The sequence below is a fragment of the Dreissena polymorpha genome, chromosome 1 (assembly GCF_020536995.1).
Source record: "Dreissena polymorpha isolate Duluth1 chromosome 1, UMN_Dpol_1.0, whole genome shotgun sequence".
NCBI classification, from domain to species: Eukaryota; Metazoa; Mollusca; class Bivalvia; order Myida; family Dreissenidae; genus Dreissena; species Dreissena polymorpha.
The window spans coordinates 105,165,818-105,237,906 of record NC_068355.1 but is presented as its reverse complement, the minus strand read 5'-3'; the positions used below and the strand labels follow the sequence as shown (position 1 = coordinate 105,237,906).

Genomic DNA, 72,089 nt, shown 5'->3' with positions numbered 1-72,089 from the left:
AAACAACATATACACATATTACGAAGCTGCAAAATAAATATCAACCAAAGTCGAAACCAATTTTATAATAACGGAAATGAAACATGTCGAGATGTATTTGGATAAGGAATAATATGAAATCTTTATTAATAAAATTGTATACACGCAGAGCAACGTCAACGTTAACACTTCAAACGTATTCAAAACTAAATTGAGACTCGGTATTATGGCGCAGCTTTAACAGCCGTGATCAAATTCTGAGAAATTTCACAAAGAAAGTCGAACTTGTGTCACTTAAATAAAGACATGTTTATTTCAGCGTTTACGATTGCTTTACAACCCATTGGCGTTCGGAAGAATGTCATCTTAGAATTATATCTTCTTGTTAAATTTTAAATATAACAGTATCACGCCTTGTTGCGGGCTTATAACCTAGATATGATGTTCATATATCAACTGATATTTTTTCACTCTTTATATATATTTTTTCACTGTTTGATAAAATTTAAACAAGTAATGGAAAATGAACTTACGCATGTTGCCATGACTCAACCGAGGATGTTCCGCCAAACGGACGCCGATGGTCCTCGTAAGCGCCTGATCAATTTTTGCCAACACTTTAGGCGACGGGAATCGATCACGAGTATGAACAGATACACATGGGTCCTCACATCTCTGACCGATGGAGGACGCTTTTGTGCAGCCCTATTCGACGACAAATTTATTCGGGTCGATGGCCCAAATGGCATTCATCAGACTGTACGTCACCTACAAAATCAAAAGCCAAATGACGTATTCACCAGACTGTATGTCACCTACAAAATCAAGAACCAAATGACGTATTCACCAGACTGTATGTCACCTACAAAATCAAGAGCCAAATCACGTATTCATCAGACTGTATGTCACCTACAAAATCAAGAGCCTAATCACGTATTCACCAGACTGTATGTCGCCTCCAAAATCAAGAGCCAAATTACATATTCACCAGATGGTATGTCACCTACAAAATCAAGAGCCTAATCACGTATTCACCAGACTGTATGTCGCCTCCAAAATCAAGAGCCAAATTACATATTCACCAGACTGTATGTCGCCTACAAAATCAAGAGCAAAATGACGTATTCAACAGACTGTATGTCACCTACAGAATCAAGAGCCAAATGACGTATTCACCAGACTGTATGTCGCCTACAAAATCAAGAGCCTAATCACGTATTCACCAAACTGTATTTCACCTACAAAATCAAGAGCCTAATCACGTATTCACCAGACTGTATGTCGCCTCCAAAATCAAGAGCCAAATTCCATATTCACCAGACTGTATGTCGCCTACAAAATCAAGAGCAAAATGACGTATTGAACAGACTGTATGTCACCTACAGAATCAAGAGCCAAATGACGTATTCACCAGACTGTATGTCGCCTCCAAAATCAAGAGCAAAATGACATTCACCAGACTGTATGTCACCTACGAAATCAAGAGCCAAATGACGTATTCGCCAGACTGAACGTCACCTACAAAATCAAGAGCCTAATGACGTATTCACCAGACTGTATGTCACCTACGAAATCAAGAGCCAAATGACGTATTCACCAGACTGAACGTCACCTACAAAATCAAGATGGTTAGATGTTTCCTGCTTTAAGGTGATACTCAATTATACTGTGCTAGTACATGTCTGCAAAGCTTCATTGTGGTATTAATGTTGTGTTCATTGATCTGCATCTCAGTATTATATATCATGTATTTATTATCATTAATATAGTATTTAGTATTTATTAATTACTAGTTCCTCTCTATGTCATGTCACAAACAACAATGACCATGATGGAAAAAAGGGATATTGCTCTTTTTTGTGTAATCATTGGCGTTGGTGTGCATACCATAGTGCGACACCTCCAAAAGCATGAGAAAAATGACGTATTCACCAGAATGTACGTCATATACAAAATCAAGAGCCAAATGACGTATCCACTAGACTGTTAGGTCATCTAAAAAATCAAGAGCCAAGTGACGTATTCACCAGATTATATGTCGCATCCAAAATCAAGAGCAAAATGACGTATTCACCAGACTGAATGCCGCCTAAAAATCAAGAGCCAAATGACGTATTCACCAGACTGTACGTCACATACAAAATCAAGAGGCAAATGACGTATTCATCAGACTGTTTGTCACCTACGAAATCAAAAGCCAAATGACGTATTCAACAGACTGTATGTCACCTACAAAATCAAGAGTCAAATGACATTCACCAGACTGTATGTCACCTACAAAATCAAGAGCCAAATGACGTATTCACCAGACTGCACGTCACATACAAAATCATGAGCCAAATGACGTATTCACCAGACTGTACGTAACCTACAAAATCAAGATGGTGAGATGTTTTCTGCGTTAAGGTGATACTCAATTATACTGTAATAGTACATGTCCACAGCGCTACAATGTGATATTAATCTGAATTGATCTGAATCGCAGTATTGTTGTGTACCGCTACCATTTAGTTGTACGCAGCCTATAATTTAGCCGCTCTTGTCAGGATGCCTTTAAAAAACTGCACCCGACTGTATAAACGCTGGTTAAAGTTACTCGGTAACTTTCAAACCTTGGTTTGAGGTAATTCAGGTTTAGTAATCTTCAATGTAATTCGATTGTATAAACACGATATACCGCAAAGTAACTAGTCTGGATTACCTTCCCCTTTTGTTTACAATAGAAGCTTGGAACCAGACTACAAAGTAATCTGACCGCGCATAGTGGAATTTAACCACCGGTAAATTAACCAAAACATTCCCACAATGAATTATCTAATGACGTCATTTTCGCGCGAAGTGTCACGCTTCGATTTTGTTTAAAAAAAATAAAAATAATAAACAGCGACATCTATTTTTATCAAATTCATTTACAAATTAATTCACAATAAAATAAAGCGTACATTACGTTTTAACTATGAGTTTATTAAATTATGTTTACGAACATATGACCAGGGAAACATATGACCAGGGAAAAATGTATACTGATGTCAGGATTTGCATCATTTAGCGGAATCTCTGATGCTTCCATGTGCGAGAGAGTGCTTGCAAAGACGCCTATTGTTCTTGATGTTTTAAGTGATGTAACATATACATGGTCGTCGTAACATGCTAGCCCATTCTTCTCATTTGGCGTATAGCCCGTTTTCATGACTGCGTTATAAAATAATATCTTTCGCCAAATAATGATGTTTACACATTCAAAGCACAACGCTGAGTATACGATTAACCTAACATAACATTCGAAACTCACTCTGTCTGTAGGCATATTGCAATTGAGAAAAGTGCGAGTTTTTGACGATTTATTATAAACGCGACTTATTTCACATGTACTCAGCGGAAACTCCCTCAATGTGTGTAAATTGCACAGGCTAGTCTTCGACGACACTACGCAGATGAATTAAGCCCAGTTTTCCCCATGCGCGGTTCAATGATCAAATCAAGCATAGACGAAGTCAACACCATTACAACAACATATAGAGTCAACTAACAATTGTGTACACGGTATTTATTGAAAAACCATAAATAAGCATAAACATCACACCGAAATCAATAATCACGTCCAACGTACTGCTGTCTGTTTTACATTCGTGTTCGTTCCTGTGCAGAAAATACACACTAATCTTCTTACAGAGAGATCAAAAGATTTAAGAGAGAGAAAGCGGAGAGAGAGCTACACTGAGAAGAGTGAGCGTTTGAGATATAGAAGAAGGAAGGTTAAAGTCAGAAAACGATGGAGAAAGATATGGGAAGATAGGGAGTGACGGCAATGAATTACCACGAGCGCGATTTGATAGGAGAGAAAGAGAGTGAGGGGGGGGGGGGGGGGGGGGGGGGGTGGGTAAAAGGGTTGCGGCACTTGTGAGGTAGGTAAGAGTGCAAATTGTAGATAAAAAGAACAAGGAGAAACAGACGGTAAAATCAACTTGATCGGAGAGAATAAGAAGGTTAAGGTTTACTCGCAGAAGAGGAGAAATGGTGAAATAAAGTTATATTGAAACGCAAATTGATTAGAGAGTAAGAGAGAGTATTAGTATACAGAACTTTACCCTCCCTTACTCCAGTTTATGTTGAAATTTCGTGTCATGGAGGATCACCATTTAGAACAATTTTATTTTAATTAAATATATCATTTTAGTGGTTTTTTTAAGTAATGTAAAATTAATGTTACACACCTATCGTTTTGTAATATATCAGTTAATGAATCGTATTACATATTATCATGAGCACTTGTAAATTCATTTAAGAAATAATATTTTTCTATCATGGTTTGTTGTCGAATAACCCACAGTAGGGAGTATAGATGCGTAGGAATCAAATCACGAGTGCGAAGCACGAGTGATTTGATAACACGCATCTATACAACTTACTGTGGGTTATTCGACAACAAACCATCATAGAAAAATATTATTTCGATTCTAACACGATTCTGATTGATTTGGTTCAAGCTTTAGGACGTGAACTATATTTTTCAATACTCCGCCCTTCTTAGTACAAAGTTCACTATTTAGTGACGTCATATGACGCCGTTTTCATTCATAATTATTTTGCAAATGACGTCACTTTAATTGAAAACAACAATCGTAGAAACTTAATGACGTCACGTTTATTGATGCTACTTAAAAGCTGACATGCTATAAATGTTTTCTGAATTACGCTTTCTAACCAATAACATTCTTTGTAGGTGTGGTTATGCCACTTATCACCAAATATACAATTTGTTGTTTCATTACATTTATATACATGCTACATTTATTGCATTTCTTTTAGGGTGGGTTAAAACCACTAAAGCACGTGCATTTTACTGCAATATTTTCTTTATTTATTCGGAACTATTTTCGAAACATTAAGCTCCGCCCATAAGTTATTGCAGAATAACCCACACTTGATTTCCTTCTTTGTCTATAGAAAACAAGTCGCGTGCCGTGTTAGAATCATAATTATTTTTAGATACGTTGCTTTTTACATTGCTTTTTTGTATAGAATATAATACATATGTTGGGAATATGTAACGTCATGCTTTGTCGCCATAGCGCGTTAACGTCGGCCGTCGATGACGGTGACGTCATTGTAATTGTTATGATTTAAATAGAGTAAATAAATGATCGAACCGTTTAGACGCGTAGTACTTTCTAAGCAAGATTTCTCACAAAGTATGGTGCCATGACGAAAAATGACAAACAAACAAGATTTACAGAAACTATTGTCAATCCGGAATGGGAGTCGAGCAATCATTGCACATGAACTTGAAGAATTACAGACTGCAAAAGATAAATATGATCGCGACTCCATCGATATGATTTTGAACAACATTTCAGAAGTATTGGACTCGTTAAAAGCGATTGATGAGAAGATTTAAAATCAAACAGAAGTTGAGCGAATTCCTGAAGAGATGACGGGAACAGCGACGTACACGAATCAGCTTAAACGGAAGTTACAGAAATTAAAGAAAGCGTTTATTTCCACAGACAATAACAATAAAACAGTTCACCTCCCAGGTCTGACTACGACTTCAGTCACCACTGATAAGAGCACGCTTGTATCACCAGCATCCGCCGAAGCACTATATGAACTTTCGTCGAATTCCAACGCACACGCGCCCTACAGGCTACAAACAACTACTGTCGATGTAGTTACTGCACTACCGCAAAACTCCGCAACCACGGAGACTTGGTCACTGCCGCCACAACGCCGGTATGGCTTCCGCAAAGTTTCGAAACCGCACAATCAGAAAAATCGACGATTTCCGCCACAGCGCCATCTTGGGTACCCCCGACGTCCTTGATCACAAATTTTGTGCTACCGTCGACTTGCACTGAGTTGCCTTCTAGGATACACACTTCCACCGAAGCGCAAACTGGACAGCCCGTTTATCACGCCGGTCACTCGTTTTCATTAAACTGCAACTGATATGCTAGAGATCCTCCACAAGCCGTCACTCCAACTGTGTACAACACGCCCGATTCGGACGATCTGCTCATCATCCTGCAGACGCTGCTGCGTATAGACACGGACAACCAAGATAAGGATGTGCGATGGTACTGCGCTGAGTCGGCTATATGCCATGCGATATACATGCACCTGCCTCGCGGCCCGACCTCCCAAACCATTCGCATCGGGAACACTAGCGGAAACAAGCCGTCATGTGATCACTGCGGATATTTCAATAAGCACACTAAAGAAACTAGTTGCCAGACAGAGCCAACGACGAACTCAACTGTGTAAAGTGCTGACACAAAGGCGTCATTTGTCAGTATATTATATGAAGTATAAGCGAAAAGCCTTTCAGATATTATATATCAAGGTTTCGGAGTTGGGCCTTTGTCTGCTCCTCTTCTACCCCTCCTCCTCCTCCTCCACGTCCGTTGACCGGCGGGGAAGCCCATCCACCACCGTCGCCACCACAACCGCCTCCACCACCAGGAAGTGGGATACCAAAGACACCCCCGCTACCACCACCATCGGAAAAGGGTATTCCACAACCGCCACCGCCAGGATTTGGAGCATCACTTCCTCCCCCACCACCTCCTGAATTTGGAAGGAGCATCGACATCCGAAACTATTCATGTTGGAGACGTTGACCATGTCCATGACGATGGGCCGCGTTTGAAGTGGAATCTCGGGGTCGTGGAACAACTGCTTCCGGGTAACGATGGGTGAGTACGCACTGCAGTTGTTCGTTCCAGACGAGGAGTGTCGACGCGCCCAATTACAAGACTTTATCCAATTGAGTGCCTAAAGACACGTTTTGACTTTATGATGTGATTTTGATTGCATTACGTTGGTGTCAGCGATGGTCGTTGCGACTTGACGGGGTTGATGAAAGGCCGGAAGCGACGACTGATTAACGTTTTCGGATGATGTCGGTAGGGTTGGTAACTGCAGAGACGCGAGTGGTTCTTCCGCTACGCTTCGATAGCGTGTATTAGATAACTCTGGATGCTGCAGAACGGACATCGACAGACTAATATCATGGACGGCTGTACTACTTGAAGATGGGTGATCACGAAGATTTTGACGGTATCTCCGAAGCATCGCTTCCATGTCAAAAACGTACATCTGCGAGTCCAACAGCTCGTCTGGGGTCGATTCCGCGTCTGATAGTGCGATTATTTTCTCATTTAAACATCGTATAATCTCCAACTGGTTCCCTGTTGCAACGATGGTTGGTTCAAACTGCAATTTGTCATTTTCTTCCAATCTTCCGATTGATCGCTCGATTACTTTCTGAATTCCTAGTCCCTGCCTCTTTAACGTATCTGTATTTGTTGACGGCATCCTTAGTTTTCAGTCACGGCACCAAAATGTCTACTTGAAATGAATAAATAATTCTAGCGTTGTGTTTCAAGTTTTAATGTCGTCCTTTCTCAATCATAACAATATATTAACTGAAACAACAATAACAAGATGACGTGCATGTATGTGACGTTGTTCGGCGGTGTCACACGACGGCGCGCCAACGATGGCGTCACACGACGGCGCGCCATATTCCGAACATTCTCCGGGCCTCGAAATGTGAATATGCACGTACAACAATATGCTTATTTAAATAAAATAATTAAATATACTGACATTTTTGAAACTTCAAATGTCCATAACATCAGAAAAAGTTTAACACTTGATTGCACACAATTAAAGTCAGTTGTCGTCACATTTTACTTCTAGCGGGTATAGTTTGACGATAGGTTTGGTGGTGATTCCACCTGATGTACGGAGGCTTGCGGCCCTCGTCAACCCATCATTTTCGGTGAAAAGCTCGTCTACCACAGCCATGGTTACTGAAGTCGCGGTTTAAAGTCGTCCTGCACGATAACAACGTCGCCCAAACGTATCGTCTGATGATGGCTGCCGCCTTTCGTCTTGATTTCCCTCAATGACGTCAGATATTCGTGAGTCCATCGGTGATTTGGATTTGGAAGGGGCACATCCGGTGGGGCACCGCCTCCACCAACCCGTCATGCGGAATACAAAGAGCATCGACATCCGGAACTATTCATGTCGGAGACGTCGTCCATGTCCATGACGATGGTCCGCGCATGAAGTGGAAACTCGGGGTCGTGGAACAACTGCATCCGGGTAACGATGGATGTGTACGCACTGCATTTGTTCGTTCAGCCAAGGAGTGTCGACGCGCCCAATTCCAAGACTTTATCCAATTGAGTGCCCATAGACACGTTTTGACTTTATGATGTGATTTTGATTGAATTCGAAATAATTGAAAAGGACATGTTCAGGATGTTAATTTCTTAAGGTAGCGCACCTCTTATGGGCACATATCCAAATATAATTTAATTAATTATTTTCCTAATCAGCATCATTTCACTGAACTACATGCAAATTTGTAGGTAGGCTTTCCATGCTTTTTAAAAAAATATACCGGTTTTTTCAAAACCACCCTCTCGCTCGGCTTTTGTCCAGTTTATTTTCACCCCTGGGGTATTTAAAAGTTCCATAATTCATTCAAATTTCCAAATATGGGCATGCAATTAGTGTGTACAGATGCAGTAAAGGTGTTTAAAGTTTAAACAAGATGAAATAAGTATTCTTTTACAGACATTTATTTTTTACAATTTTTTATCTATGGAATAGCGCCATGAAATGTAAGTGATTTCAGCCAAGTAAAAATTGGGTCGGTTAAAAACAAAGTGTCATAAAATTCAAAATAGAATAATTTAAGTTATATTTTAAACTTACATACAGCAAAAATACCAAGTAATAGACAGATTTACCGTTTACTTTTTGAAATAAAAATAAAAATGCAACATGCATCATGCATCATTCGTATTTTCAGCAGTAATTTACCCACTTTAGCCATAACGTTGTTTTAATTTTAAAAATTGAAGGATGTTCTAACAATTTTCAACATATTTAACAATAAACATAGCTAATATGCTATATTAAATCAAATTACGTTAGAAAAGAAATAAAACGCGTCGCAAAAAGTATGCGATGTCGGCAGGATTCGAACCTGCGCTGGAAGATCCCAAAAGATTTCTAGTCCATCGCCTTAACGACTCGGCCAAGACAACTTCATATCAGAGTAACCTTAAATTAGATATGCATATGTAAACAGGTAAAAAGGCTCATCGATCTTTGAAGAAATCGCGAAATCGTATTTTTCAGATGATACTTGGATCAAAGTCAATATTTATAGTGAAAATAATGTATTCTAAATGAATTAGGTAAACACATATCAAATTTCGAAGTTTGAAAAAAATAAAATGCATCTCTCGGAAATAACCGATCATTTAAGATCGGCAATGATCGTAAAATAAATCGCGGGAAATCATTAGAGGTGCGCTACCTTAAATGACATTCAGGATCAAAATGCATGATTTAGAAATGACTTTTCTATTTACTTTGCTTTTAATGATAATTTACATAACTATTTACTGATTTTGTCAAACGTTATATTGTTTTCTACTTATTACTTTTCGCGGCACCCAGAATGTTGAGAATATATAACGTCATGCTTTGCCGCCATGGCGCGTTAACGTCGGCCGTCGATGACGGTGACATCATTGTAATTGTTATGATTTAAATAGAGTAAATAAAGGATCGAACCGTTAGGACGCGTAGTACTTTCTAAGCAAGATTTCTCACAACATATTTGTATCAATGCCTATTTTTGAAATCGGACTAATTTTTACCCAAGTATGCCTTTTTAGTTTATTCCGAGTAATTTGTCATGTCCCCAAACATTAACTGATATAAAAGAGTTTCGAGGTCAATATCAATGTAATGGTATGATAAATGTTCTTATATTATCGAAAACTGTTGTGCTAGTGATTTTAACGTTCCTGCTGACAATAAACAGGTAATGTTTGTTGCAGGTTCCATCCATATGGCGAAAAAAATAAATAAAGCGATGGGATGATGAAGGACCCGGATTGTTGAGATACATCTTCCACGAAAACATACGTAATAAAACGATTCCATCCGGTTTAGAAATAAGCGCATTTAACTTTAAATAGTTTGTTGACCTACGTTCTTTATAACTTAAAAATATTCATTAACGAACGCGTAAAATTTATCATTACTCCATGTTTAACCACTCATACATCAGAAACATTTTATTTTCAAGAAATAGATATCATGAAATAAACAATCTCGATAGCTTTATACTCGTTTATATATTTAAGTGAAGAGAAGCTGCAGACAGATAGGTCACCGCTTCTCCCAAAGGTTGCAATTTCGTCGATTTTATATAGATCTACCTTATTTTCTACTGATGTGCTCCTTCAACAACTTATTGTAAGACACCTGCTATGTATTTAATTCCATGTTTTGATCTTTTTGTTAATATGGCATCATGTTGAACCAGAAATGTTTGTTTTAAATCCACGAATATTCTACAATTTAATCAATTAATATATTTGTATGTACTGACTCTTACTCCTCACCTGCTACTCACATTTTGGTTCTACTAAACAGCATAAAAAAATATTTTTGAAGTTTTATTGAAAGAAGGCATATTCTTCGACGATACTTTACGCAGATGAATTAAGCCCAGCATAGACGAACACCATAACAACAACATATTGAGTCAACTAACAATTGTGTACACGGTATTTATTTTAAAACCATTTATGAATCGCCTTTCCACTTAAATAGCGACTTATCACCACCAAGGGATTATGACGGAGCAAAGACCTATAGATGTTATCTATAGGTCTTTGGACGGAGTAACGAAGAAAGTACAGAAAACCAGTCAGAGTGAAAAGGACATTTATTGCAAAATGTCATAAACTTAAACAAAACATCTAAATTAATCCAACAGATTTATGACAAGTTCCCTTCTACCCTGCTGGGCAAGCAAGAAACCCGCCTTATTACATATAAAGGCAAAGCATACCTGAAGGTGCATAATAAAAGGCATATTTTACAACTGCATCAATATGCATGACAGTGTAAAAGGCATTAGTCAAAAACACACATAGAAAGTATTATGAATGAGCAAAAAAAAATATATATATATAAATTTATTTAGCGGAGGCGGAATGGAGGTACGATATTTTTCTAGCAACTTTCTGCTAACAGCGTTCTCTAAGACTGAGAGAAGGGCGCTTTGCTTTGTCTGAGAAAGGACGCTAAGCGCGTGGTCACGTGACTCGGACCCCGGCGCCCGATTGGCTGAGTGTTATGCAACATTAGGCAACCTATTGGCACAATTCCAATCCGCCCCGCGTCTTTACATAACTTAGAACCAAGTTCGATTCATAAAACCTTTTATGTGTGCATAAAATTTCATTTATGAATCGCCTTTCCACTTAAATAGCGACTTATCACCATCAAGGGATTAGGACGGAGTAACGAAGAAAGTACAAAAAACCAGTCTGAGTGAAAAGGACATTTATTGCAAAATGTCATAAACTTAAACAAAACATCTAAATTAATCCAATAGATTTATGACAAAATCCCTTCTACCCTGCTGGGCAAGCAAGAAACCCGCCAAACGTGAAACGCCGTTTCACGCCCGCCCAGATGAATTAAGCCCAGCATAGACGAAGTCAACACCATAACAACAACATATTGAGTCAACTTACAAGTGTGTACAAGGTATTTATTTTAAAACCATAAATAAGCATTAACATCACACCGAAATCAATAATCACGCACAACGTACTGCTGTCTGTTTTACATTCGTGTTCGTTCCTGTACAGAAAATGTACACACTTATCTTAAAACAGATAGAGATTTAAGAGAGGGAAAGCGAAGAGAGAGCTTCACTTTGAAGAGTTTGAGAGTTTGAGAGTTTGAGATAGAAAAGAAGGAAATTTAAAGTCAGAAAACGATAGAGAAAGATATGGGCAGATAGGGAGTGACGGTAGGGAATTACCACGTGCGCGATTTGATAAGAGAGAGATAGAGTGAGGGGGTTGGAAGGGTTGCGGCACTTGTGAGGTAGGTAAGAGTGCGAATTGTAGATAAAAAGAACAAGGAGAAACAGACGGTAAGATCAACTTGATCGGAGAGAATAAGAAGGTAAAGGATTACTCGCAGAAGAGAAGAAATGGTGAAATAAAGTTATATTAAAATGCAAATTGAATAGAGAGTAAGAGAGAGTGTTTAGTATACAGAATCGGTGTACCACGACCAGCACCCGATTATGCGGGGCTCAACGAGCCCGGGTCATCCCGTCCGACGATTGACAGGGTGCACGAAATATCTATGCTATGCAGCACAGACAGTAAAGTACAAGGCCGTCTTTTTAATATGCTTTCGATTTCTTTTGATTTATTTCTATATTATTGTAAATGATTATTTGTAATTGATATGTATTCGAATAAAATAATAAATACAAATGGTTGCAAAAATAAAACAAGGCGCGCTTCCTTTACTATAAATAACGCGTTATAATCTATATTTTTCCTAAACACATGTAACAATTGCTTGAGAGTAGTACAATGAAAGGTGTGAACAAAGAGGTTGTTGAATATTTCAAACATATACACTGACCTAACGGTCTAAACGTTTACTTGCTATTTTAAACCACATGCAAAATACTATAATATAAAGTACAAACAAAATGAATTATTGTACACATTTGAGCAAGTTTGTGTTTGCAAATATTTCCTAAAAAATTCTCCAGTTAAGCTAACAAGTCAATAAATCGTAACGAATAATGTAATCACGATCATCATGAAACTTTAACTTGCAAAACAAATTGAACACTTGATGAGAATCATTTCAATAGGTTCTTTGATCTCCATTCACAGCTGTCACCGTACATATCGTTTCCTAATAGTTGTTATGTATCAATACAATTATATGCAGAATAATTGGCCTTATCTGACAACGGAAAAACTCTTTATTATTATCTACGTATTAAAGGGGCCTTTTCACAGATTTTGGCATATTTTGAAGTTTGTCATTAAATGCTTTATATTAATAAATGTAAACATTGGATCTTAAAGGCTCCAGTAAAAAATCAAGAATAAAATTTTTTAAAAGTTAAAAAAAAATAGCCGGTACCAGGGCTCGAACCAGTGACCCCCGGAGTCCTGGAGATATTCTGAAGTAAAAACGCATTAGCCCTCTCCACTATTCCGCCGGGTATACACAGTGGACGTATTTAATACCTTATATAAGCAATCTTCGTAGTTTCGTAAATTTAAACGACAACAACAGAACTCTCCAAATTATTCAATCGTTTCGCGTTGCAACGCTTTATAATTTTTAGGTTTTCAAATCGTCAAAAGATACATATAATGGCTATATTGGACAATGGTAAATGAAATAAGGGCGAGATTATAGATGGCACTATCCGTAATCCGTAGAATCGTTAGCAAACCGGGATGGACCGGGTCTCTACGGGCAATAGTGAGACTTTGGCTTAAATAGAGAGCAACGGACCATCGCGTTAATTCTGACGATACTTTTAAAAGCGCTGAATAAACCCAAACTTGTGATTTTCGTGAATATGTTCATAAGTATTTAATCTAACTTAGATGTGCCGTTATAAACATTTCTGAATTCTACTAATTCTACGTGGCCATTGTGAAAACGATAGCCGATGAACGTATTGAACCTATTCATAAATGAAGAATTTTCTTAAAAGTGAAGCAAGTACAATTTACACAACATTATAGCATTTACGATACTGTTTAGAGACAACTTAATGATATAACAAAGTATTATTAAAGTCGACCTACTTCTTGTGCACCAGATGCAACATTTCATATCAGAACTAACATTTGTAAAATCTTGCTGCAGTAAATGACAACTTAGATTTAACTGAAAATTAGTGGAATGAATTATTTGTGGGGAGCCAATATCTTAACTTATTATTACTTAAACGCCGCATGACTTCCTCCCCATTTCCGTTTTGATAGATATTTTTGCAAACAAATTCACCAAAAACTGGTAGAGGGCATTATAATGCGTTTTATTTATATGTGCTGAGTGTCTTAACTTCCCGAGGTAGTATATTTTACAATCACATATCTATAAGACATTGGTTGGTTGCAATTAAAAATCAAGATTGATAAAAAAAATGATTTTACAAGTTGATACAAAATAATGAAACTAAAGTATTTTTAATTAAATCATTTTTCCATACTTTTGGTGTACATTTTCATAAATATTTGCAGACTCTGGTGGGGACCTAATTACTAATGGAAATGAAAGAATCTGTCAATTAACAATTGTTAAGTATGTCATCGATAATCGGTCTGTCTTATTTACTTTAATCTCGAAAAAAGCAAAGTGTTGCTTCAATGAAATAGCGAGAAAATCATTCATATAAATTGTACAATCACTCAAATTTTAATATTAACCACATGAAAGTATAGAACGATTGTCAGTTATTTGGACGCCCATTGCATTTCCGTGCTTTCCAAACAGTTTAAAAGATTCTTTGTGAAATTGTATCAGCTTACACGTGAAGCGAAGCAGTGATAATAAGGCATTTATAAAGTTAATTAATATTCGTAATGCTTAAAAGTCATTGATACTACACAGTACACGGTAAATTATAAAACCAAGGCAATATATCGATGATTTTATACCACTTTGTCAAAATCTTTCTTTTGCCAGAGTATGTTCCTCTACCGATGCCCCTGGTCGTTTCAAAGCCGTTTGCATGCGGTTTATACTCGTAATTGTATGTCCAACTGTGGTTGCAATTTCGGGAATCGGGCACACATTCAAGGCATGTGGTAATGTCGTCTGGGTACTGTCATTTAGCTTGACGCTTATAGCACTTGTTTTTTAATTATTGGTTTTTAAAACAAATTCTATGATATATTCAAATTTACATATTTATGCACGATTATTTTTTCCGACCTGTCAAAGAAAAACGAACAATTGCATATCGTTCGTTGATAAAAAATGATACATCACTTATTTGATCGAGACGTCCTTTCAATGTTAATCAATCCCGATGAGATGTTTGCATAAATGGACCAGCTTGAATTGATTCCAATTTATAAGCAAAAGTATAACGTATCCTTATTTTAAAATAATATTACACTATATGTGCATGTTTTTCGAGAAAGTATAGTTTTTTATATTGAATCGTATACTATGCGTCACAACTTTACTTAGCCCTGGTCCGATGATGAAAACATCGGTCAGACCAAATATATGGGCAAATTGTTTACATTTGTGGGAAATTTAATTGGATCTTAAACCTTATACTTATCTACGCACATTGCATATCAGGCTCACTTGACTGTTGTAGTAACTAGGATTTCGTTGAGGTCACGATTCTATGAAAATTGTCGTTAAAACTGAAAGTGTTGATTAACTGTCTTTGTATGCTCAAGGAAATCATTGCGTTGAAGAACAATGTAAGAGACTTGTAACAACCATTTTAAAATACGACTTTTACTTTCCGTTTAGACTCTGAAATCGACAACAATATTGTCAACACTTGACGTGCAACACTTGAGATACTTAGGCATTATTATTCGAAACCACATCCAATAAGCAAAGTGCTTTGCTGAAAATTGTAAAAGGCCTTCAGTAAAAGTGAATGCACGCAAAAAGTATATGTAGCGTTTAAAACCCGAACTAATAAAATATTTCTACACATGGATATTATTTGCTGTTCATAATACCAGAACTAGCGATGTACAAGCACTTGGTTTTTGTAGTTAAGCTCTCGATGGTTCAACGCTGGTCACTTTCGATGTTAGTGTTAAAACCAATATAAAAATGTCCTCTTACAGGTTTAGAGAGTTTCGTTAAAAATACATGATCAAACTTTTCGTTTCAGGTGAACACAGTACAACTCTCTGTCAATTCTAATATTAAGCATTTTGTATGTGGTGAAGATTTAATTAGCAAACATGCTTACAGTTGTGAGAATCTCCTTTTGCAACTGTGTGACAACGAATATTGTTTAAATTATGCGTTTACATATTTGATTTATAGAAATTTAGTTAAATTTGGATATTAAACTTTATTTTGCTTTAGATTAAATTCGCCAAAAGTCGCTCTACATTTAAGTCATGTTTTATTTATAACGTTATTAATCACTTTGAACAGTTCTAATAGAATTTCAATTTCTTTCAACGAAACGTAAAACATTACCAATTGTGGATTCCGCTGAATTATAGAATAAAAGGGCAATGTGCTTCAAGATATGGATGCTTTTATTTGCTTTACATGCAGCCATCCAATGAACGAACATATTACTTTGGTTATATTGGTATGTTTGTGTTGATATGCATTATTATTGTTGCTTTATTTACATGTGGCTCATAGTATATGTAAAGCTAACTGTATAGTCGACGTTTAAAAAAAAGTAGACAAAGGCATAGTGTTTATGAAGAAAATCGACATATTAACTAGAGTTGTTGAACAAAACGTTAAGGTATTAAACAGTATTAGACTTATAATATTTACTTCTCGGACAAGTTTCGGAGAACAACCGTAAAATGACAACGGGTTTGAAGAGTTGTAATGAAGTCCACGTTGTTCACTCATTGATTCTTTTAAGAACATTATATGTATTATAACTATTTTAAAGCAACACAAACACATCAGTAAACAATCGTTTATGTAATAATTTCATATTTGTCCTCTTGCAAGGCCATACACTTTTTTTTCGAAAAAAAATGGCTGGGTGCGATAATTCATATAGACGAAAACCGATCAGACAAAATCGCACATAAAGCATGTATATATGTGCATAAACTCAGATGTCTTGAGTGTATTCAATTTGTTTAAAGTTGTGTTTTACATATGTGTTGATGTTAATCCTTGATAGACAGATGGCGATCTCGAAACACTTAAGTAACAAAATGGAAATCTAAATAGATTTTGTTGAAGAATACAAATATTATATAATGAATGTCCTGTATTACATGCTTTGATATCCGGGAGGCGAGAGTCGCCATGAAGCTATCAATAAGATCCCCGATAGGAGGCACAGCAGATCCGAAAATGACACCAAGTAGAAGGATGCCGCCAAGTTGAGAAGTCCGGTCCTATTGGTGTTATACGTTGCAACGCCGATAACAAGCATCACCCCTGGGGAACAGTAAATTGTTGTTGTTTTTGTACTTTAAATCATAAACAATCAATTTAGTGAAAATATATACACCTGTTAAATGTGGTACTTATAACAGCCTTCACAATACTTTAAATTAAACTGAATCTCTTTAGGTACACTTATATAATGGGATATTTGTTGTGGTGTTGTTTTATCGAGATCTGCAGTTACTAGCTACGTCGCACTACGTACATGATCCCGATGTCACTATGGTAGATGACAGGGCCCACAGGTTCGAATCCTGCCTCAAGTACATAAAGGTCAGCGCGCCTGCCGCTATAGCCCCGAGTATACCCAGCAGGACGAACGCACGAACAACATAAAGCCAAGAGGGAATCTCTGAAAAAGAAGATTCAGAATTTCATGATGATCTCGTTTCGCTGACATGGCTCAGATCTTGGACAAATGATATTTATAATCTAGTTTCTGATCCTAGTAATGGGCAAAACATATTTATTTTTTAATAAAGCTTTTAATCCTGTGAGTTGAACTTAAGTTTGAAACATATCTTGTGAACATAAAATAGTGAAGATAATAAAGTTAACCGAACATTAATCGTTCGCATACCTTTTATTTGGATAAGACTCATTTCATCCAATAAGAATTGCAATTTAGAGCGTACACTAAAAACTCATCATATCGCAAATATACAAAGTGATCTTCGTAGAAATTATGTGACTCATTCATAATTTTATGTAGTGTTTAAAGAATGTTCTGTTATTCGAAAAAACAAACACAGGACGCATACTCAAGCGATAGGGTCAAAGCATTCACGGCAATTGCTAATGTGAACTTAATAAAACAATGTAGAGATGTACTAGCATTCTATAAATAAGCAATATGTATACGTTTTATTCCACGTTGTTTAAAACATAAGCTATATGTTGCCGTATTTTAAACACAACTGTATACCTGAACCATATAAGAGAGATACGTCTTCACATGTGTTTTCGCCACCATTGAAGTAACACACCTTCCACAATCCTGTGTGCACACTGGTCAGTCCGTTCGACAAACTCTCCCAGTACGGAATGGCATACCCAACGACGCTGAGCACAAATGCTACACAAACCAACACGAGGGCGGTGATCACGAAATTTCGGCGGGCCATTCTCCTGGAAACCGATGGGATTGGGCATGTCAAAAAATGGCAAACATGTGCATGTTAATTAAGAATTTGAACTAAACAGTGCATACACATGTAACATGCCACTTGGCTAAAAGAGCACAATATTTTGGTAAAGCGTTGCGATGTATGCAAAAAGTAAACACAAGTAATATGTAAATGGTTTTGGTTTAATTGTATTTAAGATTTTGATATTACATATTTCATATATAAATAGATAACAAAGCAATGCTATCTTAAAATGTAAATGTTACCCTTACGGCGATTCGTTTCGATATTCACACTTAATGATCCGATACATGGGATCCAATCGGCCATAAAAGATCAAATATTTCATAATAAAATTAGAACAAAAACCAAATTTTATTTTGATTGCTGTCCATTTATTTTATGTAAAAACACACTGAATCTTTATGATAAATTAGATGTGTTACTTACTCATAACTTAATTCCGCACGAACATACAATGCAATGCAGTCCTTACTTTAGTCACTTAATCGTTATGAACAAGAAATGACTTCTCAAGTCCACTTGAGCACTGTTTATATGATTCGCATCACACCATTAAGGAGGATTTCACAACTCGAGTGGCCTTTCTTTCAAAAGGTCCAAATCATATGACAATATACAGTACATACTTCAAGGTTCGAAGAGAAGCTAATGATAAGAGAATTAATACAACATCATTATATTTATAATGCACTTTTTGTGTCTACATTTTAATGTTTTTATATCGATTTTATCAATATGACCATTAAGTTTAAGCGTTTTTTTTATAAATAAATTGTATGTTTTTTCTATCATATTCTTAAACATCTGCAGTATTGTAATGGTATGTACAATGCCATTTAATATACTTACATATAAATGTGCATTTTAATCAAATCAAGACGTTTTACTCATGCATTACCCTGTATTAAATATGGCATTTAAATTTAGATAAACATAAGCGTATGTTTATAGAATGTATGACCTTATAATACTTCTTTCTTGAGTTAAATTGTTTCTTTATTGTTTACTTACTGTTTTATATTTATTAGATTGGTATTTGGAACATATACACACTTGTTTGTGCTATGCGCAGCCGTTACTATAGGATACAAGTGCAATTATGTTAAGCACACGGACACTTTAACTCTTAACAGCCTTTCAAAAGCCAATGTTAATAACACAAACCAAAGTTCTTTGTCTCGTAAAGATCACTGTCATTATTGCCAAAGATGGTCTCTTAGCATGTTAAAGTTTTATTTTAGGGTTGCATGTGGTGGTATTTTAAGGGATTAGGAAAAATGAATGTGTTTCAAAATGAAATTTATTTTTAACCAGCATCTAAACAATATGTAAATCTTAAGCCGAAAATAGTTCAACTTTGTATGTTCATTTGTTAGTTATTTAGAACATTTGCCAATTTTAATAGATAGATAAAAGATACGTGTTTATTTTTGTCTTCTATGGCAGGCATATCCTGTTATATACTTTCATCTCCAGACATGTTCTGACATATCGTGCCCTATACTTCCATGTCAATCCATATATACGATAGCTTTCCATATCTTGTCTTATCCTTCCATACCATTCCATATCATGTCATATCATTGCATACCATTCCACATCTTGTCATTTTCTGGCATTCCATTCCAGATCGTGTCATTTCATTGCATACCATTGCCTATCTTTTAACATTATGGCAAACTAATTCACGTATTGTCCTCGCATACCAGTTTATATCTTGTCAAATGAATGCAAGCCATTCTATATTTGTTCATATCCTTGTATACCATTCTATACCCTGTCATATCCTGCCGTATCATGCATTTCCTTTCATTATCCTAAAATATCTGTTCATATGGTTACAAATCTTGCTTCATCGTTTCGTATCGCGTCATACCCTGTGATATCTTGCTAAAACTCACACTGCTAGATGGCATTTAAACGTTGAAGTTGCACAATGTTATTTACCGTTTTTACTTTATAACGTAATTAAGTTTTTGGACACTCTTAATTTTCGGACACCCCCTTGTTGGCAAAATAATTTTTTTTTGTCCTCAAAATATTCGGACATACAGTACATCTTACAGCCCTATTTCACCATATTTCTTCCCTCTTTCGCTTATCTGGTGTCACTTCCATCATGTGTTCGTTTACCAGTTTAAGGTCATAAAACATATTAGGTGCATTTCATAGGGCAATTAACCATATTTATTTCGTAATTGGGCAAATAAGCATATATATATATGGTTTCACCCCAGGGAGATAACTGTTACAAATCAAAAACGCCCCAGAGCGTAATAAACATCAAGGTGTTAAATCAAAGTACTGAAAGTACTGGTTTGACGATGCTTTCGAAGATGATGGATATATAGCCCTTTTCGGAAAGTCGCTTATCTCCCCTGAGTATTCTCCGAAATTGGAGGTTCTCAATCGCCGGGTAGTATTGATTTCCAGTAACAATGGCGTCAGATGAGAAAGACAAGGATCGTTATCTTTCTGACATCGAAATTGACAAATTAAGTGTTGTACAATTGAAGGATTATTTACGATTTCACAATCAGTATGTGTCAGGGAATAATAATGAACTTGTCTTGAGGGCAAAAGGCGTACAAAAGCTAGGATTTAATGATCGACAGGTGCACAGGAATGCGGAAGTAAATTATGAAAAAAGGAAAACAGAAAAACTTGTTACGCCACTCGGTGAAAAGCTGCCACATCCAGATGTATTAAACACGTGGAGTATTGACCTAATGGACTTTCCTACATTCACAGATAGTGACATCTACAATTATTTTGTGCTGAAAATGAACACAAAAAAACAATTGAGATCAAAAGTGTATTATGTTGACAGACATGTACACAGTATTTTGTACCATGAGATAAGTGACAAATGTGAACATTGTTTTGTTAAATGCAAAGTATTACCATCTCTACCTAGTGCAAATGTGAAAGAAAATCCAGATCACAGTGTGTGGCTCTGTCTGTCAAAGGTCACTGGACAGGTTCATTCAGCAGAATGTAATTGCACAGCCGGGTGAGTGTAAACAGATTTTTATCTAAGTTCTTGCAATATTGAAACAATGCTATAAATAATTTATCAAGAGATATGCCTCTGTTACGATCCCTGATCCGGCATTATACGAATCATTACCATATATCTATATACTGGTCACAAGCTATTCTCGGGATGGACCAGTTTCTGGGAAATTTTCATCAAAATTTAGACGCTCGAGCAAAAAACAATGTGCAGTTTGAAAGTATGTCTAATTATTATGTTTATATATTTTCAGGAGCGGAGAAGCATGTAACCATATCGGTGCATTGATGTATGCCCTTTCTGACCTCACTGCTAAAAAGAAGGACGGTACTCTAGCATCAACCTCAAAAAAATGCGTGTGGGACAGATTTAATAATCCCCGGAAAAGAAAGCTAACGCCTAAAAAGTCTAGCGAATTAACATTTCGAAAACATACCTTTGAGTCAAAATTAGAGCCAGTTGAAAAAAAAACAACAGAAAAGAACTTTTTGCAATTTCTGTAAATGAGAACAGTTTCCGTTCAAAACTCGAAAAGTGCAACCCAACAGCAGGATGGCTTTTGAACTTTGTAGAAGAGAAGAAAGAGGTGAAATTACCAAAGTTTATAAAAATTGGATATAACTTTAGTGACAGTGTAGATCTGAATAGTGAAACTGTGAAGGATAAAATGGCGAAAATGATGGATACGCTTCAAATGGATGAACTTGAATGCGAAAGTGTTGAAAAATTAACCAGAGGTCAGGGAAAGAACGTACTTTGGGAAGATGAAAGAAAATTACGTGTAACTGCATCCAATTTCGGTGAAGTAATTTTACTGAAACAAGAGACTCCGCGTGAAAGTATCATAAAGAGAATGTTATACACCAGTGTCAATAACAAATATGTGGCATGGGGAATAAAACATGAGGCTGCTGCCAGAAGAAAATATGAATTAACAATGAACAAAAATCATCCAGACATTAAAATATCCCAGTGTGGTTTATTTGTGAAACCAGACATCCCGTACTTGGGTGCCAGTCCTGATGGGATTATTAGTTATACTGAGCACGGACGAAGTGAAACTGGTGTCCTTGAGGTTAAGTGTCCAGCATCAGACAAATGGAGAAATCTTCACCCAAATGACTGTGCTACAGATCCTGATTTTTGCAGTTACTTAGACCCAGAAACTGGTACATGTAAACTTAAAACTGGCCATAAATACTACTACGAAGTTCAGGGTCAGATGGCGCTTACTGGAAAAAAGTGGTGTGACTTTGTAATCTGGACATTAGGTGGTATGTCCGTGGAAAGGATCAGTTTCAGTGAGGAATGCTGGTCACATATGTTAGGGAAACTGAAGACTTTCTACCAATATGCATTTTTGCCAGAACTTTATTCGAGAAGTGTACAACGTGGACTGAAACTATTTTAGGAAGTTGTAATGAATTATGAACAAATAATGTGCTGAGTGATAACAAAACTGTTTCATGATGATATTATTAATTTAAAATTGAATGTTGTAAAGATGACAAAATCACATTGACAGAAATTAATATCAGATTGAATTCAGCTTGGCTTATTTCACATATGTCAGAAAGATTTAAAAGAAATGGAGTGCATTCTTTTGAGAATAGTTACAATTATGAATGTAAGATCACCATTACTAAATTTTAAATTCATTTCCAACGTTTAGATACTGATGAGCAGCAAACAGCATAAAACCTGAACAGACTGCGAGTTAATAGCATGTTACTACTTGTATCAGAAATCTTGGTTTATTATCCCAATTATAATTTAACTGCTGATTAAGTCTTCAGGAGTAGTATTAAAACTCAAAGATAAACATTTACTGAGGTATACAAAAGATATCTGTGTTGTCAGCGTTCTGTGTCAATGAATTTATGTTAACTTGAATCCAGTACAATATTTATCAGAATTTCAGTCTTATAATTTTGTTGGTCTTGCAAAACTGCTTTTGAGCTACAAAACATGTATAAATATATTGCCACTAACGCAGAAACACAATTTTCTTTGTTTGCCTGAAAATGTTTGTATGGAAAATGAGACAAGAAAATAATAATCAGTATTAATTTTATTTTCACAAATGAATGCTGACTGTAATATTTGAAGTAAAGTATTATTCACATAATTACATAGTATATTACTTATACTATACATATAATGGTCAAACACTTCTAATTTATTGTAATCTCACAAAATTTACTTGTTTAGCTTCAAACTTAATTTGTACTAGTTTTTGGAAGCAACTTTTTCAGTTTATAATAGTAAGACTATTTCAGTTACTATACACACTATATTTTAATTTCAAATGTTCACCTGCTTGGCACCAATGGTGGCAATAAATTTGTTAATCGAACACACATTTTCCAAATTTTTGATGCCTGTGTCGACATGGTAAAAGGCATTGTACCCTGGACAATTCGAAAGTTTTTAATTCGTTCCATTTCTCGCTCCACATGAATCCTAAGATTGGAAATAGTTTGGGTAGCCTCAACTTCATGGGGGAGAAACTGTCTCTTCTTGTTTTTGAAAGGGGGTATTATGAGTTCAACTCCCCTAGGTGTTGTCAAGTCAGCAATAAAAAAACTCTTATCCACCATTATCGCATCTCCCTCTTCACACAAGTTCACTAGTCCACACTGCTTTGTTATTTGTTTATCGCTTATACTGCCTGGATATAAGTCAGATACAAATGTCACAATCCCCGATGGGCTTATTCCAATCAATGATTTCCATGTCATACTTGACTTGTAGTCACTGTATAAAAGGGACTTCATCGGCAGAGAACACGGTGTCTCGGTCCTTATTTCTGTACAGTCTATGATTATGCAACACTTCGGGTATTTCCTCCTGAATCGCTCTGGCATTGTGTCATTGATGTTCTTCCTTGATGGGAATTTAACTAGGAAACTTGAACCGGAGTCCATGTAATCAACCCATCGATTAAAAATTGTGCTGCAGGTTCCCACAGACACATGGAACCTGTCAGCCAAGTCCTCAAGCAAAAGTCCCAGCCTAAGTCGCATCAAAACCATGAAAAACTCATCAAGAAGTCTCAAGGACTTGGGTCGACCAGAATCACTCTCTGGCATTCCAACACTGACCTCGTCAAACAAACATTCAAACGTTTCAGCATTTGGTATACCAGTGTAGAACAACACCTTACTGTCCTCATCTCTTACATCCTCAAAGGTGAAGCTAGACCGATCTACTTATATCCCAGCTGTAGACGTTTCAATAGTAGTCTGGGTTGATGCACTTCTGGGAACTCTCATATCGTCCGTTTGAGTACCCACAGAAATCATCTCCGGTTGCGCTTGCTCACACTGATTACGGATTATGGCGGGTACTGGTGTAAACTTTCCAAAGTCGTTGAGCTGAAAAAAATAAATACATTTTTACAAGCAAAGAAAATGCAGTTTGATGTAAAGATTATAGGTCTTTCTGTATTTTAATAAGGCATCACCAAACCGATAACTTCTTCAGTTTTTTTCTTTAAAAATGGGACGAGCAAGAGTAACTGACCCATGTTCATTCTTGAGACCTCATATAGCCTAGTGGCAACATATCGGCTTAAAAATATCAGATACCATTGGTTCGATCCTCGGCTGTGAGCTACATAAAATAAATCATGAACTGTGCCATTGGTATGTCTCCCCTTATCCCATGCTTGATTGTACCACAAGGAATCACTGATTTGAATGAATAGTAGGCTCGATTTACTTATCGTTCGGAATCGTTTATGAGCATGGTGAAGGATTGGTGAAAACATTTTTTTTCTTTCAAAAACACAAACAAAAAACCTGATGAAAAATAAATTACCGTCAGTTTGTAGACCTTTTCTCCCCCAGCTGCCTGTTGGAAGAAACAAGGAAGAGGATCTCCCTTGGTTGGTCCACGTCGCCCAACAAAGTGAACCCCACATAGCCTTCTTTGATCACTGTTGACAAAAACAAAGTTCGAACGAGCATTCTTGCAACGCTGGATCCAGACCTTCCTGAGCCTCAAATCGGCTGGAAATCGATGCATCGATACTTTCATTCCATCAATAACCTTCCCACCAAAGTTCTTACATACACAGCAATATCGTTGATGCGACGGCATTGTTTATTATGTGGATTAACTTTGAACGAATTGTTATTATCTCGGTGAAGTGCAATACTACCCGGAAGTGAGAGAGGGCGCTTAGCGTAACTATTTATAACTCCTTTAAAGAGTATCCAGCGACACTTTCCGAAAAGGGCTATAGAGGATATTTGTTGGATTCGATGGAATATCGATTTTTAAACTGCAAAAAATATCGATATTTTCACTGTTATCTTTCACTGTTTAAAACAGTAAAAAACCAGTTTATTTCACTGATATTTCTGTATAAATCACCGGAAAGCATAAAATAAATAAGCATCCATTTAAGTAAATCTACATCACCGCAATTGTGTAATTTTTATTGCTTGTCATTTATCCGCAGGTCAATAGTTAATGGTTGTGGTGCAATCGTTTTCGTTCTTGGACTTTGCACTCCCTTCAATGAAATTTATTTACCTAAATATCTCATATTTGAACTTACAATTCTTTTAGGAGTAATGGTCCAGACAACTGGATAAAACAGCAACAATATGCTAACCCATTATTTTTCGAGGAACATAATTAAGAATTCCTGTGCTAGCCCCGAATCACAGTTTGTTGGGGTATAATAATAGTCAAATTTTGTTTTTCTTCTCAAAAGATTGTCGTAGATTATAAGTTGAGGAATATATCATCCAAGACTACAACTTTTTGGAAGCCTTTTTTCATTTATTTGTATTGATAAACAAGGTTTTGTAACAATCTATACTATACATAGAAAGCTTTAACAGCACAATGTGGCTCACCTGAAACTGATTGTTTCCTAGTGGTGTTAACTAATTTTTCATGAAGATTTAGAAAAAACGGCATTGTGAGTATGAACAAACTATTTGCGTCTATCCTATCTAGTTGAGCCTTGTTACAGAGTTCCTACTTTTAATTATTTGAACATTCTGATCAACTGCCATGAAGATCAGGTAACAATTGTAAGTGTTAACATAGATTTTAATGATTTTAGTTATTGATCAAATGCTTGGAAGCACATGACCCACTTTGGAACGTGACCTGTTAATCACTGAAACTAGACCTTGTGACCTAAATGTTGAATATGCTACTTTCAAGCTTGACTTTGAAATCATTTAAAATAATGTTCTTACCAATTTACAAGTGGATCAGAGAGAGAATGTGACCACTAAAGTATTAACAGACCTTTTCTTATATTTGACCTAGTGCCCTAATTTTTGATAGAATATAAAACCCAAAATGACATAGAGGTGACTAGTTTCATAAGAATCTGGCAAAGAGGTGACACCCAAATTTAAACATTGTGAAATGATATCTTATGTGTTCACAATAAACTTTGGATAACATACAACAGACAAATTGTGATAACAAAAGCTCACCTTGTCACATCATAACAAGTGAGCAAAATAACCAAAACTATGACATCATATAATTGCTCAGTTACTTCCAATAACAATAATATGTTACTTTTGAAACAAATACAATACCTTCCCTTTCTTACTACAGGCTGTTCTAAAACAAGATAGCCCTGTATCGCTCACCCCAAACTCCTTCTATAGTGTCAAAAACTTGTTTATGATTTGACTAAGTTGTAACCTAGCTTTAGCCTGCCAGGACCAACTTGCAAATTCAGCTTTTGATTTGATTAAGATGGACATTGTTAGCAATTTTCATGAAAATCAGGAAGATAATGTGACCTGTAGAAAGGTAAAGGAAGTTTTCTATATTTTGACCTAATGACCTAGTTTTTGACAAACTTCCAACTTTCAAACTGAAACTTTATTTCATCGAGATAACATTCTGTCCAATTTTCATGAAGATCTGGAAGAAAATGTGACCTCTGGAGTGTTCACAAACCTTTTCTGTGATTTGGTGTGTTGACCTAGTTTGGACCACAAATGACCTACTTTCAAACTTAACCTAGAATTGACAGAGATGAATATTTACCAACATAAGACAAACACGGGCTGTTTGTAAAACATGCATGCCCCCCATATGGGCTGTCAATTGTAGTGGTAGCCATTGTGTGAATACATTTTTTGTCACTGTGACCTTGACCTTTGACCTAGTGACCTGAAAATCAATAGGGATCATCTGCCAGTCATGATCAATTTACATAAGAATTTCATGATCCTAGGCCTTACTATTTTTGAGTTATCATCAGGAAACCTTTTAACTGTTATGAGTCACTGTGACCTTGACCTTTGACCAAGTGATCTGAAAATCAATAAGGGTTATATACCAGTCATGATCAATGTACCTATGAAGTTTAATGGTCCTAAGCGTAAGCATTTTTGAGTTATAATCCGGATACTATTTTACTGTTTTGAGTCACTTTGACCTTGACCTTTGACCTAGTGACCTAAACATCAATAGGGGTAATCTGCAAGTCATGATCAATGTACCTATGAAGTTTCATGATCCTAGACGTAAGCATTCTTGAGTTATCATCCGGAAATCATTAAACTGTTTTGACTCACTGTGACCTTGACCTTTGACCTAATGCCCTGAACATCAATAGGGGTTATCTGCGAGTCATGATGAATGTACCTATGAAGTTTCATGATCCTACGCGTAAGCTTTCTTGTGTTATCATACGGAAACCATTTTACTGTGTCAAGTGTCTGTTACCTTGTCTTTTGACCTAGTGACCTGAAAGTCAATAGGGGTCATCTGCGAGTCATCATCAATGTACCTAAGAAGTGTCATGATCATAGGCGTAAGCATTCTTGAGTTATCATTTGAAAACCATTTTTTAAAGTTGAGTCACTTGACCTTTGACCTAGTGACCTGAAAATCATAAGGGGTCATTTGCGAGTCATGATCAATGTACCTATGAAGTTTCGTGATCCTAGGCATAAGCGTTCTTGAGTTATCATCCGGAAACCATTTAACTATTTTGGGTCACCGTGACCTTTGACCTAGTGACCTCAAATGGGGTCATCTGCGAGTCATGATCAATGTCTCTATGAAGTTTCATGATCCTAGGCATAAGCGTTCTTGAGTTATCATCCGGAAACCATTTACTATTTCGGGTCACCGTGACCTTGACCTCTGACCTAGTGACCTGAAAATCAATAGGGTTCATCTGCGAGTCATGATCAATGAACCTATGAAGTTTCATGATCCTAGGCATAAGCGTTCTTGGGTTATCATCCGGAAACCGTTTTACTATATCGGGTCACCGTGACCATGACCTTTGACCTAGTGATCTCAAAATCAATAGTGGTCATCTGCGAGTCATGGTCAATGTACACATGAAGTTTCATGATCCTAGGCATAAGTGTTCTTGAGTTATCATTAGGAAACCATTTTACTATTTCGGGTCACCGTGACCTTGCTCTTTGACCTAGTGACCTCAAAATCAATATGGGTCATCTGCGAGTCATGATCAATGTACCTATGAAGTTTCATGATCCTAGGCATAAGCATTCTTGAGTTATCATCCGGAAACCATCTGGTGGACAGACATACGGACATACGGACCGACATGTGCAAAACAATATACCCTCTCTTCTTCGAAGGGGGGCATAATAATACAGTAGCATGAACCAACAAGGGAGGCAACTTGTTATGTCACAATTTGGCAGTGTATAAAAAGTGGTACTTAATTATCTCGCTAAACATGGGTCTAAATTACGTTTAAAAGCTATTTTCTGATTGGATGAAACAGTCCGAAATCATCCAATAAATAAAGTCGAGATATTTATCTTGCGGAACATGCAATGCCATGCCGCATGCAAGCTATTTATAAAGTAAATATCGTAAATCAAAAAGTTTATGGGTTTTTTTCGCGGTCATAGACAGTGTTCCTGGCTGAAAACGATGCAATATTACTTTTAAATAATTTATGCATTAGTTTTTAGCAAGAAAGAGGTAGAATATTAGTGTAAAACATAAAAAAAAATATTTAAACTTTTGTCTGCTACAATTTAACGAGTGGTTACGGAAATTACCGATTGTACAGATGTATCGACAGACATATGAAAAACGAAAGAATAGCTTGCATATTTCAAATTCATCAGCCTTGAAATTACCTATTAATCAAATGAGAATCGAAATTATTAAAATATAAACCAGTAATGTTCATTAACACCAAAATCTATGGACACAACCATCATATTTTTGGAAACCGTGACGTATTGTTTTTCGGAAACTGACGATCGGTAATTTCCATAACCATATGGAAAATTTCATCACTGACAAGTTTCGTTTCTAATGTTTTTCTCAAATATTCTACCACAAAATTATTGTATACCATTACACAAATGAATGACAAGTAATAATTCCTTGATTTTGGGGAGGGACACTGTCTAAATGCTTACAAAAACAAGTGTAGACAAGTGTTCGTTTTATCCGATATATTCATTCATCCACATTGCTCAGACACTCAATTATATTGGAAATTATTACGAATATCTGATTAAACTTACATTATTTATTTTTATCTTTAAACTTCCATTTCATAAATGTTTTTTTTTTTGATAAACGTCATCAATTATTATGTGTATATAGATTTCTCTATAGTTTGAAAAACATTTAGGCAAATATTTCTCTTGTAAGATAAAATGCAAGTAATTAATAAAATATTCCCTTTTAATCAGTATGTTGGTTTATCCGTCGATAACAATATCACTTTGAACATTGAATTATTTAAAAGTTATAACAAACATTAAATGTTCTCCGAACAAATGATTCATAACACATATAAGAGATTGATAGGAAGATATGAACAAATCAAGGTTGCTAGGTTGCCCGCCTAGAATGGTCCCGTTAGTATGGAAGTACTTGATATATAAATTTATTAGCCTGTTAGTGTTGTAAAGACATAAAATATTTTATGAATGTCTCAAAGTGTAGAATTATTTTGCATTTAGTAAAAGAAAGGCAACATATAACCCTTAAGTGGCTGACAAGAGCTTGTGGCTGAATACAACTAAAAAGAGGCATTATGATTCTTGTAAATAAAAGTAAACATCATTATATATACATTTTCTGATCAAAAGTGTTATTTTTAGTGAATATGGGAAAAACATTTTCAAGAATAAACAATATAATTATAAATGTTTTGGCGAAGTGCGTCATAGTATTATCATAGTACCAGTTTTGGTCTAAAAATCCAGTAACATTTTTTTAAATTTCATAACCCCTCCTTGTTGCAAAAAAAAAACATGAAAAATAGAATTTTCAGAGTAACCTATTAAAATAAAAAATAAAATGCTTTATTAGACCCTATATATTATTTTTGCAATCATTTTTCATCAATTACAAATGTTTAAAAAAGTATTGTTTCATGCTACTCATGGTACCAGTTTTTTGTCAGAAAATTAATTACATTTTTTTTAAATGCGTTACCCCATGTTGCCAAAAAATTCATAAAAAATATAATTTTCAAAGATATCCTTTAAAACAAAAAGAAAATGCCTTCTTAAACCTTAAATATTATTCCTTCAAGCATTTACATCAATTATTTATGTTTGAAAAAATCATTGGTTCATGCTAAATACTGTTTGATATACTGTAAATAATGTAACTACACATCCAAGTAGTGAGTCCATCAAACTATTGCAAACGAAACACCTGGTGTGCCAAGGCACCAGCCGAAGTCAAATGCCTTCTGACTTAGTGCATTTTACTATTTATATTTGTATGCAGTTGTATGTGTTTGAAAAAATGTATAATCTTAAATGACATCTTCTGACCATGCATGTCCTAGATTTCAAAATCCAGGCCCTGGTCTGACACATTCGTAACCTTAACATTAAACGGTGTACGGAAGAAACCCCCTTCGGAAGAAACCCCCTTCCCCAAAAACGGCATAGCGGAACCAACCCCCTTTCATATTTTGCATACGCGGAACAAACTCCCTTCCTAGTTTTGCATATGCGGAATTAACCCCCTTCCGTAGCGGAATAAACCCCCTTCCATAGCGGAACAAACCCCCTTCCATAAAGAGAGAATATGCACGTTTTTGTAAAATATTTTGTAAATACGCTAGCTATTCTTACGACACAGGCACACTAACTCCGATCCTAATAAAAAGACGAATGCTTCGGTTTTTGTGGGAAAATATGGACGTAATATCGTCGTCACGATCGGCGCAGGGCGCTAATTTGTCGATGTCGCATTTTATTAAATTCATCTTCAATGTAAAAATGTTCTTGCCTATTTTGGGTTATTGTAACATATTTTTATCAATATAGTACAATTTAATAAAACTCTTATAATCTCAGTTTAACGAATTCAAGTCAAATTCACACGAACATCTCATCATTATCAAGTTGTTAGCAAACTGCCGGTACACTTCTTTAATCAGCACAAAGCAGTTTGGAAATACATTTTCAAACCTTCATTTAATTAAAATCAATGTCCTTTAATGTACTGGCTATTGTTGATAATGGTGAAAAGTATCATGATTTTCGCCTTTCATTCATTTCCGAAAAAGAGTTTGGAGTTTTAGAATCTAGGTTGACATGTTCGTACTTTATACCGATTTGTAGCGTTTATATTTGGAGTTCAGTTTTAAATATTACATCTTGCTAAGGAGAATAGAATTCTGTATACGATAGAAAAAAATGGTTTAAAAATGAAAGTAAATAAGGAATGAAGAGAGAACAAAGTAGTGCGCGGTCGTAACGCACCGAACTGATGCTAAGGTCTTGGCGCTTATGCTTTTGTTTAGATACCGGCCATTTAATTTCCTTTGACATGATTATTATATTTTTATGGAATAAATTGAAATATTTTGTTCTAGAAACATATCAATTAAGCTAATTATTATTGAAGCTTAATAAATTAACGATCATAGCACTTGTTTATGACATTGAAAGGGTGTTAATTTTATCTCTCCAACACGATGTTTAACGCGATAACGATGTTTGAGATTCACAACTTGACTATTTAATGTGTATCATTAACAACTTGTGAACTAACGACCGGTACACTCCTTTAATCAATTTTTCGCACCTTCTTTTAAAGTGATATTATGCGAGTTTTTCACTGTTGAATTGAGATTCATAGCTTGAATATTTAATTTGTACCATTAACATCTTATGAACAAAAGGCCGGTACACTTCTTTCATCCGATTTTCGCACATTCATTTAAAGTGATATTATAGGTTTTGAATAGGGGGTTTGTTCCGCTATGCCGTTTTTAGAGAAGGGGGTTTCTTCCGAAGGGGGTTTATTCACATTAAACTGTTACCAGGCTTCTGAATTTAATTAGCCAGGTCACAAGAAAAGGGCAGTCTAATCAGTATCCAATTTAACTATTTGTCATTGTCAGAAAACCGCTCTTAAACAAACAGCTTTCAAGCAACTGCAGGCTGAACTGGATCTAAACTGGCCACAATTGCCTTAATGTCTCTTTTACTGGGATACAGTTCATTTAACTTTAAAGGGATCTTTTCACGTCTTGGTAAATTGACAAAAATTGAAAAAAGTTGTATCGGATTCGCAAATTTTCGTTTTAGTTATGTTATTTTTAGGAAACAGTATTACTGAACATTTACCATGGTCTAATATAGCCATTATATGCATCTTTTAACGATTTAAAAATTATAAAGGGTTGCAACGCGAAACGATTGAATAATTTGGAGAGTTATGTTGTTGTTGTTTAATTGTGTGAAACTACAAAGACTGCTTATATTAGGTATAAAATACGTCAACCATTTATACTTGGCAGAATAGTCGAGCAGGCTAATGCGTTTTTACTCCAGGACTAAGGGGGTCACTGGTTCGAGCCCTGCTGCGGACTACTTTTTTAAAGAATTTTATTCTGGATTTTTAACTGGAGCTTTTAAGATCCAATGTTTACATTTATCAATATAAAGCGTTTAATGACTAACTTCAAAACATGTCAAAACCTGTGAAAAGGCCCCTTTAACATAATATCTACTCCTATAAATATGAGGTCAATATACATGGTTTCCGGTCTTTTTCCCCCCTGGACGTTTCTCCCCTGGTCTGTACTCCTCCCAAACCCTAGACTTTTCTCCTCCCAACATTTTTTTATTATCTCGATATTGAGGTAGGAGAAAATTAAGTATGTGATTGAAGAACCGTTAATGAAGGAGCAATTCAGTTATACCAATAAATGTTGGTGTTGTTATTGCGTTATCAGTGAGTAGTGTTATTTTTAATTTAATTTTGTTGTATGTCTATAAGACTATGAAAGAAATAGTAATATAGCGACATATTATATAAAGTTTCTGTTTAAGTTTATAAGTTAATCTATTTAAATAAAAATTGATTGTTAATCATTCTTCAATATTTATGAAATGATCAAAAGATGTTGTTTTTCACAATTCTATATTTTGTTTATAAGAACTTGAGACTGATTGAAATGTTTGATGTCCAGTGATTAAATACACAATTTGATAAAATTATCATATTTATGATTGATCTGGAACATTGTTGGGTGATAATTAAATAATATTCTTCATTTAAAATATTATTTCATACAAAAAATATTATTTAATACAAAAAACTTCTGAAATGATATTATTGTAACAATTTTAACACATCCATATTTTTTTTATTCATTTTAATTAATATTTATTACAAAAAATATATTAAAATTTTCATTAAATGTTTTACAAAACTAAAAATTGTTTTTGCTGTATACCATAATATTATGAGTAAAAATTTATGATTTGAAATAAAATAAAATTAATTAATTTGTAATTGTGTTGTGTTTCTGTTTAAAATATATTTAAACTTTCATTAAATGTTTTACAAAACTAAAAATTGTTCTTGATATATACCATGATATTATGAATAAAAATTGATCATTTGAAATAAAAATAAATTAATTAGTAACTGTGTTGTGTTTCTGTTTCTGTTTAATGATCAGTTAAAAATGATCCAAGATGTTGATTGGCACATTCTTTCAAATAAACAAGGATGGCATATTCCAAAGGATGACAAATTCCACCCATGTAATTTAGCAAGATTTTTTTCACAAGAATGTCTTAGGGATTCACACCTGACCATTTCCACATCCTGTCCATATCCAGCCCAGTCCCAGTGTCATGAAAAGAGTTAGTTTTGATTTGACTTTCATTGCTTCATGATCATTTTGAAATTTATATTTTACAATTTGGAAATTGTTAAATTGTTTTAAATTAAAAATTAATAATCAATATTCAAAATTTGGGTTGCTACACATTTAAATCACACACTTATTTTAGCAATTTATTTCAATTTACTATCATTTATTGTGTGATCTAAATCTTTAGCAGTTTAACTTTAAAAAACATAAAATGATAATTCTCTTGAATAATTTAGTATTTTTTTACATTTTGTACATTAATACTTTGGCATTAGTAAATAGTTAGTTAATAAAAAGTTAGTAAATAAACAGTAGCTTAGAATATGTTTAAAATAAATGTACATACTGTATTCAAATTAATGTAAGGATTTATTTTGAAATATAATTCTTAGTGACTAATAAGTCTAAATGTTCAAAAATAATAATAAACCTAAGTCCTCAAGTGGATTTTTTTTTCAGAAATGCAAATAAGACTGAGTTTTTTTTACATTTGAGTCCGGTTATGTAAATATAGTATTAATTTTATCTCAATATTATAACAAGAGGGCCAAGATGGCCCTAGTTTGCTCACCTGAGAGGAGTCGGTTCATTCAATCTTTACCAAATGTCAAACTTGACCTAGATATTGTCCAGACAAACATCCTGGTCAAGTTTCATCATTATTTCATCTGCGAGTCACGATCAATGTACCTATGAAGTTTCATGATCCTAGGCGTAAGCATTCTTGAGTTATCATCCGGAAACCATTTTTCTAAGTTGAGTCACCGTGACCTTGACAGCCATTGTGTGAATACGTTTTTTGGCACTGTAACCTTGACCTTTGACCTAGTGACCTGATAATCAATAGGGGTCATCTGCGAGTCATGATCAATATACCTATGCAGTTTCATGAACCTAGGCATAAGCGTTCTTGAGTTATCATCCAGAAACCATTTTACTATTTCAGGTCACCGTGACCTTGACCCTTGACCTAGTGATCTGAAAATCAATAGGGGTCATCTTCGAGTCATGATCAATGTACTTATGAAGTTTCATGATCCTAGGCATAAGCGTTCTTGAGTTATCATCTGGAAACCATTTTACTATATCGGGTCACCGTGACCTTGACCTTTGACCTTGTGACCTGAAAATCAATAGAAGTCATCTGCGAGTCATGATCAATGTACCTATGAAGTTTCATGATCCTAGATCTAAGCGTTCTTGAGTTATCATCCGGAAACCATTTTACTATTTCGGATCATCGTGACCTTGACCTTTGACCTAGTGACCTGAAAATCAAAGGGGGTTATCTGCGAGTCATGATCAATGTATCTATTAAGTTTCATGATCCTAGGCATAAGCGTTCTTGAGTTATCATCTGGAAACCATTTTACTATTTCGGGTCATCGTGACCTTTACCTTTGACCTAGAGACCTGAAAATCAATAGGAGTCATCTGCGAGTCATGATCAATGTACCTATGAAGTTTCATGATCCTAGGTCTAAGCGTTCTTGAGTTATCATCCGGAAACCATTTTACTATTTCGGATCATCGTGACCTTGACCTTTGACCTAGTGACCTGAAAATCAATGGGGGTTATCTGCGAGTCATGATCAATGTATCTATTAAGTTTCATGATCCTAGGCATAAGCGTTCTTGAGTTATCATCTGGAAACCATTTTACTATTTCGGGTCATCGTGACCTTTACCTTTGACCTAGAGACCTGAAAATCAATAGGGGTCATCTGCGAGTCATAATCAATGTACCTATGAAGTTTCATGATCTTGAGTTATCATCCGGAAACCATCTGGTGGACAGACGGACCGACATGAGCAAAACAATATACCCCCTCTTCTTCGAACGGGGGGGGGGCATAATGTGAAAACTGCCCCCCTCCCAGCAGCCATGTTCTTCAACTGACCGGAACCATTTTTGAACTCAACTCTTCTATCGAGAAAACAAATGTTCTGAGCAAATTTCATGAAAATTGGGCCAAAAATGTGACTTCTACTGTGTTCACATGTTTTCACTTTATACATATAGAGAAAAATGCGCCGCCCACTGGCGGCCATGTTTTTTCACCAATCCCGACCATTTTCAAACTCGTCCGAGATATCAATAAAACAAATGTTTTGACCAACTTTTATGATGATTGGGCAAAAATCGTGACTTCTATAGCGTTTACAAGGTTTCTCTATAGCCAAATAGGGAAAACTTCCACTATATACATATAGAGAAAAATGCCTCGCCCACTGGCGGCCATGTTTTTTCACCGATCTCGACCATTTTCGAACTCGTCCGAGACATCAATTGAACCAATGTTTTGACCAACTTTCATGATGATTGGGCAAAAATTGTGACTTCTAGAGTGTTTACATGGTTTTTCTATAGCCAAATAAGGAAAACTGCCCCGCCCACTGGTGGCCATGTTTTTCAACGGATCGGAAACACTTTTGAACTCAACCAAGATATCATTAAGACAAACATTTTGACAAAGTTACATGAAGTTTGGGCATGAAATGTGACTTCTACAGTGTTTAGAAGGTTTTTCTTTTTTTACCTAGTGACCTAGTTTTTGACCCGGCACAACCCAGTTTCGAACTCAGTCGAGATTTAATTGGGACAAAGCTTCTGACCAAGTTTAATGAAGATGGGACAAGAAATGTGGCCTCTAGAGTGTTACGAGTAAATGTTAACGGACGGACGGACGGACATACGACGGACAAAGACCGGTCACAAAAGCTAAAAAGCTACAACATAAAAATACTAAAATTCAATTTCAAAGAAATGCAAAGACTGTTTAAATAAATTTAACATTATAATGTTGAAATGACATAAACGCACTCAATCTATTTCATTGACAAATCGTGAAAATGAAGCAATGATAAACTTTCTTTCTCTATTAATGAGCTTGATTGATCACTGATTAATTAACATTGATAATAGATCAATAGAGGCGTTAAAAGTAGCAGATTAATCCACCCAGTATGAAATATACTGGGAGGAGAAAAGACTAGGGTATTAGGAGGAGAAAAGACTAGGGAAAGAAATGTCCAAGGGGGAGAAAAGACCAGGGGAAGAAAGACCGTACACCATATACATGGACTAAACGGTAAATTACGTCTAAATATTTGGACTATAATGATATCAACTACTTAAATAGAAAGAAGAAAGAATTCATACAAACCAGTAATTTGAGTAAAGAGTTTGTAATCAATGTTGTATTTCAGGACAGCTTGGTGATATGCAAATCCCATATGACATGTTGATATCGGGTATCATAGCCATTCAATAAGTCGCAAAATGCTCTAACAAAATTTATAAAGCGAAATGTGACTTAAATTGATAACTAAAAATACCAGTATCATCAGTATGCCAGTTTTGCCTTGTCAAGCTGTCGAGATCCAGAAAGTGCTTCATTCACATTGAATATATCCTTCGAATTCCATTTATTGTTGCATTACTAAATAGCGAAACAAGCCGATTTAAGCTGTAAGAAAGTTTTGACACGAGTGTTATCAAGTCTCTCATGGGCGAAGCCATTGTTGTAGAAAGTGATCCATTCACATCGAATATATCCTTTGAATTTCATCCATTGTTGTCATTAGCGGAGATTTAGTGAATAAATAATTCATATATCATAATTGACAGCTTCTAAATAGCGAAACAAGCCAATTTATACAGTAAGAAAGTTTTGACTCGAGACTCTCATGGGGGCGGCCATTGTTGAATATTGAAACACGAACGACAACTCTGCTATGAGAATGTTATCAATGAAAATCAACGAGGTCGAGGTATTTCGATTAGAAAAATCGAGTTATCTCAATCGGACTGGCTCGGTCTTTTATATAGGTCGCCATTGTGAAGAATTGTTTTATGGTAATCATACCTTAGACGATGCTGTTCCAGCATCGTCAAAAAGTGCATATACATACATGTATATGTAAATAAGCACGTGATATTAGTCGTTAATAAAATTGAGGTTTTACACATTGCAACCCCGCATCCTATCGTTTATGCAATCTGTTTTGTTTATGTCTTAATTTCTGGACACCCAAATATGTAAGTGTAAAACTTAAAGCAATAACGGTAACTTGAAAAAACTTATAATGCTCGACATTATTTAAAAAAACTGGAAATCCACGTAATTGTTTCATCTTAATCCATCTTTCATACACATTGAGCGCTTAACTTTCATGGTATGTCATACTTAATCGCAAAGTATGAAAAACTGAATGACCACTGTAACATTACTGATGACATGTAGATTACTATTTAGGCAATACTTTAAATCATGCAGATATAACTTAATAGATCGAGTAATTTTATCCTAAGAAAATATACATGATACGACAAATATATATTTAAAGGGTAAGCATTTAAAGTTAATATGAATTTGTTTTTCCGTTCTTTTACGAAATCAATTTAATGTAAAAGTATAAATTGAAAAAAAGACACTCAATACACTTTCGAAAACATGTTGATTTGTTCCGTCATGATAAAATCGTTTAAGTTTCTATTGAAAGATCAACAACAACATACCAGGAAATCGCATTTGACAATAAATGATGTATAGAAATCACATCGTGCGAAGCCCGTCTACCCCGATGCTGAATATTCGTAGAGCATAGTATCTTGATGTCATTGATAATGTCCATGATGATAATGAATGAAAATGATGACGTATATATGAAGTTAAAGACGCCGATGACGACGCCGATGACTCCGGCGATGATGTAGTTCATGTTGTTGTTGATGATAATGATGATGATGATGATGATGATGATGATGATGAGGATGATGATGATGATGATGATGAGGATGAGGAGGAGGAGGAGGAGGAGGAGGAGGAGGATTAATTGGTCCGTTTTTATCATTCAATTGGAGTAAGATATTATTTTTAAAAAATCCATTTGCCTAAATGCAGGCAGCCTCAGAAGACAGTGATTCGGCAAAGAAACTTCGACAAAGCCCTGTTCCTTAAAAACACGTTTAGTTTGATCATTTTGATCTGTTCAATGATCGTATAAACTTATTTTAAATTTTAAACTTAATGTTAATGTTAATAAAGATGAAAATTTGCATCGTTAATTTCTTATTTATTTTTTAGCATGCCGAGTCAAATCTTAACAGCAAACAAACATTCTATGAAGGTCAGAGGCAAATTAATAATACAGGGTTACACTGACGTTTTACGGACGTTTGACTGGTAGTTAACAATGATGCGCACTCGATTTCTTATAACAATAATGGCTGGCGCTCCTTTCTTTTACCACTGCCCAACGAATTAAAAAGAACTGCGTACGAACGTGATCGAACTGGCTGAGGACGGACTCGGTCTGACTGGAAACGGTATGCTAACGGGGACAATGGGAAAATTGACCCGATTTGAACTGGATAAAGACGGACTTGCAACGGGACAGGACGGGATAAGAACGAGCTGCACGTAGCGCGAACTGTATATGAACGTCATTTAATAATATTGAAGATTTTTTCTGACCAAAACTACACGTTCAAGCAAGTTCACATCCGGTTCTGCATTTTCTTCAGACGTTTAGTTACAGCCACGTTCTGCACGGCGATTATAAAACCGACTACGTTCCTGCCAGTTCTCATTTATGTTTCACGCTTTGAGCCGACCAGATGTACATTTGTAATGCCTCCAAGAAAAAAATCCGCCTAATTGGCAGTGCGGCTAGACGCTGTCGCAATTGTCGAAACCTTTCTCGGCCCAGCAAAACATTATATTGCTGCTCTGCTTCTAACATATATTGCACGAAGCCAACATTTACAAAATTAACAGCTCCAAGGTTGCCCATGTTTCAACTTAAAATCACAAATGATGAATTTTGAGACAACAACCTCTATTTATATGCACATTGTCTGAACGTATTATATTTACGGTTTGAACGTCGTAACAACTGCATTGAACGAGTACTACGAACTTGGAACCTACTGCGAACTCCTTAAAACGAGTACAACGTACTAAGAACTTACTGAGAACTTATAGAACGTATTGCAAACGTTGTAAGAACTTATATCTTTTAGTTTCTATTTACACGAAACAAGATCGTACTTGAGACGTAGTGCGGACGGGGTCGGTATGTCTGAGAACGGATTGGACGGACTAGAAACGGACTCGATCGGACTCAATCGGTGTGGTATCGTACAGGTAATTACGGTCCGATCGAACTACGTTGTGGCACGTTCTTAACCCGACCTTAGTACGACCTATCCGTTCTTAGTACCTCCATTCCGTTTCCAGTACGTTGTTACTACGTTTAGTTGTAGAACGGGATGGTCGGAAGAAAGTTTTGAGTAGGCTCAAAGTTCCGAAACACCTCTCCCGTTCAACCCCGTTCCAGGTCGTCCAAAAAGTTCGAAGACAGTTTGTAACACGTTGCTACTACGATCATTCCGTTCTCACACAGTTCGAGCCCGTTTAGTCACATTTTTCAGAACGTACTTTGAACGGAGTCGGTGTATCGGGGGTATTAATGAGAATTTGATTTATGTGCAATATGACCGCTAGTAAAGTGCAACCGCTTGAACGGTTAGAAAAATGTCGGATTAGTGCGGAGACTTCGTATTACAAACGCGCGGTTGCACTTTACTGAAAAAAATACTTATTTGTTTCAAAAGATCATGATACCTATAGAAAAATCTCACGCAACTTTATCTCATTAAAAATGGTGAAATATTTAAAAAGACATCATAAAAAATGTTAACTGGGACGCGCTTTATTCACCCAACACAGATCTTCAAAAGTCACGTGGTATAAGCAACGTGACATATGAACCTCTTTACCAGAGGACATTAAAGGCTTATTGACCAGCGTGCACTGGTCTATTTGGATCAAAATCATTTCTTTGGCGAATACCAAAGGTAGCTGGGGTAAATTATAATTACTTTGGCTAAAAAATGATCTGAGAAATGCCCTCATAGTTTTTAAAAACTTTTTTTTTTAACTATCAATACTTACATACTGTATCTCTTTCATATTGGATTCCCCAGTAATACATATCTTTCATATATATACATTATTCGCAAATATCTTATTATAATACAATTGGTGTTATTAAATATAGGCATATCGTCACTAACCAAGATTATGTTTATAAAAAAACTCAACATTACACCTAATTACATCTCTTCAAAAAACTATTTTTTCAAACTATGTTCAACATTTTCTTCCCACCAAACATAAAATATACCACTTGGAAAAATATTCAATGGCACGATAATATGATCATAGAACTTTCGAAATGATATTATAATAGAATTTTCGAAAGCATACATATCAGTCATATCAACTTCAAACTCTTCCTTGATTTTACATCAATATTATGCTTAAATTGTGCTCATCTATCCAAACAAAATTATATAACAGCAGGTCTACAAAAAGTTATAAACATACTTTCAAAAAGGGGAAGTAAGAGTGAATTAACAGCAGATATTGTGCTCGTCTCGATGTAGTTAAAGTTCTTATGTATTACATAATGTATAAATAATCGTTCGAATTTGATGAAGTACTAAACAACTATTTTATTATTGCTTTTATTTGGGTTTTCACAAAATCGTCATTCTTCTGCGAACGTCTTTACCTCGTTTATATAATGGTGCCAAACGGAGGAGAACAAATTGGTACATAACAGAATGTGAGATATTATTAAGACCAAAGATTTGTTTGAAATTTGCAGTCAGTTATGCGTCGCTTAATACGTGTAGTATGAATGTCATTATATATGAATCATTTGGCAAAACTTTTCTTAAAAAGACTAGGACTTTTGGTATGTGATTGGATGTTAATAAAAACGAATCTCAAGATGACAATATTTGAGATTAGTACCCAGTTTGTGTGTGTTTTTTCAAACATTTAATTATTTTGTAAAATTTTGCTCTTTTCTCACGAAATAAGGTTAAATCGACCTCGAATAAAAGTTATCACCGTCAAAAGACATTATATTGTACAGCTAGTTATGCTAATGTTTACTTTCATTCCTGAAAATATATTTACATGTACAACAAGCACCATGGTTAGTGTACCTCAAGGTCAAAACACATATACAAACACAGTTATGATAGCCGATGTTGTTTAGTTTCATTAAATAATCCATTGTGTCCATTGGCGATGTGTTGTGCAATATCGCTCTATAAGCTTATACTTATTTCGTTCATTAGTATTCATTGAATTTGTTGCGTTCACTAATAATTCATCGGGTCAAACTGTCCGAATACAACAAGTCTGTGTTTAAGCATTGATGACTTTGATGCACATCTGGGATGACACTTACGCACATGCACTAACACCATTTTCACAGAGCACGGCTCACGTAATCGTAAGTCGCACTTTCGTGTAGAGTCGTGTTCTTTATTGTTACACTATCTTTTGATAACGTGACGTATGCGAACGTCAGACCCTTTATGTCTGACCAGAACTGACTTTCCATAAGGCATATATTTCTACAAACTAGTCACGCTTAATAAAGTTCAGCTATGCCTGTTGCGTGAACGCGTTTGTAGAATCGGAGAACGACGCAATAAACCCCAGGAGGCTGGTAACACTCTGAGAAAAGGCGATTGGTTCATTAATGAGATATGAATACTTCGTTAGTAACACATATACAATAATACGCTCGTGAAATATTTGTATTTGATTAATAAGTATGTTTGTTTTCGTTCCGTCATTGTTCAATGTTACGGACGGAACTCTTGATGCAAATTTTAAACCGCTTTAACATATGACATAGGTTAAAACTATCGACTGCAATTCGAACGAACTTATTGATGTTATTGAAATCACTTTCAAGAATAATCAGCATGTTAATGAAACATATATAATACTTTATGTTTAAACAAACAAAACAACAACAAAATCATGCGAGCTCTTTTTGTTACCAAAAATGCACCAATTAAGGGCATCTTTAGCAATTGCAATCTGAACTAGAAATAGTTCTGGATTAAACTATTGTATTGGTTTAAAATTATTAAACAGATACTAAAGCCTTATCACCAAACATGGGAAATAGTTACTTATCATCGCTCGCCTTAGTTACATGTTGGTCGTTCACTGATCACTGAGTTTGGTGCTATTTTTAGCTATTTACTCATATTTTCAACTGACCGCTCCTTATTAAGATTCTAATGTGTCTTTCCAGAAACACTAAACGTTATACTCCATGTGTTACTCTTACTATATAGATGCTGTGCTTGTTTTATGTCCGTCTTACTAGTTAGACATTCTTGAGTAATACCACAAATTGAAAAAAAAATGTATCGCGGTTATGAAAACGACGGCGGTGTGACGTATTAGAATTTGGGCAGACGAAAAATGTATTGTATTTATTTTTTTAACCAGTTTGAATTTACTAAAGGTGCTTATCTTGATTCTTCAATTCATTTGACACCGTTGTTAGAGATATGTTGGACATTTGGAGGCATAAAAAATAGCATTGAGTATCGAAACATGAACGGAACAAATACAAATTGTTAAATGAAATTTAATTCATAAAGAATAGCAGTAAGACAGTTTAATGCAGATTCACAAAAACATTACAAAAGATGAATATAAGTTACATAAGTACGAAACCAGTTTCAGTAAAATACAACATACCAATGAAACGAAAGGTGAAACAGTACCATACAAACTGAATGACTTAATCATTTTCGGTAAATAATAACACTTAGGGCAAATTTGAAACGCTTACAAACGATGGAAATGCCAGCAGGTATGATACGATTGTACCCACAATGCTAAGCCTGGTACATGGTGTATTTGGGTGTTATTGAAAGCGTGGCGCGTTAATGACTTATTAACAAACTGAACATTTAAAGTACTAGCCATTACATTTTATCGCATATGAACACGAACGTATTTCGATTACAGTATTACAAAATACATCTGACCCTCGAGATGAAATTTCTAATCCGCAAACCACGCGGTCATTTGAGTTGATTCTTACATCAGAACATTTTACAAATGATGACACTATTTTTAGTTGGTCGCGTTAGCGGCCGACTAAATTTACAGAGCATATTTTGCAAATCAGTATGTGCTTAGAAGCCTTAGCTACGGTAAGAACCGCATCTCACTCTGCTAGGGACGATTACCGTTGCCTGTCTGCAACAGACGACAAATGATTATGCTCTAGCAGTGAGTGTATATATCAGCTTGTAAGACGACATTGGCCAGTCTAGTGTTTATCATTGAAATCTGTACATGGTTGCTTTCAGGCAAAACGGGGCTAAATGCACGTCAAATAAGATTAGCCTGTTTACACTGATTAGCCTGTGCAATGCGCACAAGCTAATCAAGGACGACAACAGCGAACAACTTCAGTGCCTTCAGCACTTTGATCTTAAAAAGTGTTGGATAGTTGCAATAGTGTACCTATTCGATTCGAGTATTATTATTATACAGAACAATGTGTGTAATATAAGAATTACCAGGTACTCACGAGTGCTATTTCCGAAAGATTCTTTCGAGTGCCACTTTGGGGCGACATAGATGCACCAAACGGATGACGTGTTTCCATCATAAAGGTTTCATGAGAGTCTCGTATCCAGAGAATTTCCACTCAAGCCTGGTTGATTAAAAAGGTATTGATGCTTTCTCACACTACTGTAAGCATTTGTCAGGTAGATCTTTGCTAGGCAAGTTAGGGAATACCATTAGAGCCATCGTGGTTACACATTAAAATCCAGGTGGCGACAATGCGATAGTGCAATAGTACGATGTCGACAATGCGATAGTACGATGGCGACAATGCGATAGCACGATGGCGAAAATGCGATAGTACGATGGCGACAATGCGACAACGCGATAGTACAATGAAGACAATGCGACAGTGCGACAAAACGATGGCGACAGTGCGATAGCACAACGGCGAAAATGCGATAGTCATATCGTACTGTCGCAATCGTATTATCGCATTGTCGACATCGTACTATCGCGTTATCGTAATGTCGTCATCGTATCATCGCATTGTCGCCATCGTACTAACGCACTGTCGTCATCGTATTTTTGCTCTGTCGTCATCGTATTATCACAGTGTCGCCATCGTACTATCGCGTTATCGTACTGTCGTCATCGTAGTATCGCATTGTCGCCATCGCAGTGTAGCCATCGTACTATCGCACTATCGGATTGTCGCATTGTCGCCATCGTACTATCGCACTGTCGCCATCGTATTATCGCACTGTCGTCATCGTATTTTCCTATCGCGTTATCGTACTGTCGTCATCGTATTATCGCATTGTCGCCATCGCACTATCGCACTGTCGCCATCGTATTGTCGCACTGTCGTCATCGTACTATCGCATTGTCGCCATCATACTTTCGCATTGTCGCCCTCTGGATTTTAATGTGTAACCACGATGGCCCTAACGGTATTCGGAAGTATTCAGTAGAAAGTCGTTTAGTATTTGAAGTGTTTCGTATTCGTTAAGCGCTAAGCCGATTGGGCTGCTGCAGTCATGAATAAGCCTGATCTCAGATGACACTTTCGTAAGTGTATATCCAGGGCGTACATTTACAACTTTATTATGACTATTTCAGGGGCATTAATCAAGGGCGCACCCTCTTTTTTGCGATGCATTTATAAATTCGCTTATGCTACTTCCGAGGTGGCGACAAGGACCGGCTGTTTTAAAATTTCAAGGATAATTCGGAATGGCGAATAGATTTTATATGGGGTTTTCAACATATTTCAAGATATATTTTAAAATCGGGCAATATAGTGTGATTAAGCGATGATTAACTCATCCACAAATGATAATAAACATACAATCACATTACATTGGAAAACGAGGGGACCTGTACAAGTTGTGCCATGGTGAAGTTTTTTTTAAAAGAAATTGATGTGTTTTGTTTTTGTGACGAGAACATGTCCACCACATTGATTCGCTAATGCCACCAAACGATTGCGCTCAACATAATTATACAAGTTGCTACATGCACAAACATATAACCTCTTGCGGATCTACAGTGGCATAAAGGTGACATTAAATCCTCTTTTTTTAAATTGCACTCCTCTTTTTTCGATCTCGTGGCCACGAGATAGAAAAAAAGAGGAGTGCAAAACTAAATAAAAGAGAAGTGCAATTAAAAAAGAGCGGTGCAGTTAATAAAGAAGGAGTGCATTAAACAAAAGAGGGGAGAATTTCGAGATCTCGAGATCCCGAGTTATTCAGCCAATCAAATTGTGTGAAACATGTGTAAATATTCTGTACGCATATATATAGCTGGCCGAAGCGGGCTTTTTGTGTGTGTGTAGCGGATCCGTGGTCTAGTGGTAACACACTGGCTTCACAATCAAGAGATCGCTGGTTCGATCCCCCGCTGCACCTAGCCTACTAACTCGTCTTTCGCATGAGACGTTAAACCGAGGTGCAGTGTACTAGGTGCTATACACCGGGCACTAAATGACCCAGGGTCACCTCTGGAACGGGGTGTCTCCTGTATCTTGCACTATCCCCCGTAACCAACTAACACGTCTTTCTGGGGGCGATGGCCATATGGGAGACAATCCCGGTGCACTCGATAAAAAATAATGAAGAAGAACAAAGACCTATAGATAACACGTGACCCCGCCGCGAGATAGCCCGATAAGGCGCGAAGTTTCCAATCTGTGTTATCTATAGGTCTTTGAGAAGAAGAAGAAGCTTTTTGTGTGATGATTACTTCCCTTTGTATAAAGATCACCAAGGACGACCATATGGAACAATTTGATTGGCTGACTAACTCGTTGCCACAAGTTAGCTAAGTCGGGATCTCGAGATAGCTAAAATTATCTCCTCTTTTGTTGATGCTTATTTCCCTTTTTATAAAGATCAACATAAACGACCATATGGAACAATTGACATGACGCCTTATCGATGATCGCTCCGCCCACTTAATCACGTGGCTTAGCGGTTATCAAACCTAGACAAGCTAACACCAAAATGGCTTCTTTGCCTATAGACTGCATATAGATTTACGCGATATTCCTGGCGATTTTTGTGGACTTTGTTAACACCCTTTACACTTGTAAAGGGATTGATGTCATTAAGTTATTCTGCAAATGCAAAAAAATATACGATTATAGAGAACATCAGCTATTTAAAACGTGTAAATCGGTACATTAAACACGCTCTCACACGCTTGCGCGTTTACCGAAATCGAATCCGTTATTACGTGTCATGGTGGTATTAGCAATAAATTAACACTTCGCCGGTATATACCCATGTTATTTACAAAAATATTATCGAAAAATTTCCCCCTCCCCGTGTATTTGACACGAAATAGCGCTCCATTCCTGGTAATTCGGTGAAGTTTTACACGCTTTTCGACGCCGAGTGGGTACCACATGTTATTACGTATAAAAGTGATATATTAAACTTGCTTGTGGGACCTTTATCAATCACTTTAATTGAAAGCGCAAAACAACACAATAAGTTTGGTCATTGTCTGATATAAATTATCGTTGTGCGAAGGGAAATTCGGTCATGCTAATTAATAAAGTTACCAGTATCAGACGCTCGCGCAGGTTCCGACTTCCACCAAGTTACCGCGTTTATAGGTTAACTTATATCAGTAATAAATAACTCTTTTACAATAGCAATTATCGAAACGTCTTTATTATAATAGTAACGAAGTAGTTTTCACTTGTTTTTGACACACACAAAACTCGATTTTTAACGGGGATTTAGTTAAGTTACACAAAGTGGGTACCAAAATTCTCTATTATTTTACATGCACACGTGACATAATTCATATCGTACTTAAAAATGCTTAGTAATTGCTTTCATGACATTTCAATTTTTTTAAATAAATTAATGTTCTATAAGGGGGGTCTCGTTAATTCTTGGCGCTTCCACTCGCTCTTGTCAATACCTCATTTCCGCGTTGGAAACGGTATAAATTGTATTCATCTAACTTATCTTTCTGGATACCAAATGTCAGATTTGCATAAACCCTATTTACAGCGTTTTTGCCATACTTCATTTCCGTTTTTATCCGAACAAAATAAACGAAACACGTTTTAAAAATGAGAACTAGGCATTCGGGCTCCAAGTGTGGATTAAAAGCGTTTATAAGTGACATGTCTGCACATGTGTAGATACCGTTAATAAGATAAGATATCATGTGTCACCTTCAAATAACATGTATGATGACAGTTAAGTCTATTACTATCAGAGTAATAAAACACAGCATGAATTAGGCTTCATGCTGGGTTTTATTTCTCGTAAAGTAATGCAGATGAACATTGCTGCTATTAATCACCTAGTAAATGGTAAAACTATTAAAGAACATGAACTATTATGCGATGATCAGATCGATAACATAAACTATTTAAATCTGCTAGTATATTCGATAAGAAGATATTGAAATTGTCTTTAACAGTGTTGACGTTCAGTTGTTCGTGGGGACGACCGCATGCAGGGGTTTTTCAGCACTGTCTGCGCCTCCGGACAACGGAGGCACTCCCAAAGCAAACGGACCCGATCCCAAACCGAAATTATAAAAAAAAAATCCCAATTTCCAAAAAAAAAAACTGGTCAAAAATATTTGCTATAAGGTTTTGACTGTTCAGTTCTTATCACAGAGTGTAACTGTAACTGAAAAACAATACTGCAGTACTTGAATTAACGTTGAACATGCCCAATATTGCATCTATTTACATAAAGAAGACAAAATAACCAAATAAAAACAAATTTATTTGTTAAACCACTGAATTATTTAAGCATGAATAATTCACAATTTTTTCCCAAATGAGCCGTTTCATCGAAGCAAAAATATCCAAAATGACCAATTTTGTCGATAAAAAATTCCCAATTTGGTCAGACTCCTTTTCCCAAAATAGACAGAAAAACCCCTGGCATGCATTTATCCATCACTTACACTTCTCAAGATCTCTTTTCGGCTTTGGAAACGATATAAATTCAATGTCACCAACAAATCTTTCAGGATATCGATTGTACGAGTTACATAATCCCCATTGACACCGTTAAGCCAGTTTTAATCTACGTTTAAAAAGAGGAAATCAAAAGAACTCGTTACAATAAAAGTGAACCTAGACATAGCTTGTCTAGAAAATGGCGGACAGTTCGTTGCTAACTCGCGCGCCCGATTTATCGATTGCTGATTGGTAGATCAATTCTTAGATAAGGATTTGAATGACAGTTGGCGTCATGTCAATTTGATTGGCTGACTAACTCGTGGCCACGAGTTAGCTAAGTCGGGATCTCGAGATCTCGAAATTCTCTCCTCTTTTGTTTAATGCACCATTCCTTTATTAAATGCACTGCTCTTGTTTTAATTGCACTCCTCTTTTATTTAGTTTTGCACCCCTCTTTTTTCTATCTCGTGGCCACGACATAGCTAACTCGTAGCCACGAGTTACTAAGTCGTGGCCACAAGATAGAAAAAATAGGAGTGCAATTTAAAAAAAAAAGGAGTGAATGCCACCTCTATGCCACCGTATCTAACATTTATTTTTGTATATTTCCCAAAGCGAGGAGCCTATGAGGTGGCGCTACGAATAGGTGGTGGCGCCAATGCACGATATATGAATCAGCTGATGACTTACATTTAATAGATAATGTTCCGTTTCATATTTCTTTTATATGGTATCCGGAGAAGCGCCCCCCCGGAGAACTGCCCCCCGGAGAACTGCCCCCTTATTTTAAAGGTGGCGGAGAGGTGCCCCCCCATCAAATCGGTAGGGGCGGAGAACTGCCCCCCTGTCAGAATTTAGTAGGCGGATATCTGCCCCCCATCAAATCTGTCGGGGCGGAGAACTGCCCCCCCCCCCGGTGTCATATTAGCTATTAGTTACGTAGTGAAAACAATACTTACGGGTAATTTTACGTTATCGCCGTACACATTTTATCCGGTAACAATTTAATTTCAGTACAAGTATATTACCATTTATCGAACTAAATAACACAAATTGTCTAGAGGCATGTGATAATACTGTTTAAGGCCCTTGGTACGCATCTGCACCACTCACTATACATGAATGCCATGTAAAAGTCGTGTTTTAATAAGAGCGCGAAACATAGTCGAGATCCACACAGGAAACGCGTGCGTGTTAATACTGGCCATGTGTCGCAACTAAATATAGACGTGCAACTCAGTACTTATGGAGAAAAAGTTACATCGGAATTAATTTACATTATAAAGATAGTATTGACCCATGGAAAAAAAACGTAAATTTACGTATAAAAAAGTAAATTAATAGGCAAAGCAAAGGCAATAATTTAGCTGACTTGAAGAAAAAAGTGAAGTGAAGTTGAATTCATAAGCAATTTATTTATGTTGTTTAGTAAATTCATGTGACATACAAAATAACATACATAAATACACACATTACGGCAACAGTTTGCATTTTGAGCAGATCATGTCGACATGCCATACAAACAAAATCGGTAACAGTTGCTTTAATTAGCAGCTAATTAGGCAGGCAGAGAACTTGTTACCGTTAACGATAAGCACCGCGATCTTTTAATTGGTAGACCGGACCGACCTTAATTGTTAAGAACTTGTTAGCTTTGAATAAAGCCGCATATTGAATAAAGCCGCATACGGGTTTATTATATTGAACCGTCCAAATCCGTAATTGGCGAAAACAAACAAATAAATTATTGTTTTCAGCTTGCATAAGGATGGATTAAATTGCATGCTAAGTGTTTGTTTTAATTAAGGGGAAAATATCAAATAATTCAGCCGCGAAAACTTTTTATAAGCAAAAAGTGATTTGTTTTTCTTTGTTCACATAGACGAAAATCACGTGATTATCAAGATGGCGACGTCCATGCCGAGGCAGGTATTTTTTTGCAGTTTTATAACTTTTATTACTTGTACAACTTTATATTATTTTTGAAATTTCACTCAATTTCCAGACATAATAGCAAGAAAGTTACTGGCGTTATTGTCATTTTAATACTCGCTTTATATATCGCCGAGAAACTTCTTTAATTAGGGGGCACTTCTCCGGGTCATCAATTCTGACAGGGGGGCAGTTCTCCGCCCCTTATTTATCAGCAGGGGGGCAGTTCTCCGCCCTATAAAAAACAGTGAGGGGGCAGTTCTCCGCCCAGTGAAAAATCTTTGGGGGGGCAGTTCTCCGGGGGGGGCACTTCTCCTAGAGCCCTTTTATATAGGTAAACCCAAATCTGTACAGAACATATACACATTCTTGTTTAAAAGATATAAGTAAATACATAAATTAAGTAAATATATAAGTAAGCAACTCAATAGAGATAAAGATAAGATAAAGATGTCGACAACCTTAATAAAACATATTGTACGATATAAACCCAAAATATGTTATACTAAATAAATCCAATAGCACAATTCTCAACATTCTCAAAATATTTCTTCTACAACAAATATGTTTATACAGTAAGATACTTCACGAAATAATCAAAAGATGTTTCTTCTGCTTCAAACTATGAGATTCCTCCCCTTACCCAAATGCTTAATTCACTAAAAGGCAAAAGGTGAACGAATCTTTATTATGCTAAAATTTATTGTCTGTCACCACTAACTTCTCCAAAAAATAGTATAGCTCTTTCTATAATTGTTTACTTTGTTATTATACTAAAGTTACTTTCCAGTTTTATAGCATATTCAATGACCGAAATCATCTTTTCTACATAATCTTTTTGAAACACAGTCATGTTTCATCGTAATTATGTAAACTTTGCTTGTTCGATTATATTTCACTTTCATCCAATGAAGAAAACAGATCAAACATTCAACCAAGAATACCACACACTCAAAACTTACGGTCGGTAACGAAAATCAAAACAGCTGAAATTGTACATCGGCGCCACCTCCTGTTATTAGCGCCACCTCCATGGCATTGGCTCCATCTTTTTTGGACAAATACAAAATAATCTATTAAACCGAATTTTTGAACCGACTATTTACCAATGTGTGTGCGCATGCAACAACTTTTACACTTTCAAAGTATTGTTTTGATGTCGTTGGCGTTTTCATTGTACGTTATTTTGAGCACGTATACAATGCCCTTTCTCTAACATAAGAAGCGTTACATAGGTGCATTTCCCAAAATTTACATACAGTCAATGATGACTACATTTTAAAAAAGTGGCTTGTTAAAGCTTAAAATTTAACAATATCGTTAAGATTATGTATATAAATATAAATCACTTGCATTATTCTAAGCCGAAAGCGAAACAATTTTACGACATTCCATTCAATCGATCTTTCGACCTCATGTTAAACTGCTTCCCAGTTCTTTTAATAGATAGTCCATACATTGCATTTCTTTAACCATAAATCCTCTATGCCGAATAAGACAACATTATACAAGCTATCGAATCCAATCCAATAACTAATTTTGGATGAATTCCCAACGTTTGACTGTCATATTCAATTATATAGAAATATCAGAAATCCCGTCGCGCAAGGAGCATCTATGGGCCACATATGAGTTATGATCTCCATAATGTCAAATGTAGCTAAAGGGAACATTGATTGGTTTATTGCCTCGCGAAATTGGTTTCCCTTGTAACAGGTTGAGACTATTTGTTTATATCTTAGTAAGGTCGCAGGACGTCAAAAGGAATTTGAGAGGCTATATAAAAGGCTAAAAGCGTTATAGAGAAGTGTAATTGCTTTCATAGAAAAGTTCGTATACATTTAGGCAAGGCTTGACTCATTTTGACAAACCAATGGTAACGAAAGTGTAAACATGAAATACGTTACATGTCAATAGAAGTGTTATTAAAAAAGTAAGCCTTAAAGGGTCCTTTTCACGTTTTGGTAAATTGAGAAAATAAAATAAAAAGTTGTTTCAGATTCGCAAATTTTCGTTTTAGTTATGATATTTTTGAGGAAATAGTTATACATAACATTTTCATGTTCTAAAATAGACATTATATGCATCTTTTTACGATTTAAAAACCGACAAATTATCAAGCGTTGCAACGCGAAACGATTGAATGATTTGGAGAGTTCTGTTGTTGTCGTTATATTTTGTCAAACTACGAGGATTGCTTATATAAAGTATATAATACCTAGATCATTGTATGAGCACGGATAGCCGAGTGGTCTAAATTGAAGACATTTACTTCAGGACTACAGGTGTCAGTGGTTCGAGCCCTGTTGAGGGTTACTTATTTTTTCTTTTTTAAATTTTATTCTTGAACTTAGAACCAAAATTATGTGCATTCAGTAATTGTCTTAAACAATGGCACCACAGAAAATTGACCTTACTAGGGAAAATTACAGTAATAAAAACATTCGCACTACCAAAATTAGTATATCCATTCACTGTATTACCAAACCCTCCTCAACACACCATACAAAAAATAACTAAGGAAATTTTTAACTTCTTATGGGATGGTAAACCCGACAAAATAAAACGCAGCAAAATAATAATGAATTATACAAATGGAGGCCTTAAATTAACAGACATTGAAATGTTCCTAAATTCTATAAAGGGGTCATGGGTTAAACGACTGCTTACAGAAAATAATAGTATGTGGAAGTGTATATATGATACAATCCTACAGAAATACGGAGGAGAATTACTATTTGAATCAAATTTACAAACTAAAGATATTAAACGTATATGTAAAGACAACGAATTTTTAAAAAACATAATTCAAGGATGGAATACATGTGAAAAAATTGCTATAAACACAACTTCAGCAAACATATTATATGGAATAATAGTAAAATACAAATTGAAAATAAAACTTTGTACTGGAAAGATTGGCACGACAAAGGAATCGTATTTGTCGATCAGCTAATTGACTTTCGCGTGAAGAAATTTTATAGCTTTACTGACTTCAAATATATCTTTAATGCATCAGACAATGACTTACTTAACTACAATAGTCTTATAAATAACATACCAAAAGACATATTGGAACTTGTAGACGAGCGTTTTCTAACAGGATCAAGGAAAAAATCATTACTAGATATAATCAAAACTTCGTACCAACCAAATAAATTTTTATACAATCTTCAGCTATCTGAAATAAAAAATACAAATTCGAATGCGGAAAATAGATGGCAAAATATTTTTCAAAATAAAGAGTTAAATTGGGCAAAGATATACACGCCAGTGTTCAAAACTTGTACGGACACAAATTTAAGATGCTTCCAATATAAATATATTATGCGTTTAACAGCTACAAATACATACCTCTTCTGGTGCAAACTAACTAACTCTAACTTATGTGATCTGTGCAATGAATACATGAAGATATTGAACACTTGTTTTGGAAATGCCGGGTAGCACAACATTTATGGAACAGATCAGCGGACTACATGTATGATAAAGGCATTTTATTATATTTTAACTACGAATTAATTTGTTTTGGACAGATGGAATATAATAAAAACATGCAAACAATTAATTTCATCATTTATTTAATGAAATATTATATATTTAAATTGAAAACAATGCACCAACCATATGATTTCAACAATCTCCTTACATTCCTAAAATTACGCTTTGATATAGAACAAGAAATAGCCCTAAAAAACGATAATCTTGAACAATTTAATACAATTTATCAGAGATTACTTGACGGTCAGTTTTGAGCTTCCAGTTTCTCCTTTTTTATACTTCTTTCTTACTTTTTACTTTCTTTTGTTAACTCTTCATATTGCAAAAAGACATAAATAATAACCTCTGGTTAAACCACAATTATCACTATTGTTCCATGCGGAGTGGGTATATTTTGAAGAAAAACTATTTAAAAAAAACAATAACATTCTATTGTACGTTCATATGCACCCATAACTTTATTGTTATCTTCTTGAAGGAAAAAATGTTTGCAATGTATGTACATGTATAATGTTTGCTTTTTTTTTAGTTATATTAAATAAAAAAAATTAAAAAAATTATTCTTGAATGTTTACTGGAGCATTTTTAGATCCAATGTTTACATTTATCAATATAAAGCATTTAATGACAAACTTCAATACATGCCAAAATATGTGAAAAGGCCCCTTTAATCAATGGCTTTTTTTAGAATGGATGTTGTACTGCAATGTTACATAAAACAAAAAATAAATATATTAACAATGCGCCAATGCTATGTCAAGTCTACAATCTAAGAATGACCTTAACAAGAAAATAAATTAAAATATAACCATTGTCTTTTATAAAAGATATGATATCGAGCCAGATATATTAACATATTGTCGTAATTTATTATTTTAAGTATTGGAACTATGAACATCAAAGAAAATTTCGCGCCATTACTATTAGCAAAGTAAGAAAGTGATGTTTTTTCGGCGAAGCTGTATAAGCCAGCTTTTCACTTTAGCCTGACCTTTGTAAACGACCAATCAATTTGAATATAAAATTTTCCGCCGGTAGGCCTGAAACTTTTCGCAGTAGAAAACGTTCAATCTACAAACAGATTTCACATTAACATTAATATGTTATTCCATCCACTTTCCACTTTTGGGAAGTGTAAGGTAAGGGATACTACAGTTCGTTTAGCAACGTTGTTATGCGTATTCAGCATAAAACAATTGTAACTCTATCTATAATAATAAAGTTTGAGAGATAGAGCAGTTTTACACGCAATCCTCGATATCAATACAAAGTGTGTGCTCCTTTATTTTGAAGAATGTCAGCGCCACAGCTTAAAGGCTGTGTTCTCATATTTGGTCATTACTACGATATTGCATTCTGTGCACTCAACATTTTTAGATTATATAAGAATTGTTGTTCAGTAACCTGATATACGCTTTGAAAAAAAAAATTAAAAAAATGTTATCAAATTTGACCGTTAAACACGTAAATGTTAAAAGCTTTAAACAAGCCGTCGTGTCAGCAGTGGTATTGTTACCCCACTTTAACGCATTGCATTCCAATCCGCAAGGTATCAAGGTCAGTTTGCGGTCAGTTACAGAAATCTTTATATAAACGCCATCGCGTAAACTATGTGCACTTGAAGTTTACTTCGATCAGAAAGATACTAAATAAAGATATTCGGCGATATTATTAAGGTATGTCAATCATAGATTTTTAATGTTTTTTCAACAATTGCATGATAATGATCAATTTTGATTAGATAAGTTAGAAATATTTATATATTTAGATAAATTTATTAAGCATGAGCACGATAATTCACGATACTATTAATAATAGAATCAAATAAGATTCGAGTGTTGCCGGCTGACCTATATGCACTCATTAATTTTCATGGTTCTTGTGTTTTTCTATTCTGTAGATATAGATATCTGAGTAATAATATCTAATAAGGCAAAATAAGTAACAAAATCTGGCGCAACACCCCGTAATTTATTTGCTTGTGATGAAGCTAAGAACTGCGCAGAACAAAGGCGTTCGCTATTTTTGATCTCACAAATTTATCTTTTTATCGTTCTTAAACTTCGACCACAATCAACGCCGTATATCTTTTTAAAGATATTTCTTGTTTTAAATAAAAGCAGATGAAAACACGTGAAACATATCAATTGAATTAAAAGCGACAGTCAAATGCAAATGGAACTCAATACTAAAAGAATCTCTAAACAACGGAACTTTTCTCTGATTTGCATATTGGGACAGCAATATTCTGAGATATTTCTCTCACGACAAATGAATGCAAGTCTTTTTGGAGTAATAAATATTGGCCATCATATCAGCTGAAAGTAGCGGAGAAGCCTCGCAGACGACAATTTGGCGCCCAAATTCTGTTGCGTTCACGCATTCCAAGACACGGACTGCCGTTCGTAGAAAGTTAAAATGGGATTGCACATTTATAACGAGAACCAGAAAACGTTTGCTGGGGATCATTATTCAGATCTATTGGTTCGCAAGATGTCTGTACCGGAACTGGAACAGATTCCATATGAGGTTTTGAAGTTTCTGACAAGTAAGTAATGCTATTTAAATATGTATTGACTTGTATCAGAAAAATTCATATGGATAATTTATAGTACGAGTTACAATCGTTTTGATGAAACGGCATGGTTTGTACTGTTTGATTGTTTAAAATAATATATATGATGTCTGTGTCCGACTTATGATATTACACAAATCTAAATCTTGATTGACGAAGTAGCATTTTTAGTGTGTGTGTCTATGCGATATTAATTTGAACATTTTATTTTCACATACTTTAAATAGCACCCAAAATGAAGAAGGAAATTTAAGTTAAATGCACGACGACACATGTATTCTCCCGAAATACGCGTTCATCAGTAGATGCACACATTAAAAGTATATGTGTCGAAAACAAACATTTCAACGTACCTTATGTACATTAATGTGTTTGGGACTGGGCAGTAACATTTAAAATTTACTAAACTATAATTTCGATTATTTTATTGCGTCAGGTTTTTGAACATTTATTGTATTTGTTCTTTTAGTACGGATCATCTGTTATAAACAAATAATTATATCGTACATAACCGTTTAATTATAGTACATAATAATCTTGTTTAAAGATCTTGGACTTGTTTAAGTCGACAACAATTCGCCATTTATTTTCGTACTTGAAGATCGGAATTTAAGTGACGGAATGTAAAACGTGAAATTCATGTAAGAATAATAAACGGTTGCCCCACTCACATTCGCACCGGCTTAATTAAGTCGTTAACTTCTCGGACAATTGGTTTGTTCTCTTATAGCGTGTATGCTTTTCTCTTTCATATTCACGGCATTTAAAGGTCCGTAAAAGGTTACAAATCCAATTATTATGCATATAAGCTGGTCTAATTGTTACCGGATTTCAGTTACTCTTGCTTAAAAAATGATAGTAATGAAGCTTAGGTGCAACGTTGTCAAGAATTATGGAAGATATACCCGTTTCATAATTTGCAGAAATGTTTACAACTTTGCAATTTCCCTACATTTTCGCTATCCCCGATGTTCATCGGCTTCTTTCGTAAAGTACGCATATATTTATGACGTAGTACAAACAACACAATATCCTCGTAAACAAAGAAAGAGAACATGAGTTCGGTAAGATATTTTTGTGTTATACAATATTTTGTTTTACATGGATTTGCATCATGCATACTTGTTTTAATAATGATTGTAATTGCGACTTTGCAAAAATACTAAAGAAACGTATTTCAAATGTACAAAACCGGCTCGGAAACGATCGGCATGAATGAGTAAACAGCGATGTAAATAAACTGATTGTTTGCAAACCCAATTGACTTGGAGGACACTGTATTTTGAGCTCGAAACAAGTTGTATTGCTAATTTTTTATGGTAATGTCCAATAGCCTATAAATTTATTAGTTTTTGATAACCTTTATAAATAAAATATGCAAAAAATATTAAAAAATCGTAAACAATAATAACGGATCGTCACCTTTTAAGGAAAACAACAGAAACACTGCAAAATTATCTTATCTTTTTATTTTTGTTAATTAATTTCAAATGATGATCATTCAAAAAACGGAAATGCATTTTGGTGTTTTTCAACGTTTCATTTTGTAACTAACTGATATTCCGTGCTCGAATTATTGTTAATCAGTGTTCTATTTTGGGTCCTCTCTTGTTTCTAATTTATATAAATGATATTGGGTTATTACTAAACCAATCAGACATAGACTTGTATGCTGATGACTAGACACTACATGCTACAGGGGCCAATCCTTCAGAAATTCAAACTAACTTACAAAATGATATTTATTCCATACAAAAATGGTGCACCCTCAATAACATGATGATAAACCCTAGTAAATCAAAATGCATGCTTATTGGATCAAAACAAAAAATTGAGAATATCAACCTTGATCTAAAAATAGATAATAATGCTATCGAGAATGTCACTAGCCATAATATTTTAGGACTTTATATTGACAAACATCTGCAATGGAAAGAACACATTGATAAAACATGCTCTAAAATAAGCAGTAAAATATTACTCTACTAAAAAAGATATCAAATTATCTCACTTTTGATATGAAGAAATTATTTCATAATTCATATATTCTAACATGTTTCGATTACTGTTGTACGATCTGGGGCAACGCTAATAAAACCAATTTTAAAAAAAGTGAATATTTTACAAAAACGCGCAGCGAAAGTAATTCTACAAAAGCCAAATAGAACACCATCCAAAGAATTGTTTTTACAGCTAAATTGGCTCTCGTTTAATAATAGGTGTAAATACCACACGGCAATCTTGATATATATAGAGAATATTATGTGAGTTTTGGATAAAGATCAAGTTTATCATGCGAGGCTTAGAACCGATGTAGCGCGAGGCTTGCCGAGCGCTAACATGGTTCGTGCCGAGCATGATAAACTTGATCTTTATACAAAACTCACATAATATTCTATTTATCCTATTATTTCCTCACAATTTTCCATTAATAACTGTCAAATATGACATTTTTTGACGATTTAGTTTTTCCGTAGTTGACAAAAACAGATTCTCCAATTTTTGGAAAACCCAAATCTGATCTAAAAATAGCGATAGTATGAAGCTCATGTTTATATAGTTGCAATAATTCAACAATCAGCTTTATAACCCAATGGGTTGCTGATAGTTGCAATGCGCTCTCTCTTGGCCATGGGTGCAAAATGTTATCAACAATGCAATTTGTTTTATGTATCGTAAATTTGGAATTTAAACATATGACAAACAATATCAATATGCCCTATTTTTGACGTTGTTCTGAGTGCACGAAAACTTGCCCTATTCTATTAAATAAAAGATTGTTTAGAGATCGTGTTCAATGACTTTCTTGAAACATGATATTAATGAAGATTCTTAAAATCCTTTCCAACCACACATTTTACTTTTTTATTTATACTTTCCAACAAATTACTTTATCCGTTTTGGATTTTTATATTGCACTCATGTAATTCGACAAATATATCATATCTTTAAACGCGTTCACATTTTTGTGTGTGTAAGCAGGCTTATTGGAGAGCTTTCTCATGATTTTCCTGGACAAGTTTTAAAATATATGACAAGAAATGAAACGCGTGTATGCTTATGAGCGAAAATAAATGATATTCATAAATTCGCCCTGTATGCCGTATGGACTAACTTAAGGACATTGATCAATCAGAGAGACGTGATCCGTGCAATGCGTAAATGGTTCTTATGCCATTAGCGGCAAGTTCATATCCAGACTAGCCTGCGCATCAACAAAATCAGGTGAGGATCTTCCCTATCCGCTATATAGTAACGTAGGATTAAGTGGTCTTGTAAGCGGACCGTGTAGCTCCTGAAAAGATCATTTTCGGATTGCGCGCGTTATATATACTAATTGAAAACGCCGTAATGGAAACCTTTTTTGGTTGTGACGTCACATTCACTCAACGCGCATGACACGGAAACTCGTCCATTGTTATTACGGATCGAAGCCTGAACACTTCGCGCTTTATGTCAACTTTGACACTCAATATCGTGCTATGTTAATACACTTCTTTTTATACAAGTTTTATTAAACACTTGTGCTTTTTCTGTGTGTTTTTTTTTTGCACGACAATCGTTATTCGACTGTCAGTGTGTGTTTTTTTCGGGTGCAAAGAACGTGCGGAAAAGGGAAACAATGGACTTTTCGGTTTTGCCAAGGATGATGTTGCTCGTAAGAAATGGATTAATAATATATTATACGCATTATGTATTAACGGCTAAGTTACAAACAATAAATTACAACCTCTCTCTTATTGTTAAGGACACATAGGTTAATCAGTGGAACAGCGATAAAAAGGACAAATACATTCCATTTGATAATTAAATAAGCTAGGCTACAGCTAATTAACCAACAAAGTATCAAAAATAACATTCTTGTACTGTTATTTAACTCGAATAAATAACTATCTATTACACAGATTATTAAAAGACATTTTAAAATGGAATTGGAATAGTATTACTAAAAATAGAAATATTATTTACTAACACCATTCATTATGTTATATTGAAATATTCAGATAAAATGTAAATTGAGGAGGGTTTTGTGTATGAACTGTAATTATTAGTACAATTTATTGATGTCATAAACAACAACAGCTTGGCATTTCTCTGTAATGGGTATCCGAACAATCGCTCCCACTGACAATCGCTCTTACGCTAATTTTGACAAGGCGGACGTTCGCTCCTACATAATTTTGACACCACGGCCATTGGTTTATACAATTAGATGCGAAACCTTAAAACATAGTATACGCCGATCAAAGGTTAACACCTATAATTAGCCGAAAATTAAATTTACTTTGTGCGTACTATCATAAACACAAGTTGAAAAATATTTCAACTTCTCAAGCGGTTTTAATGTAAACAGTGTAACGATCTTGAAGACCACTTTCATTTCTTACTCGAATGTCAAGTTTTTAATAGCCTCAGACAACAATATATACATAGACATTATGATCTAAGTTTCTTACGTTTCAAGAATTTCCATGGCTACCAGTCAAATTGACACCAGTTATGAATGTTGTGTATTAGTCCATACAGAGTGTCATGGAGTTTATAGCTATTTGGCTGTTGAAATGTGCCTTATCTTAGGATATATCACAGTTGATTATTGCAGACACAGTATGGTTTCAGAGATAAGAGATTAGCCCAAGCCCAATTATATCAACAAACAATCATAAAATGTATTACTATCAGACCAGTGCTACGGCTTAGCTAACCAAGGGGTGCAGCTCCATGTCCCACAAATGTCCCACTCTGCCCACTTGGACCTACACCATGCTATTGTTTTGATTACCATGTGATTATTACGGAAGTTGTATTTATCAATGAATTAATATAAGTGTTCACACTGAAACTATTTTATTATTTCTGGAAACAATGTTTTAAAGTAAAATTCATGTAATTAGAAATATTAACATTCCTTCCTAATCAGAACCGGTACAAGTATCCGTTCTAATTTTTTATTATTAACCAGTGCTTTGTGTAACCAAGTCATATTCAACAAGCTTGTACTGTAGAATAACAATCAAAAATACCAGGCACGTGCATGAAACACAGTTATGTATTTACTAATCCGTGTTCCCAACACGATGGTTGTCTTGAGCATCGACAAAATTAACCTCGCTCTCCGAGTTAGAATCATAAAAAATCTGACAGACTGTCGCTAAATTCTGACTCATACATGTACGGTTGAACGGAAAACTCATCATAATCTCTATTATATACCATTTTCCATCAATTTTTCCAACTAAAGTTTCGAGAGATAATGAATCCGAAGCTTTATAACGCCGGTTCGTTATTGAGAGCATGAACAATGGAAGATTTGTGACGTCACTTCCGGTTTGAATGAAAACGGCGAGTACATCGGAATGTGTGAAAAATCGCGACTTTGTTCTATTCGTTTTCGCTAATAACACCGTAATTGAAATGAAATGAGGTGCGAAATAGTTTTAGATATGCACTAAATTCGATAAATAAAGGTGTTTTACGGGTTTTTAAAATCGCGGCACTTGATCTTTAATACAAAATATATTGAATGGTTGAATTAAATGGCAATCGATTAATAGCCTTCGATAAAATGGTCGTTGATTTAAAATGAACGACACATATTGATGAAATTGCATTCTAAACTTATATTAAATAAAAATGCTTGTTGTGGAAGTAAATACTTTATAATGTAAAAGTCAGCTGGGATACTATGAAAATCATGTATGCACAAGAGCAAAATGTTAATGTCATTACTACACTCGTGCTAAGTTCGATGTTGGGAATGTGACTCACGCGTTAGTTGCGCACGTGCGTTGCGTGTCGTCTTTAGTCAATTTTGTTTAAAGTAATGTTTATACAACAGTCGTCCATGGCTTCACCTGGTAGATTGTCTTTAGATTTGTGAAAGTTATTAAAGGTCGCTTTAAGGGCTCTGTACCAATTTGCATTTACTCGTGATAATTTAAGTCGGTCGATTAAAAAATTCATACATTAACTACTTTTATTTAGTTTATTTCGATCAGATTCAGTATCCATAACAAATAACTTATTAGATAATTAAATACATTATAAGAAAGAACTGGTGCAAGCTTCAAAATAAGACCACAGAAAACCGTTGAAAATTGTCAATAATCATAGAGGCAAGCTTTATTCATCTGGAGACTAAATGTTTTATTTGCTCCATTAGCGGCCATACATCACAGTCTGGATGTTCTCTTGTAGCGCGGACAAATACGACGCCACTATGCGTTATTTTCAGGCGATCTGGCTGAGACGCAAAATTGCAGCTACCAGTTGATATCATGTGATAAATTCATGACTAAGTATGGAGGAATGTAATCATAAAAACGTCCGATCGTTAATCACGGTAATTTGTAACGTTTCTCAGAGACGCTGCAAAAATACCATCATTTTTGGTCTCTCAGTGTGCTTGGCATTTGACATTGCATGATTGCTTTTCGGGGTTCGCAGGCGTATTGAATCGATCAAAGCGATAACTTGTTGTCAAAACTATCCAAATTTGGTCATAAATCAGTCCTCAATCAAGATTCCTTTCTTCATATGTTTGTAGCTGATTTTGCAAGTAATATGATGAATTGATTTCGAGAACGAATAGCTGCAGCTTCATTTATTTGCCGTTATAATTGGAATCGTTAAATTATTTGCCTCTTATATTGTCGCCCTTTTTAATGGGATAAACCTACCATATTTAATAGTAATACGTGTTTGAGCGCTCGCCACAATGTTACATACATACTGCATGACCTATAACCCTAGCAGAACAGTTCTGGTCATAATAGTGAACAAAAATATTTGACAAAAAGGAAATAAATATTATATATCTTTCAATTCATTTTTTATTGATGCTTGTTCAATAACATGTTGTCTTCTCGCCAAAATTCACTAGTAAGGTACAAATAAGCCTTGCGAAATGATAGATTTTCAACCTTTAAACACATACCTGGAACATATTTCTCCAGTTGTAACAATATCTTTGTAATGCTTATGCAAAAATTCAACCGTGAAATATATTTTGTTAAGATTCTATATGACTTTAAAAACAGTCTCTTGAAATCTGACGAATGCTGATGAATACATACGTTATATAGAAATGACATTGACTTAAAGGCACTTTATTTATAGAATTAGACTCTTAACGTAATGCTATGGTTTTTTATCAACTTGTATGTACGAGAGATCCATTGAGAAATGTTTGCATGACCACTTTGTGTGTAATTATATCTATTAATTAGTGTTAAAGATAACTAAAAGAACGCATAACTAATTTATTTGCACAAGATTAAAATCAAGTTTTACAACGTTTTTAGTAAATAATTAAGGAAGTAAGATGACAACAAAACTAGTTCGCAAAAACCTTTCACAAACATATTTCAATGTAGTATTGACTTATTTTTATACATAAACAGGTTGATACTGTATCCATAATGATAATCAAGGCTTCTATCAACGTGTAACGTCTGTATCAAAATTTATTAACATTCTGTAAATGACATCTTCGTTCCAGTAGCAAGTATTTTCTTTAAAAACTATCATTTTTTCACTCAAAATTCAAAACTGTCAACAAACAGATGATCACTTGTCATTGTATGTTTGATGGCTTAAAATATTTTGTAAAATCATTTTTAACAGGAATTTACAAGCACATATGTGATATTGGAGCAAAACGTATAAGATTTTCTAAACAAACAAATATTGAATAAAACTGGCTTTTAACACATAACAAACTGTTATCTAACACATATTTTAACGAACTCCTCTAAACATAATCAAACGACTTTCAAACTTACAGTCACGTTTGTATCTGTAATTCAATAACGTATGTATCATCATCAATGACAAAACCGATACGCATTATCTACATAGATTGATTTTGCGATAAAATGAACATTTGTCTTACACAGATACACAAGTGTCATTTATCCAAAGATAACCATCTTCTGCATTAGAAATTTGCATGCAGTTACACGTTGTGTTGCTTTTGGGTAACGTATGTATCACTGTTGTAAGATGGTTTCAAACATCTTGTTAACTGTATCCAATTCCTCTTGTGCGATTTTGAAAAGTCTCATACTCTTTCCAGATGGCTCTAATAGTTGATTTTGCACAAAATGGTTTTGCTATCTAACCACAATCGATCTTTTTTTCGGAGGCCATTTAAACATCTGTTTAGCTCTTTGCATGAAGTTTAGTTTATAATCTCCTTCTTCGGCATCCTTTTTTTCAACCCTTCCTATGTACCATTGCCCTTCATATACAGCTGCAACGAGGTCATCTATGTGTATGTCATTCAAGATAATATTTTCTTCATTGATTTTCTCTGTCTCTGTAAGTGTCTCTTCAACACCATGAGCCCCATCTTCAGTGTCCGGCAAATCGTTATCATTACTAGGCTGTATTTCTTTCTCTGTTTCGCCAAGAGTCTCGTCAACTGCATATGCACGCTCTTCATTAATAGCTGTTACACACTTTATGTCTTGAGCAGCCCATGAATCACAATATGATCCAGCTATACATGTCGCACAGTGGCATGACATTTCTCTTGTCATCAGTTTTGTTTTGTTGTCTTCTAGTTTGATCCCAACTGCGTGTAGTTTTAACGTTCCTTTTACTGGCTTTGTTTTTATCAAAGCCATTTTATCACGCTTCTTCTTGGTTACATCACTTGACACGTACAAGAACTCAATTGCCTTCATACTTGACTGTACTGCCCAAGTATATAATATTAAAAGTCTGCAGCATCTTGTATTGTGACATTGCCTTGTCTGATAGCTTCATCAGCCATTCTCTTGGTTGTACCACCAAGCCCGTCACATGCACTCTTACCATATATACACTGGCAGCTGTTCCGTGATATGTATGATGTCAGCAAAATATTAGGAGGTCTTATGCGTGTGAAAGTGCTCAAAGAGATGTTTTGCTCAGGAATTTCAGACTTGTCCTTCATATGCAACTTCTTAAGATAGTCAGTAAGTACTTTTGTCTGTTTCTTTTCCTTATGTCCATTTACTTTCTTGGCGTCAGCTTTTCCTGGCTGAATGCGACAATTATCTTCTCTGCCAAGAAAATCAATTACAGATTCTGCTACAGACTTGGATATGCAAGTTCTCTTCTCTTTCACCATATCTATGGTTTTGTCTTCGATCAGTCCGAGGGATCTTCTACTGAGGCGTGTGCACTTACTGATCTGGTTCAACATACTATATTTCTTAGCTATTTGGCCTTAAATTAGTCTGTGGATGTTTGATACTTTCTTCTTTCCTTATGCACGTTTTGCTCTATCAATTTCTGGCACCAGAACATTTCCAGTTAGTAATTTTCTTCGAACTAACTGTCTTCTTCGTGGTGTAAGGTTAAGTCTCGACACCTCTGCTTATGTTTTCTTCATTGGAGTAAGCTCGTGTGATGTAGATGCATAGCTTTCTGTTTTATTATCGATGCGATCTATTTTCCTGTTTTTTTATCTTGATCTTCTTTCTCAGCTGTATCACTTCCGACTTTAATGACTTGATTTCTCTGTGAGCTCTACTTAATGCTCAAGATTGCGTTAATTTTCTTAGCACCTGCACCTTTCTTAATTAAGGGTTATTTTACAATTAATGCCCTTTGCTCTGTAGGCTGATTTCTTTCATCATCACCTGTTTCCATTGACATGCTTCCATAACCACTAGTTTCTTCAACATCGTTTTCGCGTGTCTTTTTTCTCAACCTAGATAGTCTGTTTCTCAATTTTGCCTGGTTGTTTCGAGCTTCTTTCGTTTTCTTGCTTAAATGTGAAGCTGGAACATAATTTTGTCTTTGTCTTGCTCTCTCCTTGGATAAGAACGCTGGTCCCTTTAACTTCTGCCTTTCTCTATAAGCTTTCTGAATTTCCGCCCGAGATTTGCCCATTATGGTCTGAAACAAAGTGTTTTGTAAAGTAACGCATGTATCGATACATACGTTACCTATTTAAAATGTATCGTACCTCTGTGTATAAACATTTAAGTGTTTAATTTCTATCAAAATCAATCTATAGATATTGTATTTAGTTCTCATCTCTATATATATGCTATGAAAACATTGCTTGGGAAATATTTATGTTGAGGATACGATTTTGATTATTGATGAAGCTTTTCGACATACTTTCAAACAATATTTTTTTAGTTTTTGCCCCTTAATCGATAGCTCGCGTCCTATTCCTTTAAAACAACGAGGGGTGTCAAATAATGCATACATATGCAACCACTTACCCCTAAAAACTAATTCCAAAAGTTTAAATTTTCTTTGCAACAACTGTTTTAAGTCTAAATTTGATTTACTTGAAAACGAAAGTAGCCATCGCTCTTGAACCCGGCTTGCCAGTGAATTACGCTGACAGAAATATCCAATCAACAACAACAACGACGTTTTATAAATGTAAATAAATGAAAAATACTTATCATTCTGATTGTATTAAAATTAGTTTTTAGGGGTAAGTGGTTGCATATGCATGCATTATTTATCACGCTTCGTTGTTTTGAAGGAATAGGACGCGAGCTATCAATTAACGGGCAAAACCTAAACAATATTGTTTGAAAGTCTGTCGAAGATTTATTCGGGTTGACAAACGGACTGGGAATATTGCTTGGTTATCGACCGACTGTGAGTTAACGGCTGGACAGATTTTTTTGAAGTTAACTTTTTTTTTGAAAGGTTGTCCAATTGCCCATAGGAGGATCAAGGGATGCTTTGGATTAAAGCTGTTTTTGACATTTTTGCGGCCCGCGAAGACAGGTCTATGATAAATTCTAGTTAATGACCTTGTTATGATTCCAATATCAGAGTGTGGGGATTTTTTTCATGGCTCTTTGTAAAAAAAAATTCTCATTTAACATGATTTTATATATTATTTTGAATATATTGGGCTCCAAAAAAAATTAAAATAAAAATAAAATAAAAAAACAAAACTATCCTGGGTACATTACTTCCACCTGTGGCATACCACTGTTATATATATATTGCACTTCTTGAGATTATTGCTTAACACGATCTTATCATCTTAGCTTGCTTTATTGAAGGTTTGAAGTATTTTTTTTTTGTTTTTGCTTAACTCATAAATGTAAAAAACATAAACTGGCGTTAGTAACGTATGTATCGTTTTACTTTGTTTAAGCTTGTGTAAAATAAAAACGCATTGTGATAAAACACCTGTATTAAGGTGTAGAAATAGTCGAGTCGTACTTAATGATTTGGCATACGTGTTTAATCTGGTTATCTGAGTTTATTAACTCTAATGCATAACATAACGTATAACATGTATTTGCGCCTTACTAGTGATTTTAAGCGTTCTACTGCATGTTATGAATGCATTAAAAAACGGCACATAATATTCTTCGATTGGAAGTTAAATTGATATAACAACAATTGTTTCCTCTGCTATTACGTCGCCATTGAACTGTTTACTTCAGTTTGTTTTATATTTAAATATCCTTCGATAAGCGTTAACAGTTCTTTTCGATAACACTAACTTCAATATAGCTGTTGTTCTATTTGCAATCGTATGCATGCATACGTCGATTGGAATAGATTGAATTACAAAAATGCTAACAATAATGGTCCTCTTAGCAAGATGTTGACAGCAGAATACATTTAAACATTATTTAAAATTCAGCTACTCTCTTGTTTACGCTCAACTGGAAATCGGTTTACGGGACTCCGTCGTTAAATTTCAGTGCCTCAAACATTTGTACACATGATTTGAACAAGGCTTTGCAAGTGTCATCTTGTTATGCCGTGACTATTTAGTTTGGTGGTGATTTTTTAATGTTTAAACTCTATACAATTTGAGTTGAATATGATTATTTCCATGACAGAACGATTTTCAAACAAACTTAGGTTCCATGTTTTATCTGCATGCTACCGTCACATTTTATCGCACCGTCGATGCCAAATGCCCTCTATAACGAAGGCTTATGAATATATTCGGCATTATGCAAATGGTATTCTGTTTTGTGTAATGCAAGAACCCTTCTCAATTTGATCAATAAACTAACCTCATGAAGTGTTAATGTAAAAATTGCCCGGATCACTATTAAAAAACAATTGTAATAAAAATACATTGTAGTTTGGGTATCTTAAACAATATTTAGTATAGAAACGCTATTTGTAATTTTAACAGGGTAAACAATAATTTAACCAGTTTATAATTTGTATGATTATAATAATAATACCTACGATTTGACCCGATTATACTATTAACTCCTGAATACACAGTGACGAAATGGGAGAACGTTTTGTCCGTTCTTCCGTTCGTGCATGAGCCCGTCATCTTTTTATTCTAATGACAGCTCCCTTTTAAAGCGTGTTTAACAAATATATATTTCTAGATTTTTCAAAACAGATCAAACGTTGTTGGAAGAAAAATACAATTCAATTTAGGAAGAAGTAGTAACAGATAATAAACGAACGGAATATTATATATTTCTATAAATTTAATTTTTTTCTGATATAGAACAGATAACTCCTTCATATGTTCATTTATACAAAGCATGTAGATCTACACTGTTAGGAATTATATCTGTACCTTTAGATTCGTTCATACGACATTTGCCGTTACACAATTTTTGGTCTGCAGCAAAAACGAGTCACGGTATTTGCGTAAACTTATAAACTTCATTGAAGAACACAATATTTGATAGATGACCTATACAAACAAATGTTCAATAATTTAATATAACATTTCAAATTCAAATAAATATGTTTATTTAAGATTGTGGAAATCAAAATTGACAATCAAATCGTATATTCCGGTACTCGCTTTAACTGCCGCTCAGAATTATGTACGAAATTTAACAGGAATGTTCATTTGGTGGTCATTTAGGAAACATGTTCAGATCGTTACGGTCCGTTGAATAATTATGTCACTGAGTTCGAAATGATGTTTTAAACATAAACAACGCAAACATATCGTATGAAATCTTTCGGCCTATATGTTTAATATATGGTGTTAAGAATAGTATTGTGGTCTTATACATGATATGTTCAAATAAAGATAACCTGGCCTCACAGCGGGGTCACCAATTTTACATAGACCTAAAAAGTAAATCCATTTACACTTTTTCTGACAGTGCAAAGCCTAAGGCTTTCATATCTGGTAAGTAGCATTATCTGGAGATTTTATTCAAAGTATTTAAATAATGCCCATATGGTCTCGCGGGTCGCCAGTTTCACAATAAAATGCATGAAGAAATCTGTCAAGATCCTATTTGTCTAAAATCGCGAAGCAGATGGCTTGCTCGCGTGCATTATCATCTAGAGATCATCAATTAACTATTTTTTATTATTATCCTGCTTTCAAAACTGGGATCACAACTTTCTACATAGACCTATAATGGCAAAACCTTTCAATCATTTTTTAAAAACTGCAATCCCCATAGCTTTCATATTTTTATGTTGAATAATTTAGAGGTCCTCTACAGCGTGTGTTTAACTGATTCACATGAATCCAAAAGTTGCCTCGCCCTATCGGTGAGAGTTTTAAGTTGAGATATGTGGGGGAAATCATTAAAAATCTTAAATATTTTAAAAGCGGGCACACCGCAAAGCGCATGACTTTCCCATTTGCCGTTATCGAGAGGTCCACTAAATAGTTTGTCCTGATCATTCCTCTCGGAGTAAAACTGACTGAGTGGTCACATTTATAATATAAACGTATAGCAATTGAATTTTATTTTGAATTTTATTATTTTCAATGAAACAAAAACACGAAATGCATAAATATTTAGTATGCAACATCCGATTGGAGTCCTATTCGAACCGCGTCACATTAGTATGATGATTTATATTGACTGACAGTAAAAATAGCACACACACAAACTTCTCAACAATGACAAGGCCATGTTATATAAATATTATATTCTTAATGTCGTATAGTGTTAACCCACTTAGTTTGCGTACTGTAAAAAGTAAAAGTGTTCCCAGACCAGGAGTCTGAGCTACAGTTTTTCGGGCGAGGGTTCAATTATTCTCATAGTCCTCCTGTTATATAAAATCAAGTAGTATTAAGCCTTTGACCTTTGTAATCCAAACGAGGATGTGGAATGTTTGAAACTTATCTGTTTCTTTACCGTATATATGTTCGACAAATTGAATTATAATTTTCAAGTTTTCAGCCAAAATAAAAGAAACAAAAACACTTCATAAGATGGCAAACGGTAGCTGGGATACTATAGCAGCAAAGTAGTGAAATATGTGGAGTATTGTTTCAAACAGAATTCAAAATTCTTAAAATAAGGTGGCTGTTCGGCTGACTCAAACATACTATGACTTAATGGACAAAACAGGTTCGGAATGTGTTGGTTTTAGTGATATGTTTGGAAAATGCTACCAGGACACGCACAAAATGCATTTTGATTTCCTTTATTGATGTTAGACATTCCGGACGTCCGTTTCTCTGGTAACTGATAGTTTTAATGCGAAATGATACGTGAACATACTCTTTCTTGCTTACCAATGAAATGTTTGTATTTTTATATTGTTTTCTTTTTTTCTGTATATTTAAACCCAGACCTGAGTTCCAGTAGGCCTACTTCTATGAGGAACCGTCTGAGATATCGGTGAACGTTGTCGATGTAGCGGACATTGGACACGTACGTGTGTTGTACGTCAACGTTATTTTTGTTGTTAACTTACAAAAATGAGGAAAACAAAGTAGCCAATGAAAAATGGTATGGTTTTGTATTCTGTGTTCATAAAACACGTTTATAAATGTGCTTTTATGTAGCTGTTCCTTATAAAATATTTTTTCTATAAATTCAACTGCACACCATAACTAGTTCACGTGTGTATGATTGTGGTAATAAATAGATGCCAAAATTGCGTAGAACACTTCCTAATAGAAATACAAATACCCTTCCTGTTAAAATATATATATAATGAGAATGAAACACGGTC

The 72,089-nt window shown here is 35.2% G+C and overlaps 1 protein-coding gene and 1 long non-coding RNA gene across 4 annotated transcripts; both read right to left on the bottom strand.

Moving 5' to 3' along the window:
- Positions 1-16,508: 16,508 nt before the first annotated feature.
- LOC127865237 (uncharacterized) lies at positions 16,509-61,720 on the bottom strand. Of its 3 annotated transcripts, none has more exons than XM_052405268.1 (4): positions 61,640-61,720; positions 17,933-18,135; positions 17,213-17,359; positions 16,509-16,998 (listed from the first exon to the last, which is right to left on the bottom strand). In XM_052405268.1, exons 1-4 carry the CDS (start codon positions 61,654-61,656, stop codon positions 16,829-16,831), a joined length of 537 nt encoding a protein of 178 aa, XP_052261228.1. In that variant the 5' UTR covers positions 61,657-61,720; the 3' UTR covers positions 16,509-16,828. The 3 variants fall into 3 exon arrangements, with proteins under 3 accessions (XP_052261228.1, XP_052261229.1, XP_052261227.1); XM_052405269.1 differs by lacking the exon at positions 61,640-61,720 and adding an exon at positions 18,585-18,745; XM_052405267.1 differs by lacking the exon at positions 61,640-61,720 and adding an exon at positions 18,407-18,462.
- Positions 61,721-64,637: 2,917 nt separating this feature from the next.
- LOC127865282 (uncharacterized) lies at positions 64,638-67,522 on the bottom strand. The gene is made up of 2 exons (XR_008042572.1): positions 67,409-67,522; positions 64,638-67,073 (listed from the first exon to the last, which is right to left on the bottom strand). It is a non-coding gene; the product is annotated as an uncharacterized LOC127865282 (long non-coding RNA).
- Positions 67,523-72,089: the final 4,567 nt, after the last annotated feature.

Bases quoted from the DNA above. Each gene is read 5' to 3' on its own strand.
- LOC127865237 (XM_052405267.1), bottom strand. From the start codon at position 18,447: ATGTATCGGATCATTAAGTGTGAATATCGAAACGAATCGCC. The intron at 18,136-18,406 runs GTAAGGGTAACA...ATCGGTTTCCAG, and splicing joins GAATATCGAAACGAATCGCC to GAGAATGGCCCGCCGAAATT. The intron at 17,360-17,932 runs GTATACAGTTGT...CTTCTTTTTCAG, and splicing joins ATCTCTCTTATATGGTTCAG to AGATTCCCTCTTGGCTTTAT.